We start from the raw sequence: 72,089 nt of genomic DNA, 5'->3' as shown, positions 1-72,089 counted from the left end.
ACCTACACAGGTGCTGCGGCTTGGCTTCGCGGTGAACGCCGCCTCGCTGGACATGGTGTGGAGAGAGGAGCCGCAAGAGTTTCTGAAGCAATGGCAATGAAAGGTACACGCAACAAACGAGTCCAGGAGACAAGTACGACTGCGACCGCGACGTGACCGCATCTGGAGGTGAGAAAGACACGAGCGGTGCTGCTGCGCAAAAAAAATGGGGTAGGGACAGTCTGTGAGAATCCTGGGAAAGTAAAACAGACGATTTCTGCCCTGTTTACGGCGGCAGATGAAAAAAAAACGAAAGGAGAAGATCCTCAGTACACAACCGGTACTTCAATCGGAAAGCTGCTCGATAGAGCCCTCCACACTGGTATCAAGGGAGGCGATGCTGAACAATAAGTCGACAGAGCTAGAACCAATGCGTGTGCCACAAAATGTTATACCAGTACTTGCTATCTCATCTGGTTTACACGATAGTACTGGGTCTACCGCGGTAGAAGGCGAGCGTAGCTCCGGACTATCGCAATGTAACACTATAGATCCCCCTGATGGCTCAACCATGCTAGAAAAGTTTCTGGCAGCGAAGTCGGCTACAATTATAGCTAACGAGGCAGAGTCAGGTGACTATTACTCGATGTCAGAAAACTCAGCCTCATCGTGTGAAGTTCTGGCCATACAGTATACTAAGCAAATGCGTATGGAGGAGGTTGAGAGTGAGGGGGACGATGATGAAGTTGGTGAATATACAGAAGATAGCCCGATCACAGTGAGGGGTGGAGGGGATGTGTTCATGACAGAGGGGGCCGTCGGGGGGCATCAAGATGGTTTGATGGATAATATCACTTTAGCTACGATATATCAGACAATTTTGAGCCACATGTACAAATCCGAGCAAGAAAGTCATAAAATTCAGAACTCTTGCCGAAAGCTTCAAAGTTCTATCCTGAGACTAGCAAAGTCACAGTCTGAGTTCGGGGAGAGGTTTACTGAGGTGGAAACCAGAGTATCCAATATCGAAGATGAATTGGTAAAACAGAAAGCGGTCACGGAAACTTTAAGTGCTAATAAAGAGGACCTACTATGGAAAATGGCCGATTTTGAGAACCGCGCTCGGCGCAATAACTTAAGACTTATGCAAATCCCTGAAGGTAAAGAAGGGCAGGATCCACGTAAGTTTATTGTGGAATTCTTTCAGAAGGCATTCCCGGATTTGAATAAATGGGAGTGGGAGCCCGAGATTGAGCGGGCCCATAGACACCCCTTCAATATTCAGCTTCGATCTGGGCAAAATGTAAGTAAACCTAGACCTTTTCTTGTGGCCTTCAACAACTTTCGTGCCAGAGAAGATATATTTATGCACACTCGACCAAATAGCAAAAGTATGGGGGAAGGGTTTACCTTCTTTGCAACACCAGATTACAGTAAATATAAAATGGATACTCGCTGGCAGCTACGACAGTTGCTGAATCAATTTCAAACAAAGAGTGCTCAAGCCTATATTATGAACCCGGCGAAACTTAAAGTGATTTACAAGGAGAATGTTCGGTTCTTTACCAATGTCGCAGCAGCAAAGGAACACTTGCAGTCTATAAATGATTCCTAGACTTTCAGATTTATCATATTGGAGTACTATTGAGTATGAAAACTAGCTACGTGAATGATAATATGGTCAATTTAGTATCAATAACTTTGCTTTTTTTTTTTTCTTCTTAGCTCAATATGATTTAGCTGCTGTCTGAGTTTTGAGGGTTGATAGCAAATCGAAGCTAACATATAAAGTGATAGTGTGCTTAGACATGTGGGAAAATGACAGAGGGAGCGGGAAGCTCGCTACCATCAACAGGACCGCGAGTCCAATGGCCTCGGAAAAGGGGGGGTGTGGGGGGCAGGGGGGGATCCTGGAGGGGGGGCAGCTGGGGGGGTAGGTGGTGGAGGTTACACGGGGTAAAGGGGGAAAAAAACACGCTGGTATCAGGTGACAATAATGAAAAGAAAATACATTTTTGGTTTGGAGCTATTAATTTAAGGTTTGTAATTAAGTTAGGATACATTCTTACAATCAGAACTAATACTGGTCGGAGGTGTTGGAAATTATTACCTTATGTCTTGAAACATTAAAATTTGCTCTTTCAATGTATCTGGCCTTAATAATATCAATAAAAGGAAGAGAATCGCCTCCGAAATTCGCTTTTTTCAACCAGATATACTTTGTCTACAAGAGACACACTTACCATGGGATAAACAGACGCTTATAACAGATCCAGGATATACTTTAATTACCGCTTCTCAACAAACCAACATGACTAGAGGGGTTATGATTCTTTCTAAACCACGCTTCTGCACTTTAGGTCGTAGTTTGACGGACAAGTGGGGCAGATGGGCAATATCGGAATTAAAGTTTGGGGCCGGACAATTCACAATATGCTCGATTTATGGGTCTAATATGGACGAGGGGGAAGTCTTTGAATGGTTAAATATTGAACTTGCGAATTGGAGTACCCCTTTAATCTTGTGTGGGGATTTTAATATTAATCTAAATACGAGGGAGTTAGCTGTTGGTTTGGAGAATTACATGGGCCGCAAACCACGAGTTTTTAAAGCCTTATATAATCTGGTTACAGATCACGGTCTGATAGATATCTGGAGTAAAAATCACCCGACACTTCCAGGATATACTTATTACTCATCTCCACACAAGAAATTTGTCCGTTTGGACTATTTTTTAATATCTGCATCTATTCAATATGGGACTAAGATACTGTTATTTCCTAGGGTATCATCAGACCACTCCCCAATCTTAATTGAATGTCCAATAGTAAAAGAGACAAAACAATCCAGGAGATTTACATACGATAGAAAGCTCTGCTTAGATGAACAGTATAGAGCTTATATGCATAAATGGATACCAGAATTTATTAATAATAACGCGAACTCGGCTAGCACCGAGATGATATGGGATACATTCAAGGCCTGCTTTAGAGGGGAGGCTGTGAGTTATGGGATCTATCATCAAAATAAACTACGATCTCAAATGCAAGATCTTTATAACTGTTTAAGGATTGCGGAAGAAGATCTGATTAGGGAAATTGGAAAGAGTGATAACGTATTGAATGTTTCTGAGGCTGAGGGAAAAGTTGCACGGTGCCGGGCCAATATAACTGGGGTATGGAGTGAAGAGATAGTGCGGAAATATCTAGTAAATAGAAGACACACTCATGAATATGGGGAGTCAATTGGTCGATCTCTAGCATTGAGATTAAAAATGAAAGAGACCTCCCGTTTAATCTCCAAGCTACAAGATCAGAATGGAGTGGTTCATGAAGATCCGGGGAAAATACTTGATATTTTTCAGCAGTTTTATGTGGAACTATATACTCACCAGCCGAATCCAGAAGCTGTCTCTGTATGGGAAGATGGTATTGTTAATAAATTAACAGACAGTGAGAAAGAATTTTTAGATAGTCCCTTCTCCATGGAAGAATTGGAGGTGGCAGTAAAAAATATACCGAATGGAAAGGCGGCAGGCCTAGATCTTATCCCTGGTGAAGTACACAGGTGCCTTTTTGAATCACTGAAAAACATCATGTTGGAGACCTTTAGAATGGCACAAACTGGGAAAGCCACACATACTTGGAATGAGGCCTCAAGTGTAGTGTTTATTAAAAAAGGGAAGCCTCCTGAATTACCTGGTTCCAACCACCCAATATCATTGCTTAATTGTGATAGCAAGATATATTCCAAAAGGATAGCAAACCGTTTATCTAAAGGTATTACACCGCTTGTCTCAATAAATCAACATGGGTTTATTCCAAATAGGGGCACGGTTACACATATCAATAAGGTTATCACTTTATTCGACATAGCAGAAGCGGAAAAAAGAGATCTGGAGCTTATATTGCTTGACGCCGCGAAGGCGTTCGATCGCGTTGAGTGGCAATATTTATTGGATGTGATGACAAGGATGGGATTTGGAAAGGACTTTTTGACAACAATTCAGGTTCTATATAAGTCACCAAATGCAAGAATAGCGGCCATGGGTATGAGTTCTGAAAAGATCATAATAACTAGTGGGACACGACAAGGGTGTCCGTGCTCCCCATTGCTTTTTGCTTTATTTATAAATCCGTTTATTACTAATTTGTTAAATTCACCTCATATCAAACCATTCATGGTCAAAAATATTTCACATTCAGTATTTGCCTATGCTGATGATATTGCCATTACTACAGTTGATCCTGGGGGGGGGGCAATAGCAGAGATTGAGCAATTAGCCAGCGATTTTGGTGCAATCTCTGACTATAAGCTAAATGCAGCAAAGACTCAAGTGGTGTGCACAGATACTATACAGTTCAATGACCCAAGGGTAACTGCTGAAGTAATATATCTAATTTTTATCAAGAACATGGGTCCTGAGCTTAACAATTATTTCTGTAGATGGCAAACATAGACTTAAATAAGAACTACGGCTTAGTTTTCCAATGTCCAGCCGGACAAGGATTTGTTTATTTTCAAGGTTTTCTGGAAATTTGCGAATACGTGAGACGCAACATGAATCAATAAACTGGGCACAAGCCTGTACCAAGTCAAAGGAAAAAACAATAAGGGGAAAGAGTAAGGAAAACTTAAACAGGCAAAAGAGGTGGAGCAAATGGTGGCTCACAGTACAATGCAATCTTGTGTAAGCACACACTAACAGTTACTGCAATTAATATATACAGTTGAGACATGCAGTTCTGTTACAACAGTCGACGTGACGTTACGATCCCTAGCTCCATTTATTAACTGGGATCATCTTCAGGACTCGTATTTATGCTATTGCCTGAAATGTTAGAAGCCAAGATGCAGCGGTCGAGTGACCTTCAGGGGTACATCTAGGTATGGAGCATTGTCCGTGTGGTTGGTCACCTTGTCGTTTGCTAGAGGAGCCTAGAGAGGCTTCTGCGAGTTGGAAGACGGGACGAGAGTTTAGCAAGTTTGAAGAGCTTCGTCCTAGTGCGGACAGCCTTTGACATGTGTCTGGGGCTCTGAGGCTCAATTACTTGGTTGAGCCTTACGGGTTTAGAATGCAAGAAGGACGGGACCCATCAGAACACACGACCCCATTGAGGATCAGAAGGCAGCGGACTGCTTATCCAGGCAGCCGCCTCCCTAAACCCGTAAGGCTCAACCAAGTAATTGAGCCTCAGAGCCCCAGACACATGTCAAAGGCTGTCCGCACTAGGGCGAAGCTCTTCAAACTTGCTAAACTCTCGTCCCGTCTTCCAACTCGCAGAAGCCTCTCTAGGCTCCTCTAGCAAACGACAAGGTGACCGACCACACGGACAAGGCTCCATACCTAGATGTACCCCTGAAGGTCACTCGACCGCTGCATCTTGGCTTATAACATTTCAGGCAATAGCATAAATACTAGTCCTGAAGATGATCCCAATTAATAAATGGAGCTAGGGATCGAAACGTCACTTCAACTGTTGTAACAGAACTGCATGTCTCAACTGTATATATTAATTGCAGTAACTGTTAATGTGTGCTTACACAAGATTGCATTGTACTGAAAGCCGCCATTTGCTCCACCTCTTTTGCCTGTTTAAGTTTTCCTTACTCTTTCCCCTTATTGTTTTTTCCTTTGACTTGGTACAAGCTTGTGCCCAGTTTATTGATTCATGTCGTGTCTCACGTATTCGCACATTTCCAGAAAACCTTGAAAATAAACAAATCCTTGTCCGGCTGGACATTGGAAAACTAAGCCGTAGTTCTTATTTACGTCTATGTTTGCCATCTACAGAAATAATTGTTAAGCTCAGGACCCATGTTCGTGATAAAAATTACTAATTACCCGAGGTCCTCAGCTACCTAAAATGGGTTCCCTTGTTTGAAAATACTGAAGTAATATATCTAGGCATACAAATCAGAACCCAAATGCAAGAGATAATTGACATTAATTGGCAAGAGACAACCCAACAAGTAAAGCAATCACTTGAGAGGTGGGGGCGCTGGCAGTTATCCATAATTGGCAGAGGGAATATCATTAAAATGAATGTTTTAGCCAAGATACTATATCTATTTCGCAGTGTCCCACTGGAGTTTCCATTGAAATATATACAACAACTTCAGTATCTATGCTCGAAATTTTTTTGGGTTCCGGGGAAAATCAGGCGAGCAATGAAATGGCTGACACTACCGGAGGAACGGGGTGGGCGAGGGATACCGGACTTTGTATTTTATTATTATGCATGTTTTTTGCAAAGAATGATATTCATTGTGACAGGGGAGCCAATTGAGGAAGAAGCGGAAGCTCCATCAATATTTTTTTTGTTATTAGGGGAGCACGCAAAGGGTTGTCTATTAAAGGAGTTAGAGGGGAATTACTACAAACATACACGCTTTAAGGTACTAGATTCGGCCTTTAAAGTATGGAGAAGGGTACTGAAACTTATAAAGTTTGGCAGAATTACATATTATACCCCCTTTAGTGCGGATAAATTACTCTCTTCTGTATTTTGGGATAGAGTGGCAAAGGAGTGGTCAAAGAAAGGTTTAGGTAAAATAGGGGACTTATATGAAATTGATGCGATATTTACTACTTATTGAAATTTAGCTGCTAAATATAAGTTGCCCCAATCTTCTTTTTTTAAATATCTTCAAATTCGCGATTTTTGTTTAAAGAAGCAAATCAAACCCGCCCCCAATAAATTAGTGGAAGGTATTCACTCTAGGAAAAGGATTGGTATGTTATATCAGATTTTGATGGAGTATAGAAATTATGATTTACAGAAATATAACACGTATTGGCAGAATCAGTTAGGGGAATCAGAACTTGACATTCAAAATACTATAATGATGGCCAAAGAGGTATGCTTGTCAGCTAATCTAAAGGCTCAAGTATACAAGACAGTGTTCAGGCTATATTATACTCCAAAACGGATGGCAACCTGGGGCACACAATATGATGGTAAATGCTTCCGCTGTGGTGGGGTAGATGCAGATATTTTGCATACATTCTTTAATTGCCCTAAGTTAGTATTTTTTTTGACTAGCTTAGAAAGTTTTATTACAAATGTTTTACATAATCCGTTTAGAATTTCTCCTGCGTTTATGTTATTAGGAGGGGGGAAAAATCTTGGAAATGATAATGTGATATTTAAGAATAAATACTTCTTATTTATGGCTATGACCGTAGCACGTTTATGTATCGCAACTGAACGGCTTCAACCGGAGGCACCTACATTTGAATTTTGGAGAGCCAAGCTATATAATATATATGAAATGGAATGGAGTCTGTATGCATTGAAGGGGGTCGGAAAAAACACGTCTTGGCATGTTAATCTGGGGCGCCATCAAAGACCATATGGAGGAGTGATGAGGGAATTATCATCTGTTATTCAAATGTTAAGTAATTCCTGAATCAAGACTTTCTCTTTGTATGTAATTGTATTAATTGACTGAATGAATTTAATAGGTACTGTCACTTGGTACAACTGTGGAAATAAAAAAAATAAAAAAAAGAAAAAGTTTCTACTTAGGGAAATGTCCAGTGTAGATAAGGACACTCTTCTGTTGTGTTAGTCCTCATATTCCTCAATTCCTTGAATGTAGCAGACAGATAGTCAAATCAGACGGGTCTCTGAAAAGAAGCACCTTTAGTGGCCTTTCATCTTCAGCGGATGAGATATTGTTTCCTTTTGACAGCTGGCACATTTCTTGTTCACTAGGGACGAAATGTTCGTAGATAATCGTTTGCGATTACCAAATAGCGATTTTTTGCAATTTGTTATTTGGTAATCTTAAACACCCATGTACAAATGTGTATATTACACATTTTGCGATTCCAAGTGGTTTGCAAATAGACCTCCCTTATGAATATTAATGAAGTACATTTCGGGTTGTGACCTATTAGGAATAGCAAAAATCACAGGGATGGTGGGCTGCATGGGTCGCGCAGATCACCATGTCTGTGATTGTTTCTCAATAAAGCAATACATTTTAAATGCATGCCATTTTCGTTAAAGGAAAATGGGATGCATTTCAAAAATAGAAATGAAAAGATTTCTTTTCATTTTGTAAGAGTAGGCAGTGGTCCATGGGACCACTACGTGCTCTCAATTTTTTTTTACAAACATTCACAAAGTGGAAGGGGTTCCTTGGGGGCCCTCTTCATCGGCGAATGGGTTACTACCAACTTGAAGTTGTTGGTAAATTGCAAATGCTTTGCAATTGTATTTCTGTCGCAAAACATTCATACATGGCACTGCAATTTGTTATTAGGAAGGGATGCCCTAAATACGCCCTGAATCAGGCCATTTGCAAACGTAAAAAACGTACATCTAGTCCTAGATTATCTTTCATCAGCTCACCTAATCTCTCCCTCAGCAAGGTGAAAAAACCTACAAAGTTCAGGAAAACTGCTGTAATGTCTCTCCAGTTTACAGAGTAGACATTTTCCAAAATTCACCAAGTTGTGGGACAACCTATAGCATGTGTTGTGCCGATACTGCTTATACTTTTCTCTGAAGATAAAGTGTGCACACTCTGCTATTTCCCAGTGTGCCCTGCTTTCTTCTTTAATTGTAGTTTCTTGACTCATCTGTGAGTAAACCATCATACTCATTGTCATACTGTTGGTGTGGCAATGAGCTTTCTTGGTTATATTTGATGACGTGCACACAGTTGTTATCCATGGCCAAGCAGAGTGTCTTGGGTGTGGTAATACCTATTGTATTTTTGCCACTTTGGATGGGAGTGGGAGCACTGATGTTGATTCAGAATTTGAAACATGCAGGGTCATAGCCTGTGAGCAGGCCCATTGTGGCTACGTTGAAAGGCCCAATGTTTAGTGAGTAGTATGTTCATCAGGTGTTATTGCGGGTGCGTTTTTCACCCTTATTCACTGAACCTCTGTTGTGGAGGTGATCATCTGCAATTTCGTGAACTTTTCCAACTACATTCACAGAACCTGACAATTTTGTATTTCCAAATAGGCAACAAAATTATTTTTTTTTCATCTCATCTGACACAGTTTCCTAGCTTGGTGGACACTTCTGTGAGGCACACACATGTAAAAGATCTATGACCATTTGATTTAAATAATGAAATGCACGCCTATCTCACAGTCCTCACAGAGCAGTTTATAATCATGGCTCATGGACCAAAACATTGTGTGCGCTTGGCGCTTCATTTTATTTATTCTAATTACACACTTTTCTGCAAGAGGTGCTTGTGCCTGCTCTTGCAGCTGCAGCAAAGGTGAATTAGCTTTGGGGTCTAGAAGTAATTATTGCTCAGTAATTGTTTTTTTTACTTATTTTACTCAGCCATGTCCTGATCCTATTAACAGAGTCTTAGAGCAAAATGAAACAATTTGGATCTGCACAATTAATTGCAGTGTAAAGGTAGTAACACTAATGTGTTATTTTTTTTATTCTTTTCTCCACCTTCACAGTCCCATCAGTCAGTAGGTTCACCACTTCACCATGCTTCCGCGAGTTGCTATGTCTGCTCATGTCAGTGGGCATGTGGCAGAGGACAGCAGGACTGCAGCTGAGCTCAGCGTCTGGGGAGCAGTTTTCCCTCCTCCGGGACCACTTTAAAAGCCACAAAGTGACAGGGTGCATCTGCACACACACATGCTTGCACGCACGCGTACACCCAGAAATTATATAGAAATGTGTAATAACGATGTTATTACTAGCCTAATTTTAGCAAACCATTGTACATATTCCAGGATATATCCCCTTTTAGACGTATACCTAACCTACCTCATATCAGTTTGATACGTTTACTATATAGGTCTATACGTACCTACCTCATTCACTATATGGTAATGTTATGCGAGTTGTATCTCAAATCTACCTCATGTATATGTATCTGTGAAGCGCTCTGATACCCAAGGGTCACGTTCGCGCTATATAAAACTCTCTAAATAAATAAATAAATAAGTTTACTAGTGAACATTAGCATACTGGAGATCCTGACCAATGATAGACTTCACATTTCTATAAATGATGCTGTAACTTGGAATAAGTTCAATGTTTTGTATTGCAACTGAAGTTGAGGAGATAGATACAGAACTCATACTTCAGGGAAGATGGAAATTAAAGTGGAGGCAATCAAAAATCTTGGAAGTACAAGTAGGCAAAAAGGATTGCTCACACTTTCTCATGTAGTTTACAGTAGGGTATTTCTGTGGTGTGTTAATGGCATTACTCCAGAAAGCCCATTGATTTCTTACTGCATGAAATAGAAGTGTCTTGTTTCACACAGTGGTGTAGCAAGGGGGAGTGGCAGCACAAACTTTGGGGGCAGCAGCCTCCCAATACCCCACCCCTCCCAGCAAGGCCCACACATGTTCTCCAGGAGAATGCATTTCTGAAGATCAGTGCAACAACCCCTGTAACTCATGTTGTGTATAACTACATTACATGATGCAGCAACATCAAGAGGCAAGTCTCTAACTGTTGGAGTTTGGTGAATAGAAGCTGCGTAACATCTCTAGGCCTTGAACATCTGGACTGCGTGATGCCTGAATTACAAAAAGAAAGGTTTGAATTCATGTTGAAAAAGATTGCTTGAGTTTCTGAGAAAAAGTGAGACAAGAGTGCTTCACGTAATTGCAATGAAGGAATAATTACATTGTTTTGCCGTAGGCAATTGTATTGGTCAGTTCCATAACATCCTTGAACAATTTTTTAGCATTAGTCCTGGTGAAAGAATATTACAGACACTGCAATGACTGGTTGTTTGCTTTAATGATTGCATACACCTAGTCTTGCTTGCCTGATCATAATCTTTCTGCCAATTCTTTTCCAAAGTAGGTACAAGGGCGTATTCTGAGATGCTTTATTTTCATAAGTAGCAACATTTGCTCAAATGCCCACGAACACCACGAGTTATTATTTTTTGGGGGCATTTCCAGGTTTGTTCCCATGAGCCATAACTTCTTGACAAAGATTTCTAAGTGTGGCTTTAGAGTATTTTCTTTTTTTTCAATAAATTTCACAGGAACTGTTCCTACAAATGTTTGCAAAACCTGAATGACTAACCTCAAGGTGATGAGATAGTGGTCAGATCATCCTAAAACCTTCCTATTAAATTGTGTTACAAAGTTTGGATTGGCGAACAAAAAATCAGAGCAGTGGGTTGTACTTATGAATATCGAGATTAGGAATATCGTGATACTTTAATATTGTGGACAAAATCCTAAGGCCCAAAATATTGAAAAGTAAGTACATCTCATGGGACTATAGATTTACTATTAACTACACATCTGTGTACCTTCAGGGTATATATGATATTGCTTTAAATAAGTGTAGTTAAGTATAGAAAATATATACATAATTAACTTTCAATATATTGAGGTCCTCAAAATTAAGGTTCCATGATATTCCTACTTGATATTTAGGATCTACACCGATGCAGTGCCAAGATTCATGAGGAGGAAAACCAATCAGTTGGGTTCTACAGTAAAGAAGGAATCCAGCAGTCCTTTTACTGGTGGGGAAATTGGAGCCATCCACTCTAATGTTCAAATTGCAGAATATAAGATGTGCCTTAAGAGCAGGCGGAGATTGAAAACTGAACAAATGAATTGGTAAAGTTAATTGCTGGACCTGGAGGATGATGGATCAGAACATATGTAACTGTGGAAGTTGGAGCACAGCAAACATTAAATGCAGATACTTCTACTTTGAGAGTGCTTGTGGAACCAAAGAAACTTTAACGTGTTGGTGATCAATAACAGCCAACTCCTCCACCCCCCACCCCCACCTTTCTTAATTTGTCTGTTGATGTAGTTTTTTTTGTTAAATAATTTTTATTAATAATAAAGAACACAGAAATACAAATATAATATTTCGTTCATATAAAAATATGAGTATACAATTATACAATATTCACATCTATAAAACGAGTGAACTAAAGGGATGTAAAAAGAGGAATTCATGAATATGTAGTAACACTCTTATAAAACAGCTAAGAAATAGCACAAACCCTTTTTAGAACTGAACTTTGAACTAAGAAATATTAAGTACCTGTGAAAGTATAGAAAAGGATAATAAAGAAAATTTTAGAAGATTTTATTATAAAAAGAAAGAAAGAAAGGAGTATGAAAAAGAAAGGAATAGAAAGAGAAAAAGATAAGGAAAAGAAAGGAAAAAGAAATAGAGGAGAAGAAGTAAGTGTAGAATATAAAAGATGACATTATGAATAAGGTGAGTTTAATAACAGATAAGCAGTGAATGGTAACCATAATAGATATGATTTAATCTGTAGCAGAATTGAAGCAATTCTATGCTCATCACATATTAAATTCCACCAGCATAAAGAAGATAACTTAGAAGTGTATTTCCAGCAAGTTAATATAACCTTAAAAGCAACAGCAATACATAAATCAAATAAAATTGATTTGGAAGTAATTTGATCAAAATCAGGAGACAGAGTACCTAAAAATACATTAAGTATGTTAAGTTGGATGTTATAAGAAAAAATCAATAAACATTTTGACCATACAGCTTTCCAAAAGGCATGAACCTTGCAACAATAATTAAGTAAGTGTGTTAAAGAACCTTCAGCAGTAAGACATGACCAACAAGAAGATAGGATTGATTTGTTGAATTTATGCAGAAGGAGGGGAGTAATCACATATATATTATAGATAAAAAAGAGGGATTGGATGATATTTGCAGCTTTGGATGTCTTGAAGAGTTTTTGCCATGACTTGTCCCTATGAGAGATAGACAAAGTTTGGGATACATCCTGTTCCCAGTCAAGTTCAATATTAGATTTATTTTGTGTGCAATTAGGCGAAAATAAAGATTTATATCTGAACATTGCACTTGGAATAATATTTGGAGAAATTTGATATAAAGGTGAATCTGTGGTGAAAGAAATTGGAGTTGGCTGAGAGATGAAATTCTGTAAATAACTATGGAGTACAGGAACCAAAATATTATATTGTTGAATACATGAATCAGGTAGATTACATTTCTATTGTAATGGGTAGAAAGGCTAAATGGCATTATTAACAATCATTTGATTTACATAATAAATGCCCTTTTCTTTGAATTATTTGTGATAAAATGTTTTGTGATGAAATTTGATGTATTTGTTATACCACAATGTGGAAGCTAGAAAAGACTGATATTTGTCAAAATGCTTAAAGAAAAGTGAATGTAAGAGATACTGTGACTATTTTAAAATTGGATATTTAGAAATAAAAGTACAATTGGTCATGAATACAACATCCTGTAGTGAAAACTCATTTAACAATGAACATTCAACAGTGACCCAAGAAGGTTTAGGTACAGTTTGATAATCTTTGGACATAACATAAAACTGACGAATCAGAAAAGCATTGTGATATAGTCTAAAATCAGGGAAACAACACCCCCTTCAGATTTGGGACAAATTAATTTTGATCAGGCAATACATGCATGTTTATTATTCCACAAAAACTTAGTACATATAGAGTTAATCTGTGTAAAATAATAATGGGGAATTTTAAATGGTAACATTGATAATGTGAACAATACCTCTGGAACAATCATCATTTTAATTGTATCGAGTCTGCCCCAACAAGATAAAAATAAAGGAGACCACAATGACAACAAATTGGTAATTTTAAGTTTTAGAGCAGCAAAGTTGTGGGATAATGCATCACAAAGATTAGAGGAGAACCAAGTTCCTAAATACTTAATTTTTTGAGGGCACCATGTAAAATTGGTAGAATTAAACATATGTTGATAACAGGAAGAATTTAAAGGTAAAATCTTAGTCTTGTAAAAGTTAAGTTTATAGCCAGCAACATTAGAGAATAATGAGATTTCATGTAAAAAGAGGGGGTAGAGAAGAAACAGGGTTGGACATATAGATAAGAATATCATCTGCATACGCAGAAAGTTTAACTTGGTGTGATTTTAGTGTAAAACCAGTAATAAGGGGGTTATTTCTAATTCGTTCAAGGAATGGTTCCAAACATAACAAGAAAAGTAGTGGGGATAGAGGGCATCCCTGACGTGTACCTATTTGTAAACCAAAATATGGGGAAAAAGACCATTAACAAAAACACAAGCTTTTGGATCTGTATATAATAATTTGACAGAAGAAATAAACTTTGGACCAAATCTAAACCATTGTAAAGTGTGAACCATGAAATCCCAATTAATACGGTCAAAAGCTTTCTCCGCATCTAAAGATAATGCAGCTAAGGGAGAGGGATATTTTGCACTAAGAGTGAGAATATTGGAAAACATTCTGGCATTATCAGAAGCTAAACGACCTTTGGCAAAACCAGCCTGATCTGGGTTAACGAGAAGAGGAATAACTTTCTCCAAACGGGTAGCCAAAATCTTTGCATAAATCTTACAATCGTAATTTGATTAGTGATATGGGATGGAAGTTTTTACATAAGGAGGGATCTTTGTCTGGTTTAGGGATGACAATTATGAGAGCTTCTAAAAAAGAGCCAGAGGCCTTAGATTTGGAGAGGAATGAATTAAAAAGTTCTAATAATCTTGGAGCAAAAATTGAAGAAAGGCTAAAAATATTTCAATTGAGAACCCGTCGGGGCAGGAGCCTTAGATTTTTTCATGGATTTGAGAGCGTCAGATATTTATTGAAGAGAAATTTCCTCCTCCAGTGGTGAGAAGATATCTGGTAAAGCTTTAGGTTTAGAAATAGCTTGGAAGAAAGATACAAAATCTTCCTCAAAGGGATTAGTAGTATCTGTGTATAATATATTATAAAATTATTGAAATGTGTCAACAATATTGGCGTCGAATAATAGGAGTTTATTGTTCGATTCTGAGTGGATAGGGCGAATATTTTTACATTTTGATTTAATTTTTAAATAATTTGCTAACATTTTCCCTGCTTTGTTACGGCCTCCATGAAATTTTGATTTAACCTTGAGGAGAATGTTACAAGCCTCTACAGTGGCAATTTTGTTGAGTGGATTTAGCTTTAATTAACTCTTGTAGTGAAGTGGAGGATTTAGATGAAAAGTATTTATGCTCCAAAGATTTGATTAGAGTTAGGGTTTCTTTATATTCAGCACTCAATAGTTTCTTTTTCTTGGAGGAATAAGCAATAGTGAATGCTCTAAATGATGCTTTAAATGCATCCCAATTATTGTGTATAGAAGTATCTAGTTGAGAAACGGCAGACAATCGGCAACAGGGCAAGACGCGAGCACCGCGACCCATAATGGCGGCCGCACGCGTCCAACATCTAAGTGCTGTGAGACACCAATTATGCCCTTGACTTGATTTCTTCACACATTCAATGGTAAAAACACTTGAGAAGGAGCTGCTCCATTCCTAACATATTTAGGCGAAAACGAAATACTTGTGAGTTACACCATTCCCAGAGGTGTCTGTACATGCAGGCATGATGTCAGGAATAGGAAAGGCTACACCGTAGCTGAAGACGTCCGAAAATCGGCAAAAATGAAAGATGCGAGCACCGCGACTCAAAATGGCGGCCGCTCGCATCTCCGTGAAGTGAAAACTGCCGCAACGGTGAACGGGCACAAAAATGACGATAGCGATGTTGAATAGCGGCAATGAGACTCACCGCATCATCACCAATGCAGGACCCTCACCAATGCAGGACCCTCACCCTCTGTTGCAAAAACTGGGTAATGAGGCTCAAACAGCGTGTCGGAGTCCCGCGACGGAGCAGAGCTCACATCAGGTCCGCCATGTCGCCTCGGCACGCAAGCCTGTCTGCTGATATAGTTAATCCTAAATCCATCAAGTACTGCCACAGCCATGTCAGGTGCACTGTGTTCCCCATAGGCAAGTTTCAGTTATAAAAAAACACAAATCAAGTTGCCAGTCCACAATAAGGTCAGGAATTTCCATATGATTCCTGATTAAGGAGCTTACATTAAGTAAGGAAGTATGAACTGACACTGGCAAATAATGGGATGGTGGAGAAAAAGTGGCGGAAGGAAGTAATGGTTTAATTTTATTTTTATTGGAAAGGTTTTAAACCCCTGAGGTACCACTCTGGTCTTACCTCTAAAAGTTGAGAGGACTAGTAGCAGGGTCACTGGAGGTCTGAGGAAATTTAACCATGGGAACTAGCTTAGTTGCTCCCCGCACGTAGATGACACAGATGACAGAGACTGCATGTCTTTGGCAGACCTTCATGGGGTGTTTTGCAAGTAGAGAGACTTTAGGGTAACATGTCGGACGAGCATTTATTGAAGATTGAAAGGAAATAGTTAGGACATCATTTTTGTTCACTTGCTCACATACATCACAAGGGGCCGTATTATGAAAGTGCCCAGAAGGCCCAGTGGGCATTTGCGCCTACTTTGTGCACCCCGGGGCACTTTTGTATTACAGAAGGAGCCATAAATGCTTGTGCTGCCCCTTCTGTAATGCAGGGACCGCTGGCGCACATACAGTGCCAGCGCTGTATTTAGAGGGCATTTCCTCATTTGCATCGAGGTGTGCCCCATGCAAATGAGGGAATCCCTTTGCCTCTGAGCATGCACTGTATTACAGACACAGCCGCAGAGGTAAAGAAGCTCTCAGGACGCACACTGTCAGTGTTCCCCCTGATGGCAGCCCTCTGTGGGGGAGAAGGGGGTCCCAGGGATGCCCTAGACATCCCTGTGCAGACCTGTGCAGTCACTGACTGCACGCGACTGCAAGGGGATCTCTAATCTCCTTTAAAAGTGCAAGCGGGTTGCCGCCATCAGTGTGACACACAGAGTGGCTTTAAAGCAGCTGCTCCATTTTTCACATGAATGCGCTGCCCCCTGGGGGCAGCGCATTCACCATAATGTGATGCATTTTCCTGAATTTCGCTGGGCCCACCATTTGAAAAGTGTGCCCAGCGCAATCCAGGAACATGCACTACATCTGTAATATGACCCCAGAATGGGAGTTTGGTGTTTGACCTCAATTTCATTGTCATGCTAATCTTCCTTGGCTAATGTCCCATAGTTTATATGGCTAGGTTGTGTCTCAGGCAATAAAGCATCACAGATTTGAACATTTTCCCTAGCGAATAATTTAGAGCACAAAAACTGCTGCATCAGCAATGGATTCTAGGCAGTATGCCAACCACATTTTCTGGGCATGTGCATGGATGGAAGGTGTTTCCAGTAATGCCAGTGTTTATTATATACCGACAAAATAGGGCAACCAAATTATCCCCAAGGAATTGGGTAAGATCAAGTGCATATACAAAGAATTCCTTGAGGAGTAGCCGGATGCTGTTTTGCTGAAGATTTATTTGAGTTGAAAGGAGATAGTTTCTGGAACAAGTTGTGATGGTTTGGTGGAATCCTTTTTGGAAATCTCACTATAAGTGAGTGAGACACCAGCAAGTATCTACAGGAGTTTCCCTATGTGCAACGCTGAGTCCTGGGGATGGTCTTGCAGACCCATGTGGCCATAAAAGACCGAAATGTCGACAAACTACCCTTCTTGCCTCTGTTTTTTTGGATTCAAATTTATCTCAAATTGTTTGGAATATTAAGACCTGTGAAAGATATGGGCTGTTATTTGTACTGACCATATTACTTGTTGGTAAAAGGGTGTCTACACTACCACCAACCCCCTTAAAAATTGGTGCATCTTATGGGAATGTTCTGGTAGTTACTGTGTTGCTATTTACTTTGTGTATATTGCTTACAACGCGTGTATATATATTCTATCATGAAATGTCAAAATGAATTTCTTCTATTGTAAAAAATACAGAGAAATTGGAATATATCCTTTATTACGGTTGTAATTCTTTTAGTGTCTAGATCACATTCATGACCAATATAAGTGTGACATTTTTATGTGAATAATTCCTCAAGGAATGTTTATTATATGGCGTGTTTTTTAATACAAGTAAAAAATACACAGCTACTCAAATGCATCTTTTTTTATCTTTTGACAGCCTGCGACTTGCTGTTATTATAGATAATTGTAAAATAGTGATTATGGAAGTCAAGTGTTGTGTATGCTTCAAGGTCTATTTGCACCTTGAATCCCTGTTCTACCAGGCAGTTGTACTGTTTGTTGTAGTAATATGCATCTTCGTTTTTGAGATAGATCAGTCCAGGCATTTTGTGGGAATGCCCGTGACTTAATGTGTCCACTAGTCATGTACTGGTGAGTGGAAAATTGCATGGATGGATAGATGTGCAGATGCATGGATGGCTGAAACAACTTCCTTACTGAATGCTTAGTCAGTGCTATCCGGTTCAAGTAAATGTTTAAATATTTGCAAATACTGAGTAAAGCTGCCATCCAGGACTGCTGTATTAGTAGGACAATGGACATGAGTGATTTGACAAGTTAAGTGTTTCAGTGTTTCATTGTTTTTCTGTGGGCAGTGACAGTGTGGACAACTGGGTAACCAATACTCTGGTGCAGCTTGTGATCATGGATCAAAAGGATCCATTGTCATTGATGAAGGGCAACAAAATGTGTTCTTTGGTGGAAGACTCTCTCGCTGTTTTCTAGCCATAGTCTCTGTCTGTGCAGGAGAATGCACACCTTAATGGGCAGACGTCTTTTGGGTCAGTGCTTGAATGAAATTCAATGTACCATGGTTGGCAGTTGAGTTGGAGTTGTTGGAGTTATGAGCCCTTGAGATTTGAGTGACACTTAGATATGTTTATCAAATGGCTCCTTGTCATCAGGGAAAGCTTGTTCTAGCGCACAGCTTTAGTTTTACAAGTCATTGTTTACAGGTGTTTTGTTCCAGTTGGTTCAGCTGAAATTAAACAATGAAAATATGTATGCCTCGCACACCTCTTTTTGACAAGTTTATCTGAATGCATTCTTTTCGGGTGCAATCCTGGTATACGCTTCATCCTTAAAGCGTCGGTAGTATACATTAAAGGAAAACACTGATATACACAGTACTGAAATTAACACATGTCCCAGAATGCAATTGGTGGTTAAAATTAAGGCCAAGAACCAGAAAATGGATCCCTGTTGACTTGTAGTCAACTGGTAACCTTACGCTTGGAGGGATTGGTGGCTGAGTGGGGGACTGGCAATTTACACCTCTCTATGTATGGATTGTGAGGTCTCAAGCAAGAGATCCAGGACCTTCTCTACACATACCAAGATATAAGGTGCTATTGCTATGTCACGTGGAAAATGGCAAGGAGGTAAATTGAAGATTCTGTATCGAATAAGTGTGTAAGAGGCACAGTGGATATTAGATGGGGTAGCCGGTTACAAATGAACTGCTCATGACTGTAGATTCTTCTGTTCACTTTATGCCACTGACGTGTTCAGTCTGCAACATCAGAATGTTGCAGCAATCCTGGGAGGGACTGCGCTGCAGCATGATACTTCATATAACCTTTTATATTCCTTATACTCTCCGTAGCTGTCCATACTTTCTGCCAATATTGATGTACCTCTCTGTGCCACCTGCAGTGTGAGTCCTCTTTGGCTTCCTTACCACTATGTTTGCAGTTGTGTCCTGTCATATCAACTTATCTTTCTGTTTCTCTCTTGGGTCAGACCCCATCTTGCGTGCCTAACTCTAAAGATCTCCTTCTTTAACCCACCCTCCACATTCAGCTTGTGGCCTATTGTCTATTTCTGTGCCAAAGATAAAGCATTTTGCATTTCAGTGCAAGAACATAGTTCAGACATTTTGTTGGCAAGATATGTGTCAGGTGGTTCATTGCCTGTGGTCAGGTCTGGTAAAATGTTATGGGACATTTTGTTGAGGGAAGAAGATAGAGAAAGTTGGGTTGAGTTGGGAATGTTGGGTGGTTAGGAGGTGAAGAGAGATGAGCATTGTTTTAAGTTGAGGGAACACGTTTATAGGGTGATAGTGATGTTTTACACTTTCACTTCAGGAGCGTGCACTGTTCTCTAGAGTGCTTAATTTGTGATAGTGTGTATTTTTTCCTTGATGTTTTTATGTGGTTAACTGATCAAACTGGTTGCTTTCCAAAGCACTCCTAATTTCCAGGTTGTACTCTGCGTTTATGTGAAGTGAGTAGTCTGCTGCACAGATAGGAAAGAGTTGACCTTTCTGAGGCGCTTCCATGGTTTCAGCATGGTGAATGGCTTGTGACAGGGTGAATAAATGGAGATGGCAATTAATACTCAACTCCGCTAGTAATGTGACAAGTTGTGTTCTCAATGCAACTGGAGGTTGCTAAATCTACTAATTTCTCCGGATTGGAGTAATCTCATTCTCTGTGCATGCACTGAGTCTCAAGGTGCATTTTGTGCTCTGGTGGAATTTTGGCAATATCATATTCTGCTTTTCATTTGGATTCTAATGACTTCCAGGATTTTCTATATGGTCAGTAAAAGGTATTGTTCTTGTGTGTGTCTGTTTTTCTGTAAAAAAAAGTCCTCACCCAGCAATAACTTTATCTGAGCAGCACACAGTCCAGCACCCAGGTAGGTTCCCACAAAGAGCACAGTTCAAGATGTTTCTCATGCAGATTCTCACCTGGAATTATAGACGAAAGAGGGATGAGCCGGCCCATGCTCAAGCGGTCTCGAACGGGCTACAACGGGCCCGCCCTTGACCCGGGCTTCGCCCGGCGCGCCCCGGGCGCGTTCCGCGTAGCGGAGTGTATGCGTAGATATATAGCACACGTGAAGAGGGGGCGGGAAGAGCACACAGCATTGCACCCACGGGCTGCTGGTCCTCGCAGTCCCGCTGGGTGTTTATTCAGCCCCTTGTCCTTCTGCCGAGCGGCTCCCGCAGAGCGGGGGCCGTGAGGCGCTGCTTAAATGGCCGTTGGTGAAAGGGGGCGGGAAGAGCACACAGCGTTGCACTCACGGGCTGCTGGTCCTCGCAGTCCTGCTGGGTGTTGATTCAGCCCCTTGTCCTTCTGCCGAGCGGCTCCCGTGGAGCAGGGGCCGTGAGGCGCTGCTTAAATTGCGTTGGTGAGAGGGGGCGGGAAGAGCACACAGCGTTGCACCCACGGGCTGCTGGTCCTCGCAGTCTCCCTGGGTGTTGATTCAGCCCCTTGTCCTTCTGCCGAGTGGCTCCCGCGGAGCGGAGGCCGTGAGGCGCTGCTTAAATGGCCGTTTGTGAGAGGGGGCGGGAAGAGCACACAGCGTTGCACCCACGGGCTGCTGGTCCTCGCAGTCCCGCTGGGTGTTGATTCAGCCCCTTGTCCTTCCAGCAATACCACTAACAGTGACCCCTAATAAAAACCAAAGGTAAGGTGGCATATGGCTGCCACACACTACTACAGAGTGTGAAGGACACTGGGAAATGTGGTTGTTAGTTAAGAGGGGTGTGAGCACTTCTCAAGCAACAGCCACAATCCTTGTCAGGGTGATCCACAAAAGTCCCTAAATTACTCTTTGTTCGACCCTCAGGCTGCTTGGCACAAAATCAGTCAGGCTTAACTTAGAGGCAATGTGGAATGTATTTATGCTGTAGTGCGAAAAGCAGGCCAAGCGCCGCTGTAGATCAAAGGTCCTATTGGGTCTCCTGGACAGTAGTTGCTGGAGATTTGCATTGGTAGTTACCTTCAGCTGTTGATGCTGTAATGCAAAGTACAGATCTCGCGTTGCTGGTCATTGCTTTTGGTTGCCATAGCATGAAGAGTCACATACACTAGAGCTTCATATTGGGGCTGAAAGGTCATGAAGAGCCTAAAACTGCAGGATTTCTCCTTTTCTTCAAAGGGGAGCTCAACTGATGGCACATTTAGGATCAATGACCTGGGAGGCACCTCTTGGGGATCAGAAACTCGATCCGGCAGAGGCCAACAGGACACATACAGATCCAGTTGCAAGTCTAGGCAGGTTCAGTTGCAGCAGGTCAGCTGGGCAGTTGCAGAGTGGCCTTTGGAGCTTGTTGTGTCGCTGTACTCAAAATGGGAGGTCAGTCAGCTGACCCTTGGAGTCACTTCAGCCTGGGATGAAGGGTTGAAGGCCAGTCTTACTTTTCAGTCAGCAGTGCAGACCTCAGGCAGCAGTGTAGTCCACTGGCAGCAGGGCAGCCATCCTTCTGTAGGATCCACAGGTCCAGCAGTGTTCTGAAGAGTGAATCAGAGGGACCCATTTTTATAGTTGATAGCCCTCTGAGGTGGTAGAATCTTCTTCAATTTTTCCCCCACAGAAGTGTCTGGAATTTCCAGCCTCTCTGTCCTGGTCCCTGTCTGCTGGGAACGGGGACACAACAGGCTAGTGTGAAGTCCTTTGTGTGGAAGCTGCACCAGTGCCTTTAAGTGCAAGTATGGTAGGTGACAGCTCTGCTCCACCCCCCATCGAACCACGATGGCCCATCCTGCCAATACCCATACCCTATATTGCGATGCTGTCTGGGAGTAATACACAAAGGCCAACTGCCAACTACACAGAGTCATGTGACCCAGGAACAGGCTGCAGGTACTAAATCATTAGGAGAAGAATATGCCAACTTTCTAAAAGTTGAATTTTCAGAACTGTGACACAAACCAACTTTATCATTAAAGAGAGTTTGAAATTACTATTCGTCAGACACCAAACATGATATTGCTACCTGCTTCCAAACAAACGTTTTAGCGTATTAAATATAACAAGGTAACCCAATGTTATTCAATGACAGAGCTAGGGCTGCAATAGTAAAAAATTGATTTAGGAGTTTTCACAACCAGGAAATGTAAAACTTAAAAGTACATGTATAACTTTTTAAATACAGGGCACCCTACCCTATGGGCTGTTTGGGGCCTACACTAGGGGTGGTGTATATGTATTAAAAAGGAAGGTTTAGGCATGGCAAAAGGTTCGTTTTGCCAGTTCAAAATGGCAACTTAAAACTGCTCACAGGCTGAAATGGCAGACCTGAGACATGTTTAATAAGCATTGGCAGTGGCATTTTCCTGCACACTCCATATTATCATGCCGGTGTTTCCATGAGTCCGAAGCACTTGAAGGCACAGATGGCCCTGGCGCGTCCTCAGTTCCCCGCCATAACGAGCAGCAGCTACGCAATCACAATCTCCATGCAACCGGCCCTCTACTGAGAATGCGCTCTGCATTGTCGGACTTTGGCACAAAGGTAATGATTACCGCAACTTTCCACTTTTGGATGAGAGTGCTACTTTTTTAAACTTGTCCAATCTGTACATACCCTTCATTGCAGATTGCCGCAAATTGGATGTGGATCATTTCTCTATACTTTCCACCTTGAATCACGGTTGCATTGCGGTCGCACCCCATGCACCCAGTCCTTGAATTGGATCACGCTCCGTATTGCCCTGTTCAACAGTTCTAAGGTAATGGCAACATTACCATGTGTCTAGATTGCTGGAATTAATTGTGACTGTCTCACAGTGTAATTAACTTCGTAAGTCCTTGATTTTAGATTTTAAGTCTCCTGGTTCGGCAATCGTGCTGTGGATTACAGTTCTCCTTTACTGGGCACTGTCCCATTGCTTAGTTTTGCTGGTTTTTCCCACGGTGAGCAGGCGACTATTTTGTGATAGCATCTTTTTGAGTATCTATGTTCTTCTAGTTTCCAGGTTGGTTTGTCCATTGCAACCACCCCTTGAGCATGCACACTGGTCTATTCCTTCACGGATCTCGAGCCCCCTTCACAGATATAGTTTTGGGTCTTTACCTGACTTAACGGCCCTACACGCTTAATTAACGTATGCACCTCCCTCACTTGGGTCAATTTGTGAGTAACAACTGGATTGCTGGGTTTACACCAATAATTACTCATGTAATTACTCATTAGATTGGCAACTAATTTTCTTTATCGTTTAATTTCTCTTTTTTCTTTCTCTTACTTATTCCTCTTTTTACTACTGAGTAATATTCTCGGGCATCATTATGTAATGTCCTGATTATGAGCCTTACATCACTATAGGATCGAAACGTCATTGACCCTTGCGCACTGACCCAGTACTGTGTATATATGATTTAAAATTTGGGGCAGAATTGCCGCTATTTGTTAATTTGTGATGAAGAGTATTTGTTTTGTCTGATTTGCATCAAAGATAATTGCCTGAGTCTCTATATGATTTTTCTTGTCAGTTCGCACCCACCATTTGACGTATTTGTTAATAAATATGATTCTATTTGCTTTCATAGACATTGTGGAGCCACTACCCTGGAGCCACTGCCCATGAGCCCTGAGGCAGATGCTATGCAGTGGCATTCAGAGGCTGAAGTGGCATCACAAGCCGTCAGTGCTTGCCCTGGGTTGACATCTGCCTGGGAGGACACTACTGCTGTCATCGGATCTCCTCATGCACTGTGTTTGCCTCAAAATGGTGAGAATAATCTTCCATTTATCAACAAAATATTTTTATATAGCACGAACTAGACGCGAAGTTATCAGAATGCTTTACAGAAGCACCAATTGCGTTACAGACGGACACATACATTTTTTTGTTAGGCACGGGAAGACTTAGGGCCAGATGTAGGTAAAATCAGTTTAGCGAGTCCTTCCTTTCGATTTTTAGGGAATCACTATTAAGGACTCGCAGAATGCCATGTAGGTAGGAATTGCAGATTTTTTTTTGATTCCTTAATATTCCTTAATTGAGAATTGCAAATTGCGATTCACAATCAAGGAATACCTTCCCATTCATTCCTATGGGCCTAGAGGCCCATAGGAATGAATGGGAATTGCGCTCGCAATTTGCGAGTACCCAATAGGTACTCGCAAATTGCGTGCACAATTGCAAGGGTGCAAGGGTTCCAAAGGGACACCCTGTTGCACCCCTGAAATGTGCACGTGTGCACTTGTGGGGCGCAGACATGCCCTAAGGGCACGAATCTGTGCCACATGGCACTTTTAAAAAGCAAATAAGTGCTTTTTGAATGGAAATCGCAAATTACCACCAACTTGAAGTTGGTGGTAATATGCGATTCCTTAAGACAATATCCCAATGTGCGATGCCTACTAGCATAGCATTTAGTGAATCGCAAATTGCGATTCTCTAAATGCTTGCGCATAATAAGGAATCAAAATTTTAGCGATTCCTTATTTTGTGCGTAGATATTTGTGTACCTACATTGCACATAGCTGAATTGAGATCGTAAATGCTGAAATCCGCAGCGTTTGCGATCGCAATTTGGATTGCTACATCTGGCCCTAAGTGATTTGCCCAGAATCACAGGATGCTGAGTGTTCCTGCCGAAGCTCGTACCTGGTTCCCCAGCTTCGAGTTTGAACGCTCTAGCCATTAGGCCACATCCCCATTTCAAGGAATACATGCTTCAATATCCATGCATTGCGACAGAAGCCAACATGTAAACCTAATGCACCAATGAAATTTCAAGCCAAAGTAAAGAGGCAAAATGCCATATGTCATGACTGACACTTCTCATATTGAATGGATGTAGTGTCAGCTGTTCCAAAACCTTAGTGGCACTTTCACTCACATTCTGGATACATGTTTTGTTCGTTGATGGCACTGGGTCAAGCAGAGGACTAAAGTATGTGAAGAATTCTGTATCATGTTTGTTGAAGGAACAATTGTACACTGATAAAATGTGAAATTTAACTGAATTCAATATATATAACTTTTAACGTTTTTTCATACACTATGATAAGAAACTTGCAATTTGAAAGAGTCTGACATTTGTTTATGTGGATAAATCCGTTATTTAAATGTGTGCCCTAGAGAAAACCTACTCCTTGCTGGTACATAGGTGTAGAAAAAGCTAAGAGTGTAGGTTCATATAGGGATGATATACATTCTGAAGGCATGAAGCATGTATAAAGCTACCTTTATAATCTGTTCTCCACTGGAAAACCGAGCAATGACCAATTAAGTAGAAAATAATACAAACTAACACAACACTTTGAAAAGCAACTGCCCAAAACGACTTCTGGCACTTCAAATTCATATATACAATTTCTTAAGTTATTTGAATACCGCTGCATATGCAGCTTAATAAATCTAAGATGTTTGGGCAGGTGAGATGTATTTGTCAGTGTTTGTATAAGATGCTAAAGGCAAATTAAATTGCTTGTGCACACTGTACCGTCTCTGTTTGCCTAATGTTACAAAATATGAATACTTGGGAGTCTGCATAGGCAACACATTGAGCACAATTGAGCAGGGTATGTAATTGAGGTAGGGATGAGGATGTAAAGATGGAAGATTGATAAAAGTTTGAAAAACACAAAACTGCATCTACACAATTCAAATACCTTAAATTGAATAAAGGACATATGAAGCAATGGTGAACAACACACCAGAGATTCAAAGTATCAGTAATTAAGGCACACAGACACGCCCCACATCTCCAGGAATACATCTAACTCATACATGTCCTGTAGGCCTTTAGATCTGTTTGGTGTCTCAAACTCACTGTCCAACTGACAGAGCTCATTGTCTGTCATGGCTCATGACAATAGGGTCACTTCACTGTTGTGATGACATTCTGCTGTCCACCATCAGCACCAAGCCCCTCTTGACTTATGCAGAGATGCTATCAACAGCCTGTTTCAAGATTCCTATTAGTTGGCTCTTATGGGGCTTGGAGTGGGGCCACATGGCTCTCCCAAATTCAGTAGTCCTAGCTCCCCTTTCACCTAGACTTCAGCTACTGAACCGGTTTGGGCCCAGTTGTTACAGCACTCCCATCCTCCTCCTAAGCTTAGGGATGTGGCATACTGATCACCTTGTTTCCACAGCTTTCCTCATCTTCATCAAGGAAGTTTCTTTGAAGAAGGTTCTGATTGCAAGGCGGCAGTAAAAGGGTAAGGTATTTGTCACAACAAATACCGGAGAGTGTGGTTTTTTATTTACTTGTTGCAGTTGAGGAAGCAGGGTTTTCAATACCTTAATATTAAGGTGTAATCATAAAATAACCCCACCATTAGTCATATGGACCTTTGACGAGGAAAAGTTAAAAGGAGAAACCATATATAATAAAAAAAATCATTCAAGACTTTAGCAGAGTCAATAAAATGAGTTTGTGTGAGTTAAATAGTTTTTGTTTATCACTTTTCCTAACATTTAATTAGTTATTCAATAAGTATTAATCTTTTAAGCATCAACATCAGAAATGAATGTAATCAAGTAATCAATGTTTTTAATATAAGGAACAGTACAATGATGGTAAGAATACATGTTAATGTTGTAATATTATAGCAAACATGTTCAATTAAAGAGTTTTCCTAATCTAAATTAAATTAGATTGGAATAGAATGATGTGTCAGTTCAGAAACCCAGGAAAGAGTTCTGGTGAGATAATAAATGCATAAGCATAACGTCTTTGCACATCATTTAAAGGAAGGAATTAAGCTGGGAATTATTCTTAACTAGAAATCAGCAGACATCTAACAAACAAGAAATAGGCTCAAAAGCAATCTCCTATGAAGAAATATAAGTTCTCAAGAAACCCAGAAAATGGTCTCCCGCAAATGTGAGTGAAAGAAGCCTTTTAATCTTTAGGAGCACTGATTAATATAAAATCACAATATTATAGATGGAAACAAAATATTACATTCTTCATTCACAACATCCAATAGGATTTCAGTAAACCCGTGGTAGTAGGTAAACTACCCAGTTTCTCACATCTTCACAATGGGCCACAGAAACAAGTCCTTGAAAAGATACTTTGTCCACATTTTGTGGGTCAGACCGTTCTTCCCACGAATCATCTTTCCTGTTGTCTCCTCTCCTCCTGGTGAGAACCATCAGTTGTCTAATACAAAAGGAAAGTCTATTCACTTACTGAAGACTTCTGGAAAGTTACAGCATCTGCAGCAAAATAGAAAAATAGCACATGCAAAACAACAGCTCAACATTAAAAACAGGCCTTTCAATGATAATGTAATATTTTCAATTAATGTGACCTCAACATTTAAGCTAACTTAAAACAGCACATAATTATTTCTTATGTATGCTTATAATGTCTAAGTATGATTACCTACCACAAATTGCATTCATATGTGTGTTATTTAATATAGGCTATTACACTTTTCAGGTAAATGTTTTTTTATTTGCAAAAGGAAAATTCTTGACGGCGCAAAAATTTCTGCCCATTCAGAGATTTCCTGTGTCAAATTAGGTATTGGATGCGAAATTTGTGTTTTCCACACCAAATTGGGACTATGTGGAAAGTTACTTCATGTTTCTATCCAGGTGAATTTCATTAGGTTTGCAAATGACGAGCAATAAAGCTCCGGGACCTGATGGAGTCCCGGCAAACCTTTTTAAAGCAGATGTAAAGACCTGGACAAAGATATTGTATAATGTCTTTGTCAATGCTTGTCATTTGGGCCTGCCTCCTACATGGGCAAGATCTGTCATTATACCAATATATAAGAAAGGGAATAGAGGTGACCCGAGCTGTTATCGCCCGATATCTCTAATTGACTCCTCTGTAAAAGTACTTGGCAGGGTGGTCCTAAGCCAACTGACCCGATGGCTTGAGGAAACGAGAATGCTTTCTGTAGCCCAGTACGGCTTCAGAAAAGGGATGGGCACAATAGATCAATGCCTAAACCTGCAATTATTGATAGGTAAATATACGGTGGCAAAGAAGGGAGCACTATTTTTTGGCCTTCATGGACCTGTCCTCGGCCTTTGACCGAGTAAACAGGTCAAAGTTGTGGTCCATTCTCATAACTCTTGGCGTAGACAAAAACATCGTCTATTTTTTAGCGGACCTGCACAGGGACTTATCTGCAACGGTGAGCTATGATAAGCAGGGCAATTGCACGGAAGGTATACCCATTTCAAATGGAGTCAGGCAGGGGTGCATTTTGGCGCCCCTGCTCTTTACATTTTATATTAACAACTTAGATACCACCCTAACTGCCTCCTGTAAAGATATTCCCTGTGCAGGGAAACGCTTGATTCCCGCACTTTTATATGCGGATGATGCCACCCTCTTAGCGAGAATGGCAGTGGGACCCCAGTCATTGTTAGACTCTTTCTCGGCCTTTATAAAGTCATTAGACCTAAGTGTAAACTTTTCAAAATCACATATAATGGCCATTGGACAGAAATCCCTAAAGGTCAAAACCCTTTATTGTGAGGGACATATACTAACCAGGGTCTTGTCGTTCCCATATTTGGGAGTATTATTCGACGACCAAGGATCCTGGGGAACCCAAATTACAGCGAAAAAAACTGTTTTGACAAGAGCAACATCGGCTGTGTTGGGTTTCGCCAGAAAGCTAGGAGCCAGGCCAATGAAGGCCCTAATTCAAATATACAGAGCCAAGTGTATATCACTAGCCATGTATGGGGCCGACTTGTGGGGCATAAAAAACACGAAGGCCATACAGATTTTTGAAGATTTTTAAAGAACCTTTTAACTGTTCCTAAAACAACAGCCAATTACATTGTCCACCAGGAATGCGGAATTGGCTTTGTTGAAGATGCAATTGCCGTGGCACCCCTACAGAAATGGTTAGCTACCTGGTTAAAGCCTGACTTAGTGCTTAACCATAATATCTTGAAAGACTGCATGTCACTCGATCGTGGGTTGTGTATACCCTGGCTCAAATACGTTCAGAAGCTATCAGTTAAGCTGGGTAGACCAGAATTATATCACTCCCCAGAAACATTAGATAAGGGAGATATAAAATGTGCAAGGAAACATACCTGCGCATAGCCACCACGGATAGAGAAGAGAGAGAGCTGGTAAGGGTGACAGTAAGGGCCCACCAGCTATGTAAAAGAACACTATCCATGGAACCATATCTAGGCTATGTCACAAATAACAATTACCGTTTCTTATTGACTAGATTCAGACTCAATCAACTTAATTTCCTTCTTGGTGAACAGAAAGGTTGGAAGAAGGTAGATGATCTTGGCCCCTGCACCTGCGATAACTTTTCGGGACAGGATATGATACACTTCTTATTTTTCTGTGAACACCTTACTGTCATTAGGAAACGTTTTATTTTTCCAATTTTAATTAACAAAGGCTTTATGCATGTGAGACCAGCCCTTCTCTACTTGCAAATGTTGACAGATGTTTGGGAAACTTTTAACATTGCTAATTTTTTATCTGCAGCTGTAAGAACCCTGAGGAAAATAACCTCATATTTTATCAAGTATATTTTTATCATTGTGTTAAAATGAAATTGTTTGTACTAATCTCATTCATTGATTTTATAGGTATTTATGAGCTTTGATTGTGTTTTATATATTAGGGACGTACATTTGTTGATAAAATCTGTTTTTTCGTAGAATGCTTTTATGGGTTGCACATAAACCGATTAAAGATATTTGACTGACTGACTGACTCATTAGGTGCGAAATGTTGAAACTTATCATAAAACAGATGCAAGAGTGCAGTGCTTACCACAAATCATGGATTTTTGATCAATATATAAACAGGAGTGTGTGCAGGGATTGGACTAGCAACCCTTGCTCCCTTCTGACCGCCTCAACACAAGGAACCAGGGTCTAAAGGAGGTGCGGCAAAGCCACCAGTAAGGGCAAGAGAGGGAATGCAGGTTTTGAAATGTGGGAAAAGGGACAATCATTTCCACCTAAAGAGCGGCCTTGCAGTTCCTACCAGCATATCCTGTGCATGCATGTTACATAAAACCTTAGAGGTAGAGTGTGTGACCATCTTTATAATAGCAATATTTTATAAATATGAGAGTCCTACAGTGAAATTATTATTTCTTCTTTATCACCAAATCCTCTTAATGAAAAACATTATGTGTGTCATAATAATCTCTGATCTCAGCAGCTGTTGAAAGATGCACCATATGCTTGTGGGATTCGGCTTTGGAAATGTCAAAGAAAACTACAGTTGCTAATACTGTTTCTTCTGTAATCCTGCAATTTAAAACGCGCTTAAAGAAGCCTGGAAAAACATTCACACTCTAAATTACCGACATAATTGAAGAATATGGTTCGGTGCTTTGTTTGGCTCAATGCTAAAATTAGAACTTAGCTCGTCTGTGCTGGTGTACCTGCACGTTCATGCTATCACGAATTTCAGACAAAGAGGTTGAGAATTGAGATTCAACAACAACTGACAGTTCTTGTTTCTCACTAAAGAAATATGTCTTCCCTACCCAGTTTGGATACCCTGAATGTCAGCTCAAATGTAGTTTTTTTTTACATAAAGTTACCTATCTGCCAATAAAATTGATGTTTTCCAACTATGCTCTTTTGAAGATCATGTGACTTTCCATACCTGAGACTGATTCTCCCTGTATAGAGTTACCCATAGCAGAGAAGTCTACACAGTCGGAATAGGATGCTCTTTGTAAATGCTTTTTATTTATCCACAGGGAAGATACTGATCTCTGTGCAGAAACCTGGGGGGCGGGGGAAGGAGTATAGTGGTGCAATCCTCTCCCACCTTGAAAAGGGGTTTACACCAGCCCTTAGATGGAGTACAAATCATGCTGTTACCATCCCACTATTTATAGGGTGGGAAGGGGAATTAAAGGAGTTTACGAATGCCCACAATTGTACATTTGTAGGTGTTCCAAAACTTCCAAGGCAAACCACACCTCTGAAAGCCAATTTTCCTACCCCTCGCATTGGATTTATGAGTGTGGAACCCTTGTGTTGAAGATTTCTAAACATGTAGATGGTCTTATGTCTTAAAGGAAACCCTTTGTGAATTCCTGAAAGCCATAATAAAGAGAATTTTGATCAGAAAGGTGCATTAATGGCTATGTTTACCTTTGTGAATAACCTCCTTAGTGTTTTCCAGGCACTATTTTGAACTGTGAAAAAGTTGCAATTTAAGCATGCCCTTTTCATCCTTAAATGCATGCAGTGTGAACATGTGCAGTGTAGTCACTCACGAGAAAACTTCACACACTGAGGGCCCTATTACGAGTCTGGTGGGCCGAGGACCGCAAGACTAGTGGTGGCACGGGAGTGGCATATCCAGCCACTGCCACACCGGCAGCGCAGCTGCCCAATTACAACTTGGGCAATCGGACCTCCGGCTCCACCAGGGAACCGCTGTTCCCTGGCGTATAAGTGGCAGCCAGAGGTCACAATATGCTTGGCAGGACTGCACGGTCCCACCAAGCATATTACGAGTTTCCTCTCCGCCAGGCTTTTCATGGTGGTTCCACCACCATGAAAAACCCTTGTAGAGAGAAAACAATGGGGGCCCTTCAGGGGCCCCCTGTGCCTCAAACATATGTGGATGCACACAGTGGGGCATAACATGTGCCCACCTGTGTGAATGCACATATGTTCCTGCATGGCATAGACTTTCAAGTCCAAGACCTGCACTAACCTTGTAGTGCAGTCCCCTTGCAGTGCCTTTTTTTAATGGCACCACCGCTTTTAAAAGAGGCACTGCCATGGGACCGCCACGCGGCCCGCCTGCCAGACTACTAAAGTTGTAAGCTGGTGGGCAGCGCAAGCTTCGATGGGGCGGTGGCATGGCAGTTTGGACTGCTGTGCCACTGCTCCACCAAAAACTCATAATCAGGGCCTTACTCTTTGATTTAGGCTTTGGCAGCCTGGCTGACAGACTACTAATGTCACAGAGGAAACCCCCCTCACCTGAGTTTAGGATTACATCAGAGAAGAAGGGGTTTTGTCACAAAAATGTTTCCTATCTGCATGAATGGATCCTCTTCAGGAAGAAATATCTGTGGAAGCAGTTCCACTCAATCTCTGCTACATAGTGGGTGTGTCGTGATGGCAGGTGTCTGCTGGAACCACACCCCTAAACTGGAGGGGAAGATTTCCCATACCCACTTAAAAATGTCCATGACATGGTAGGAGCTTTAGTCATGTACTGCATGGACATTTTGAGGCTAGACGTTTTCCCATGTTGGACATTAGTGGTTCACTTGATGAATAAGAGCAACATCAGTAGAAATAGTGTCAGGTGCCATTGCATTCGCAGCATGTCCAACAGATCTATCTTCCTAATGGCAGAGCTGACAGTGGTTTTATCATCCAGGACACCACATTATTCTTCCTCTTAAGGTGAGGAGTGAAGAAGGGAAGGATGTCAGTTTTTGGGAAGAGATTTTGTGGCAACCCTTCCTTAACTTTGAACAATCCATAGCTGTTTAATGGGACTGGGCATGGCAAATTAACCTTGTAATGATACAACGTGCAATTAAATGAACATTTTAAAATTCAGGACTTGCCAAACCAAATGTATGCACACTTTATACATTGCATGTAGTATGCATATGTACGGTTAGGAAACATGGCATAAGCAGCATTATATGTAAATATAAAGCACTGATGATTTGTATGAAGTACAACATATATCATTTACAGATGTAGAAGGGTGGCCTTATATAGGCACTCATGTGCTATGACTATGTGGAAGTAGACATTATTCCACTGCTTTAAAAGGTGCCTCATTTTTCTTTATTGTTTATTTCATAATTATCTAATGTGCAGCTGTATCAACATGGTGTTAGGGTGCGGCACATAGATCAACTTGACAAACAGGGTGTGGGAGGGTGGTCTCCTTTACAGAAACCATGGAACAGCTAGATAAATGAGAGTAATTAATGGAGTGAACAATAAGTAAGCCTCATTACTATGCAGCAGCCTCAGTTAGACCAATTGCAGACAAAGATGTCCGATGTAAGGCTGTCCTGTTCTGTACTTCGTCAAGGTGATGGTCACTTTGTATTCCAGACTACATCTGTGGTTATCATATTTTGCAGTTGAGTATCCAGCAGGGCCACTTTTCAAGGTTCTATTAATCATGCTATAGTCTTCCATGCCTGACTACCTAATCCCTTGACCAAAGATACTGTCAATGACTTTGAGTCACCAAATTGGCAGGGCAGCATATTTCACATCACACACCCTTAGACTCCAATGACATAACCCCCTTTGCCTCTCAATTTACCATATTTGTTGTTAATGCGTAGCTTTGAGCAGCCCAAGTCTCTGAGTGCGATTTTAGTTACCGTTCCAACTAGGTTTAACAGGAGCACTCCAAATGAGGCCCTTAGTATTCAGCTCTATGATATAGCTCACACTGTTGTTACTGTATGGTCTGTTCATGACACCTTGTTTGAATTGTGCTACTGATCTTGCTCCATACCACTCCTGCAAGAAAGAGCTGTAGTGAATGCTGAACAAGTGCTCTGAACAAACTATTCCTTCTGCTAATCTCATGCCTCTTACTTGGTAAGTGTTATATCATGACTATTTGTTTTAATGTTCTAATTCTCATTGTTGAACTTGGCCCTTTCTGCAGGGTCATTCCCAAACCTTTTGCCTTCATCCTCCTGTTTTCTGAACCCGTTTTTGTTGGCTCTTAGGACACTGCGAACTTTACCACTGCTAACTAGTGCTAAAGTGCTTGTGCTCTATTGTTAAAACATAGTACAATTGGCTAATTAACAATTGCCATATTTACTTTACTTCTAATTCCCAAGTAAAGCGGTTCCACCTGTGCGCAGGGCCTGTAAATTAAATGCTTCTAGTGGTCCTGCAGCGCTGTTTGTGCCACCCAATTAATTAGCACTTTCAACATGTCTCAGGTGTGCCATTGCAGCCTGTGTGTGCACTTTTTAAACTGCCATTTTGATCTGGCAAAATAAACCATTTGCCAGGTCCAAATCCTCCTTTTTAATACTTATATGTCTCTCCTAGGTTAGGACCTGGACATCGCAGAGGGCAGAATGCAGTTTATTTAAAAAGTTGGACATGTAATTTTTAGCTTCAGATGTCCTGGTACTAAATTTGGTACAGCAAGGCCTACCTCTCCCTTAAGATAACATTGAAGTTACCTTGTAACAGGTAATAAGTGATAATTTCCAAATGGGAGCAGGTAGCCAGTTCATGTTTGGTTTCTTTGGAGTTTTAATGAAAAACCCTCTCTCACAGTGAAGTTGGATTTTCAATTACAATTTTGATAATGCCACTTTTAGAAAGATGCAAAAGGAACAAATGATGGATGGAATCCTGAACAATACAAAATTCACCCCCAGTCACAATGATCTGCGTTTGATCCATCATTCTTTTGCTCACCACACCACCCCAGTTTGGACCCAGCAATATGCAAATCAGTCTTGACCCTGTTCCTCATGGGAACAGTCCAGCCCGAACTGCCAAGCCAGGTTTTTCCTAGATCAGAAACAAGCATCCTGGGACCAGTTTTGGGGCATCAACCCTCATCAGCCAGGCTAGCTTGAATCCAGTGGCGCAGGTGCACTGAGCACGGGACCAACATCTGGGCATACTCTTCCCACTCAGGGCAACAAAAGCAAAGCAAACTTTTAGAAAGATGGCATTTCCTGCCTTAGCCATTTAGGGCCTGCAGCCTGTCTCTGGGTCACATGACAGTTGGGATGTGTGTTTTCCTCCTAGATAGTCACACACAATATGGAGCTTAGGTGTGCATGATCGCACTATCACTGGCAGGATGGGAGGGCGGAGCTGGGCACTGCCCTACTTACACTTGAATAGGCTGTGTTCTAACTCCACCAAAGTGCTGCATACCTCCTACAATTAATCTGGAGCCAGGACAGGGAAGGCAGGATATCTGGGGACTTCAGACGGAAACCTCTAAAAGCTTCTCCCATTTCAAAGGAAGGCCCAGGTATAAATATTGGTCCTCAAATAACTCTTCGGTCTTGCTTTTGTTTAAATGTAGTTTATTTTTCTAAATTGGTGTGTTTTGTTTTCGCTTTCATACTGTTTGAAGTGTTGCATAAATACTTTATTTGCCTTTACATTAAGTCTGACTGCTCTGTCCCAAGCTACCAGAGTGTTGAGCAAAGGTTAATTTGGGGTTTGCTTGTGGCTCACTCTGACAAGGATTGTGGTTGCTGATTGAGTAAGGGTTTCAGCCCCCTCAACTAGTAACACCGTTTCTCACACTCATTATCTGTGCTCATGAGTATTTAATTATCACACCCCAGGAGGGCAACTATGTTGAGATTGGTAGCTCAGTAGGTGTGCAGATTTCTCACACCCTGTCTGCCAGAAGTCACTAGAATTGTGCACCTTATAGTATTTTGAGTTAACTTTGTGGATCATAAAATTGCAATATGTTGCTGAGCTCTGATTAGAGTTCAGGTTAAATGAATTAACGAGTGAAACTATTTAAACAACACGGATAGTCCAGAAAAACAGAAACGGAAATGGATGGTGGTGTTAAGTCCTCGCATTAGGACTCAGAAGTTAAAAAACTGTACTGACGACGACTTTATAATAAAAATGTATATACTTGCATAATCCCTAGCTATAACATGTTCTGTAATTTCTTGTAGAGCCTATCTCCAACCGGGCTCTCCCTAACATTTTCTCTCTGTGAATGTATTTTATCCATTCAGTCCCCATTTCTTCTTTTCACGGGAAGGGAAGTCCTGTGCTTGGAGGTGGGCTGACTGAATCAAAGATTCCTTCTGCTCCTTTTCATGTGGGATCATGACAATTCCATCCCTGTTTGCGAAAATGTGTTTCTCTTCTTGGCTCCAACCCAAATCTATGTATCTGTTTGATGAGATGCAGTGATAATTGGATGTCCTTGTAAGTTATCATAGTTGTGTAGGTCATCCGTGCACAGCTTCTGGAAGAGTGGCTAGCAAGTAGTCTACTTCATCTTTCAGTATGATTGCACCCACCTGGGATGACATCTTGGAAGAATCAAATGACCTGTATACTTGACCAAGGACCCTTTCCTGGTAGTAACTCATTCCTCTCATCTTGCTTATCAAGATACCTCAAATCACCCAGAATCCTCAACGCTGAACTGAGTAATTACCGAGACTAGCAGGCATCGAAGCAATGAGCCCAGCCTGGACCAAATGCAAACCCCCTCTCTTAGTGAGAGAGAAGGCCTGGAGTGCAAAACTCTGCTTCCCTCTCCCTCCCACACTCCAAGTAATGTGTTTATTTTGGATGAGTCGTGTCTCCCAGCTATTGATGTCCTATCTCAACAGCAGGAAGCACTGCCTCTCACTTTGGGGTTGATAAGTGACTCTAAGAGTAATTCGGAATGCTATGGCGCTATCCTATCCTCAGCCTTTGTGGGAGACCTTGATGGTCTTGATGGTCTTTCAAGCTCCTTCCATTTAGCTAGGGTAAACCAAATACAGGAGCCAGCCATGGCAGAGACTACTTAGTACCATAGTTACGACTTCTAGGACATTACAATTAGACAAGCTGGATATCCAGATTGCTTTGTAGGAAACACTTGCTCAGTGTATTACATCAATTGACACAAGATTTGAACACCTTTTGGTGACGGTAAAAGACCTCCTGAAAGAATCAACCGAATCCTCTGCATACATACATCCTGGTGGTCCGATTGATCCAATTTTATAAAAAATAACATCTTTATCATGCGTTTTGCCAAGTTTGGAAAGTGAGGTTAAAAACACTAATGTGACAACCCAGGCTGAATCGCTCAGACAACACCAGTTTGCAACCTGTCTCTTACTACCCTGGAAAAACAAGAAAAAGTCCATCTGCCCCATGAACAGCCGATAACAGAGAGCCCTAATTGGGAAGATAACCCCCAAAATGTTTCAAATACTAATACAGAACCCTGTTTGCAAAGCAAACTTGAGGTAATGGTCCTGTCCTCAGCACCGGCAGAGATAATAACTCCAGATCTGAATGAGGGCAGAATAAAGAGAATGAGGAAACAACTTAAAAGAAAGGAAAATGCAGCAAAAGCCTTATGATTAAAACAGACAACTTCCAAATGTTATCCCAGCTTCGCTGCTCCACACACAATCTCTAATTCCACTCTTGCACAGGAACCAGAAACTGAAAAACAGGAGAAGAGAACCAATATAGGAGCACTTAATTCAAACATCAAATTGGCTGCTAGAAGCCATAATACATCAAATCAATATTTAACATTCGCCAGCAAAACTGTGATGCCCTCATTGCCACAAAAGAAAGACAAGGCCGCCTGAATACACTGTCATCAAGAAGAATGACCACAGTCACTAAGGAATTTTCCATCTGCAGCAAACCTAATGATTCCTTGGTCACAAACCCAAGAACCCACGCATTCTAACGTGCCACAAGATGATTGGCGGTGGATCCCATTCTCCTTGAACCACAATGACTTGGCATGAATTAATGGCCAAGGAAAAATTCAAAGTAAGAACAACTAAAGCGTTATATCAATGATCTCCAGGATTATAGCAGGGATTAAAATAATCTTGTTTGACCCAGATCTGAAAGATTTTCTATCATCTAATAACATAATATGCTTGCAAGAATCTTTGTCGGGTAAGGATTTTCCTCTAAAGTGTTTTAAAGGGCTTAATTTGCCTGCTGAACAGGGAAAAAAGGAGGTCACCTGAAGGGAGGGCTTTCAATTTACATAGCAATCAATAAGGCCCTGACCAAATAAGAATTGAACCTAAACACTTTGTGCGTGATGGCATCAAAATTAACAACAGGAAGTTCGTATCAGCCAGAGGCCTGCTTCTACTACTGAACATCTATATAAACCAAAGAGTTCCTGAAAAGCATCTCTCAATAAAGTTAATAGAGGGCTTGTTGGAACAACTATTATCAGCCCATGTTCCATCCCATGGATAGTAACTAGAGATTTTAACTTAAACTTGCTAACCATAATGTAAGGGCTGGATTCCTGAACAAAGTAGATGCCAAATGGGGAATTCCACAAAAAATCTTTCCCTTCATAGGTCCACCAAAACCTGATCATTCATTCCTTAGCTTCCTAGAGGGCATTGGCCTCCGGGCCCTCAAAGGCCGCATAGCCCCCGACACCTAATGGCCTGCACTCCTAAGGCAAGGAAGACAGCTCAACACTCAATTACACTTTTGCATTTGTGTCCTTGTTTTGCAAGATCAGCTCCTTTCAAAATAATCCCCAGATGTGAAAGCAACCAACATCCGCAAAACATTTTACTTCAAAACCAGAACAGTTTTATGACCCCACACTATTGATCGGCTCACAAGCCGACACACATTTAAGAGGTTCTGTGCTCTGGAACCCCGCATCGCATGGTTGATATAAGGAGTGGCAAGCGGCCAAAGACATCATGCTATGGGCTGATGGAAACCCCCTCCAAATTTGGGAATGAACTCAAATAGAGCTCAAACAATTTCTCAGGGTTCGTACAACCTCTCAACACATCTGAAGAAAGCCTCAAATTAAAAATTGATACACAAAAACAGGAAGGAACTGGGAGAAAAATATGCACAAGCAAGCTTAGACCATCAAATCCTCAAGAGATGTAATAGTTAGAAAGGCAAAAAATACTAAGGAAAGCCTATAAAACAAACATTGGCATAGCCAATAGGTCTCACTTTTGGGACCTTATAAGTATTTAGTTATGCAGCACAATATCCTTGGTGCAACAACATCAACTGTTGCATGGCTAAACACTTATAAGGTCCCAAAGGCGAGACCTATTGGCTATGCCAATGCTTGTTTTGTTAAGCCATAATATTCCTCGCAACAGACACCTAGTAGCCTCACACTAAACATTTTAATCACACAATAACAATGGACAAAGAGAGTAGCTTAAAACCCCTATAAGTATATTACCAATATATTTTTAGTCAATCAAAGTGCCTTGGTTAATTCCAGATCTAAAAAACAAGTTTTCGACTTATACAGCCTCGAGCAACCGGAAGAACGTTTCGAGTCCATCATTTCCTCTGACAAAATTTGCACATCTGAGGCAGCATCAGAAGCAGCTGTTACAGCGCGTTGACGTATCTGGAGGGGCTGTTCAAAGATGCAAAGACAGACTAACCGGGCACAGCCCCACAGCTAAAGTTGCAATTACTGTCAGTGGAAAGAAAAAAAAGTTATTGTTTAAAGAGTTATATCTCCAGCGTTACATATATTAATATTGGAACCTGCCGCCGAAGTGACTAATTCATATAATGGTCCTATTAACTCAAACGTCAGTACATTTATGGCTCAGCCCACACGAGAGAACGAAAAAGTGATGGCCAAGTCTTTGCAGAGAAGCACCAAGACAAAGGAAGGAACCAAATAGTGCGATATTAAGGAAACAGAAGGGTGCTTTTTGAAAAGCATCAAGCGTGAGCCTTCTTGGGTCCATGCTGACAGACAATTTCTGGCTTTTCCTTCCATTTTTAATTAAAGGCTGGCATAAATGTGCGCTTCCCGGCGACATTTTAGTTTAAAATCATTTGCATAATCTCCTCTGCTCAACTAACGAGACGCTCTGCTTAATTCTATGATTTGTCCTGCTGCTCAGCATGGAGATTACTTTGCAACGGCGTGTCACGCTTGAAAAGATGCGGTTTCACTGAACTCCAAGATGGAACCCACCCCCCTCTCAAAGAGGTGCATTTATGAGAATGGCAGATGCTCAACTCGAGCAGCAGTGGAGCAGTGGACTCTTCTCACGTAGCAATGCACCACGTGTAGAAAGCTGGGAATAGAGATGGGAGAGCCAACTTATGCACAAGGAGAGCCGTGCCAGAGCCGAGCCAAGGGCTGTCCCTGGCTCGAAGAGCCTGTGCATGAGCCGAGCCACTCGAACAGAGCTAGAGTCAGTTATCTCATTCAAGCCTTCAGTGACTGGCACATAATGGCGCAAGGAACCCATCACTCTAGAAGCTTGAGTGAGGCTGGTAAACTGTGTCCCACTAGATAGAACATTCATTTGTTACATGTAGGCCTCCTCTGTCTGAAGACAAAATTCTCATGATGATCACATGTAGGGAAAACCATAACAGAGAAAGAAACTAAAAAAAGACGAATAACGAAATTTTGGGAAAGCACATAGCAGGAGATGAACAGAAAAAAGTAAACATGAAAGACAAAGGTACGTGGAAAAGTACAGAAAAAAGATAGGCTCGTAAGAGGTAAAAAGAAGCGCACGCGCCTCCTGCGGCAGCAGGGGGCTGGGGAGAGAGGAGGGGCCTGGATTCCCTTGCGGGAGCGAGCAGCGAGGCACGATAATTGCTAACATATGCCACATCTGCTCACTCCTGCAAGACAATCGCCAAACTTGCACGCGTTGCCATTGAAAGCAATGCAACGAGTGCACGTTTTTGGTCCCAAAACCGTCTCGATAGCTAAAGGACTTTTTTCTATTCAGCGCATGCGCGCTGCGTAGGCGAGACATAAAAATCACTCCGGTCAGTGAAACAATGTAATTACAATGAGATATCCAGAGAATTGCACAAGGATGGCTCCAGTAAAAGCTGTTAAGTCTTTTGGAGGGTGATCAAGTGATTCCAAAATTCAATCCCAGGAATTGATGAGAATGTTCTGGAGCATCAGTCCTGGATATCATACAACCAGTCCCTGTATTCCAGGGACACACCTGACTCTGATTAACCTCTCTTAACTCATCCAGACACCCATGAAGTACCAGGGAAAGCTATAGAGAATTGCAGCAGTAAAAACTGGAGTGACTGCACCCCCAGCCCAAATGGCCTGCCAGCGAATATTTTGTAACAAGATATAACATATTGGATAGCAGCTTTTTAAAAATTGTATTATTATTGCCTTGAATCAAACTCAGTTCCTTCTTCCTGGAATGGATCTGTGCTGCGCCCAATTTACAAAAAGGATTTTTATGCAAACCCAGAGAGCTATCTATTGATTGCCTCGCTGCATGCAGAGGCTAAATGCTCCGCAAGGCTCCTTTTAGAAGATTTAGAATCACGGATAGTGTCCGAAAAACTAGTTTTTTTAACAAGACTGGCTTTAAGCATGACTCAAGCCCTCTAGATAATATGGCAGCACTTCAAGTTTTCGTGGGAAGAGCAATCAGCAAAAGCCAGTTGCTTTACGCCTGCTGTATCGACTTCTCAAAGGCATTTGACCATGTCGATAGGGCCTTACTTTGTAAAAAACTCCAAAACCTTCAAACCTTGGCCTATGGAGCCAAAGCTTTTCCAAATAAATTGACATCATTTTTAAATGTCGGACAATGAAAAGGAGATGGCTCACAGACACAATTAAGGCTTACATTTGGTCTAACAAGATCTGCCCCATAAATCAGGGCTCCTGTAATAATTTTTTGCACACCAAGCATATGTATGAAACTATTTTGCGTTTGCAAATGCAACGAATGGCAAAAAAACAGCGTTTACACGAAATAGAGTAATGCGATGTATGACACATTTTTGCATCGCAAATTAAAAATCACAATTTTTGCGATTTTTTAATTTGCGAGGCCCGAAGTCTGCGAATTTCTCTGTGAATTCGCAGTCTGCGATATGCAGGCTGCGAAAATCACAAATTGAGAAATAGCAATTTAAGAATTCGCAAAGGAATGTATGAAAAATGTGCAAATTGCAATTTTTGAAAATTCACTATTTTGCACTTCAATATTACCACCAAGTCAATGCAGGTAATAACCAGGTGCAAGCTATATAAACAGGCCCACACTGCAACAGGGACTTCCACAATGGCAGCGCTATATGTGATAGCCAGGAAGCTGCGAATTCCGGCAGCAGCACAGAGGAGCATGCGACATGAACGGATCTTAAGAGTGCACATCACTCTGTTTCAGCAGACTGAGGAGGAGATCCATGAGAAGTACAGGCTGGACACAAAGACCTTTTTAGACCGGATAGAGGAGCTGAAACCCTATCTGGAACACCCAACACGCAGGACCCAAACCATTCCCACCCATATGCAGGTCCTGTGCTCACTGCACCTACTGGCCTCAGGGAGTTTTCAAGGGGTGATAGCAGTGGCAGGTGGGGTCTCACAGAGTGGCCTGTTGCGCTTCTTCCATGCATTCTTAGATGCGATGGTACAGAGGCTACAACATCACATACAATTCCCTAGCACACAACCGGCATTACAGCAACCAAAACTGAACTTCTACCAGATTGCACGATTCTCCCACGTAATTGGCTGCATAGATGGGACCCATGTGGCCCTCACACCCCCATCAACCAATGAATATGTATTCAGAAACCGTAAATCATACAATTCCCTGAACATACAGGTCGTCTGCAATGCCAAACATTTCATCAATGACATTGTAGCAAAATACCCAGGCAGTACTCATGACTCTTTCATCTTTAGACATGGCGGGATATACAGACGTCTCAATGCTGGCGACTTTGGTGAGGGCTACCTGCTAGGTAAATCCATGGCACACATCCCTACATACAGTACATCTTTGGGGGGTGGGACATTGACTCACCTCTTGTTTCCATCCCTGCAGGTGACAGTGCATATGCAGTGTGGGACTCCATACTGACCCCATACCTAAATCCAGCCAATACAAGGGAGAGGAGATACAACCGTTCACACAAATCTACGCGCTGTGTAATAGTGCGGAACTTTGAGACCCTGAAAAGCCATTTCCACTGCCTGCATAAAACCGGAGAAGCACTCCAATACAGCCCTGAGACCTGCTGCAAGATTGTGGCTACCTGTGCAATGCTCCACAACATAGCTATGAAAAAAGGCATCTCATTAGAACTGAGTGATACTGATACGTCGGACGATGATGGCTCAGGTCCCCCTGGCAGACCAGCAGTTGGAGTTGGGGCAGCAGCCGGACGCCAGGGATGGGCTGAGATCATACTGAACTACTTCTAGGTGAGTAATGATGACACGAGGCAACATATATGTTGTAGCAGATCTGTGTTTATTCAAACCTTTAACTGCAGGATGAAAGTTTGTCACACAGTCTGACCAACACAATGAGTGTCGCTGCACGTAGCACATGTTAGGTCCACAGTGCAGGTAGTCAGGAAAGTATGGAGTCTTGTAGGAATGGGATGCCTCACCCATTTGCGTGACTAATTGTTTCAAATTCACCTCCTTCTGGGAAGGACTGCTGCTGCCCGGGGCTTATTGCCCTCCCATGGGTCCACAGGTGCTGCACCCTGTCTCCCACTGCGCCTTCTTGGATCTGGCACTGGTGAGGTGATACTGCTCCAGCTGGATGTCTCCTCACTCTCCCCTGAGCCCATGAGTGCTGGCCCACCTGTGTTTGCCGTCTGCAGTTGTTCAACGGCAGTGGTGACCTGTGCCATGCCTTTCGCATCGTTGTGGCAGCAGTGGGACATCTCCACTTGCATGCTGACTTTGCGACATGTCAGCTAGCTAGTGGTAATGCACAGGCGGTTCACTGCTTTGGTGTAGCTGTGCAGACGAATGTTTGAACGTTGGCTAGCCCTGTGCCTGGTTGCCTGGCCCCTGTTTAATGTTGCACACAGTTCACAAATGGCACCTGCCATGCCCATGATGCCCTCTCCAATGTAGCGCAGGCTTTTGTTCATTGTGCACAGCTGACGGTTAATGGACCTCATTGATTTCTGTTGCAGGCACTGCATCAGTCCTGCAAGCACTGTGGCATCTTCGTCTGTGGCAGAGCTTGTCCTGGCCCCTGACCTGTGTCTCACTGCTCCTTGCTCCCTATGTTGAGGTGTGTGCTGTTCACGCACCTGGGTCACATGCTGCCCTGGCTCTGCCTGTACATCATCCTCCCCTGTGGCCTGTGTTTCATCCTCGAGTGGTGGCAATGGTGGCACGATGGTGTGCTTCCTCTGTGGGACAGGTGTGGCCTCTGTGTTTTCGTCTGAGTTCCCTTGACCGGCCTGGTCATCCAAATGTTCAGACTCCTCGCACTCTGCGCTGTCTTCCTGTGTCCTAGCTTGTGCTGCGGATGAAAAGGGGAATTTATGATTTTGTGACATTGTCTGCATTTCTCACTCAATAAAGTTTTTTCAATTTGTATTGGCTAACTGTTATCTCTCACTTTTCCCCTTTACATGAATTCACGTACTGCGTTAACATTGCTATGTCTCATTGCCCCACTGTTATGCATCTGACTACGTCTCCCATGATGCATTGCTATGTGTGCTGGAAAAAGTGGACCGGAGTGACAAGTGTAGTTTGTGTTTGGTGCATTCCTGACTGTGTGAATTGGATGGTGATGTGTGCGGCAGCATTTGGCATGCATCTTACCTTGGCTGGTGGTTGCAGGGTCGGAGCTGTCTATGTCAGCCACACCACTGATGCTCTTGGGCAGGAGGGTTGACTCCACCAACTCCTCATGGGGTGTTGAGTCGGTGGCAGTAGATGTTCCACCCCCGATCTTGTTGGCCTCTGCCAGCCTGGCTACCACATTCTCCTTCGACCTTTGGCGCATGTCATACCAGTGCTTCCTTACCTCCTCGACGGTGTGCTGGGTCACATCAACAGCATTGACCTTCTCCTGTATGTCCAGCCAGATCTTCCTCTTTCTGGACTCAGGTACCCAGAGTGCCTTCTTGCCAAATAGGAGTTCATGACTGCACGCCATCTCCTCAATAAGCACCTCCTGCTCCCTTTTGCTAAATTTGTGTTTTCTTTTTGTTCCTGCACCCTCCTTGACCTTCTGCTTGTCCTGTGACTCCATTGTAGCAGTTTGCTAATGCTGTGCTCACTCCTCCGCCTCTCCTCATAGCCTCTGACTCTGCTTCAGGCAATCACGTGCAGCAAATCACTCCCACTTCCTGGGTGTGATGTCATCAAGCTGCACCTGAATTGCAGATTCCCTACATTTGCGATTTCTTATTTGCGATTTTCGCAATTAAGGAATCGCAAAAACGGTATTCTCAGAATTTTCTGCGATTTTTAAGGAATCGCAGAAAGTTTGCAACTTTTTATTTACAGCGCGATTTGCAATTCTCAAAATGGGATTCGCAAAAAATAGCTTTTTGAGAATCGCAAATCGGATTTTTGATACATATGCCCCCAAGATCCTAATTTAGGAAAAAACATGCAAATACATCCCAGAATGCCCGGGCAACGGTACTAAAAGACACACTTTCAACAGTCAAAGTTGCTTCATTATGGGATCAACCACTAATAAAAAACTGTACAAACATTTGCTCAATGAGCAAGTAAGACGCATCTCGTTCATTACCGATAAGGAGTCATTTCGACGCAGAAGCATTAATGACCATTAACCCCTAAAAGCACCTGGTGCCACAAGCATATTTGACAGAGAACTTCGAATGCTATTATAAGACCCGGCTGCTGTAACTTGGCATTGCCAATGTATTGATACTCTATCATTGACAAAGTGGTTGCTGCAACCTTCAGCAAAGCTGTGCCCTCTCTGTAACAATCAAAAATATTCGCTAGTGCACATTTTATGCACATGCATCTCTCGTCTCAATTTCTGGTGTCAGAGCATGCCAACATGCGCTAACTTTCTGTGTGCAAGGCACTGCTTAATTTGAGCTGGTAGTTTTCATCATAAGTTAGGAGTTTTCATACCAATTCCAAAGACACCAAACATGAACTGGATACCTGTTCCCATTTTGAAATTACAGCTTATTAAATATAATAATGCAACTCCAATGTTATGCCGTGGGAGAGGTATGCTTTGTAGTAGTGAAAAGGGAATCTAATACTTTTTCACTACCAGGACATGTCAAACTTAAAAGTACATGCCCAACTTTTTATATACACTACACCCTCCCCTTTGGGCTGTCAAGAGCCTGCCCTAGCTGTGACTTACATGTAATAAAATGGAAGGTTTGGGCCTGGCAAATAGTTTGCCTTGCCAGGTCAAAATGATAGTTTTAAAACTGTACAAACAGTCTGCAATGGCAGACCCGACGCATGTTTGAAGGGCTACCAACGTGGGTGGCACAATCAGTGCTGCTGCCCACTAATAGCATTTAATTTACAGGGCCTGGGCACTTGTAGTGCCACTTTACTCGTAACATACAAGTAAATCAATTATGCAAATTGGGTATTAGCCAATGTTACCATGTGTTAAGGAGTGATCAAATGCACTTTAGTTCTTGTTAGCAGTGGTAAAGTGTGCAGAGTTTTAAGGCTATAAAAAACGAGATTGCAAAAATGGAGGAGGAAGGCAAAAGGTTTGGGCCCTAAGGCTGAATAACAGGGAATATGGCTGTGCTTTAGAAGGTTATGGAATTGATTAACCCTCTCATCACATGACTGCTCAATTATTTCCCTTTTGACATAGTGATTATCAACTACAAAAGTAAGCAAAATATTAATAGTGAGCTTGTCAATGTCACACTGTGTTTTAGGGAAAGTATTTGTAATATTGATTTTGGTTTTTATGTGGAAGGCTTAGCAATCAATATGTGCTTTTGTAGAGCACCCTGACAGTAGTAAAATGATCCTAGATGAAAACAGATATAGGGGCCTTTTTACAAGCTGTATTACTACTCACACGCTACAAGATGCTAGTCACAATCCTAGGTGGAGACATCCGCTTTGCAGGATAAGGTGTGGTTCTGGTAAGAATACAGCTTCTCCACTCTCCCTCTCTGGCGATCAAAATGAGGATATGCAGATCTTGATTAGGGATTACAAAACAGAGCATGTTGCACTTTTTGTTTTTATGTGACCTGTTTCTGCCTTTTAGGATTGCCTATCTCAAACCTTTGTTTAAGAAGTATGAAACTAATACCATTAATGCTGCTATGACCCTACTTTTTGCACTCAAAGATCCTGATATTTGTTTTTATACTGCCACATTCATTCTAAGTTCAATTAAGGCTAGAAAGAGTATGCTGTTCTAACGCAAATTTGACCCCCCATTATGTTTAGGGAAGTTTTATTGATCATGTACCCAGCAGTTTAGATTTTGTACCTTCCAAAGCCCATGTGATTAGATCCCTCGTTACTATAACCATTTTATGCTGATATGAGTCTATTGTTTACATCTGGAGTTCTGTTATAATCTATGCACTTTAAACTGCACTTTGCGAACCTCCGGTGTTACTCTTAACACTAACTTTGTGAAGCTACTATGTGTTTATTGTTTACATTAAGAGAACCGCTGCATTGTACGACGTATAATGGAAACTAGTATTCGTAGGTCCTTTTAACATGTATGCTTGTCAGGGGGTCCCGTGCTCAGCCCCGGCGGGGCTAACTGATTGTCCGTCTCCTCAACAGGCGGATTACTACGGGCCCTTTAAGGACAGCCTGTGTGCTCGAGAGGACGGCTTCGCATCTGGACCACCTGACTTTGCGGGCCTATCAGGAACGTCCTCTCACCATATGAGAGGAGACCAGGAAGAAGCTGGTTGTCCGTCGTGGGAGGAAGAACTAAAACGCCAGGAGGACCACGCGACCAGGAGAACGGGGAGTACCGGGAAGGCGGAATCCTTGGACGTGGACGACACCAGGAGCAGAGAAGGTGCCGGACCGATACCCGAGGAGGAGTGGACGGAGGTAGCTGTAAAGCCAGGAGGCCAACGACACCGTGTATCGCCCAGCCACGCGAAGGAGGACGCGTGGCTCTCCCAGGTGCGTGCTCGTTTGGGTTCTTTGTTAAACTTCAAGAAAGGGGGGTCGGGATAGGAAACCGAGGAATCACCGGGACACTTTGTTTAGCCAAGTCAAACACAGAGCACTGAATGCGGTGGTGGTTGTTCCTTTCTCCCTCACCCCCTCCCTGTTTCCGAGCATTTTAGTAAGTCAGAGCACGACTCTAAAAGCCGCATATTCTTCTTTTCCTTTTCATGTGCTGGAGACTCCCGGACCTTGACCCGAGACGTGTCCCAGGAAGTACCCCAGGAAGTACCACAGGAAGTGTTCCGAGGACAACGACCTTGCGACTGCTCTTGTATATCACATCACGGACTTTGTGTTGGTGTTTTACAAACTATAACCCCAATAAATTAGAAATAATCGCCCTCTAGCCTTGGCTCCTTCCATTCTTGTAACCGAAAGGTGACAATGCTGATATTTATTAATTTTAAAATGTCATGTGTTATAAATTGTGCTTTTATGGTTGTATGTCCCAACGGAATAAAGCTGTTTTGAATTGAATTGAATTCATTAGAGTCAGAGGGGAAACGGGGAAGAGGAGAGGGGGGGAGAAAGACACAGGTGGTATTTGTCTGCTACTGACCTCAAATAAAGAGGTAGCAGTTGCTATTGTGTTGAAGGAGGCTTGGAAATGACAAATATGTGGGTGTTGGGCGTATCTTTTCTTTAAATCAGTTCAACCCTTGACTTACAAAGGTGGTCTCCAACTCTGCGCCTTTTTCTTTTTCAGTTCAACTGGATCTTTACCACCATTTTAGAATATCAAATGTTAACACCACTCGTTATGTTCAGTCAATAAGGAGAGTTTAGATGAATTTTAAAACCTTTATTTATCATTTTAATTCAGTAATTTGTTTTGTAATCTCTTTATTCAGATTAGAAAATTATATCAATCTGTTTACAAAAATATCAAGAAAAATAATGGTAAGCAACAATCAGAAAATATTACAGAGTGTTCCATAAAGTACAGTTACCTAAGTCTCTACTCTACTCTAATTGATCCTAACCTACCAGAACCCATAAAAAGTCGAACGAGCGAGAATTTTAAGGAGAATTTAGATTTAAGAATTTATATTTTATTTGAACTCTTCATTAAGATCATTTCTTGAAACTCGTTTGAGTCTCCTCCCTCAATTAGAAGTTAGTCACAGCATTCGCTGTATTCTTAAAGGTATTTAGAAAACACCAACAGCAAGCTGACAGAGTAAACGGCAAAAGCCAAGAAAAGGATAGTCATAGAACAATTAGTCTGAACCAGTCTGAACAGCATAAACCTCTCAGCGAGGTAGTGGAAACGCTCTGAAGTCTCCTAACTAGGAACACGTATATTAAGCACAAAATCATATGTATCCATCTTCGGTGTTAGGTCATTATAGTCCAATGGTAAAAGGATCGTTCAATGGTCTGCTACATCCTTCTTCATTCCCATGGTAACATATGAAGATGGCAAAACATTATCTGCAAGAAGTCTACTAAGCTGCAAATTTTCATGTACATTAGTTTCAAATTGAGTTCCCAAGAGAACTCTGCAGCTTACTCTCTAAGTTATTCAGAACTCCACCTTATGACAATAAACTAGTTTAACCCTTTCGCTGCGGCGGCAATTCCGCCGCAGCGCTAAGGGGCGGTGGGGGCAGCGCGGCGCTCCGACGCTTGTGACGGAACCACTCCGTCACGCCCCTCGGGTGGGCTGTGCTTGTGATGGAGCGGTTCCATCACGGCTCCGCTCGCTCAATAGAACTCGCCGCACAGGCGCGAAATCAGCACCGTGCAGGCGCGGCGAGCGGGCCATGACGGAACCGCTCCGTCACCAGCACAGCCCACCCGAGTGGTGTGACGGAGCGGTTCTGTCACAAGCGTGGTAGGGGTTAAAGCAGAAACATTCTAGTCGTAACTTCTATGAAATTATAACATGAGCTTTGCATTTTTCTGCATACACTGTTTTAATATACTGTTGGTATTCATTATTGTGAATACATGTCAGCTAAAATCTAACCAAATACAAGGAGAACATGTAGCTGAGAAAGGAAAGAAAACATTTATTAAAGTAAGCCAATTCCACAGACATAAAATTTCTAATGAAGTTAATGTGAATTATTTATTCAACATTGCACAGTTCAACAGCTTGCTAAAATTGTTATTTATTTAAGAAAAGTTCAAATAAAGGCAAATGCAGAAAATAGAGAAATAAATGTGGCCTAGTTTAGCTTGACAATGTAAATAGGATAGAAATTGATGTTTACTACAAAAATAATCAGGTTATTCATGCTACAAGTTTATTTGCATGTTTAATGAAAGGCATTTTTTCAATGTTATTCCTTTTCTTTGGGCATTCCTCCTGTTAATACTTTTACAAGCTAACTACATATTTTAAGCTAATGGTACTTGCTTCGTCATGAGTGACATGGAACTTAAACATCAGTATACAAACAGTTTGGTGAAGAACATGGAATGTCTCTTACCAGACTCCATGGCTAAAGGTGTTGTACTGAGTCAAACACTGACCTGAATACAGGTGCCTAACCCCTGGACACCATTGAATCAGAAATACTGAGGAGGTAGGGTACAAGACAATCAAGGTAGCCATCCTACCTAAGAGCACTAGACAAGGGAACGGGACTGGGACAAAAAAACAAATGTGTATAGAACAGAAGCAGTGGTGAGCACTTGAAATGAAAGCAATATAATTATCTGAAAAGTTACCAGGCAGCGGCTACATGCTAACTTTGAGCTTAAATGTTCCTTTTCCTAAGATGTCCCGCAAATGGTGGATCTAGCCCGAAAGTGCATACACTCTGAGGTCAAAGGTCTAACTCTTACACCCAGTTTCCACCAAATCATTCCCCATAGCTTCCCATGTGCAGATATTTCTTTGAACTTTTATCCCTAATGGTTTTGCATCTTCACTATCACGCATTCAATTCAATTCAATACAAGCTTTATTCGATTTTTGTGAGAAAAGCATACAATTAATGAAAACACGTCTATATTACATAGTTACAAAAACATGCATAGAATGGCAGTAATTACAGATTGCTCAATAGTACAAAATTTAGTTCCAGTAGTAGCTACAGTTTCATTTGATTCGCCCTAAATAATTTCACATGGAAATATTTGTTTCCGTATTTCACTATGCTTTTTAAAAAAGAAGCAATTGACGTTATGAAACATTCGTTTTCTAAAAGTTTCAACAATAAAAACTCTCGTCTACATTGTCTCGAATCCCAATAATCTTAAAATTGGTAAAATCTACCTCCTTCTTTGCATTACATAAAATTTGCAGAATGAAAGCACATGAATTGTCGATTGCTGGGACTGTTTGTCACATGGGCAACTACATAATATTGTCGACCACTTGTTTGTTTCTGGGAAGCTTATTAAACGATGGAAAATCCCAAATCTAAAGCGGGTCAGTACAAATCTATCATAACCACTTAATACGAGTTTTAGATATGGCTGTATACCATAAGTGGTCAATATCAGTTGGCATAAATGTACTGAGGGTTTAGTTGCCTCAACAGCAAATCTATTTACCTCCAGATGCATCATGCAGTGTCTTTTAAAATCCTATCTGGAGACAGAAATTATAGAACCCGGACTGTTATAGAACTCAGGGTGGCCGAGATCATTCTTACATTTTTTTAATGTATTTTAGCCAAGGGATCTCGAGTGCCTGGTCCAGCTTGAGACTGTCTTTTAAAATTTCGCAGTTAAACATGGTTTTTGGGGAAGTCCAAATCCTGTGCCATAAAAGGACAGGTTGGGCTTGTATTAGATCCGAAATATACAGCATCCCTAGTTCAGAGTGGCATGTGTAGTTGGAAGTACTGCCTGGAACACCAAGAGGAATTTAACAAAAAGCATTCTCAGCCTGTTGTATGGATCTAGTCTATCTTCCAATTCCCCAGCTGTGGTTCTGTGTTTCCTGGCCTCTTTTCTTCCTAATCCTGACACAAAACCTCTCCTTTTTTTTCTCCGCAGAGATGTTTGCGATGGTTTTAGAGACCTTGTTACACATAGGTATACCTTTCACTAGTAAATTTAAGAAGGGGGAATAGCTAAAAAATGGGGAATACTTCTATGACATGCCATCCCATGGTAGCGTGACCAGGTATCCAGGTTTGCCAGAACTGTCCTTGTTCTTCGCCACCCAACTAGTCACATTTCTGTAACGTGACCAGGTGTCCCAGATTTGCCAGGAGAATCCATGTTTTTTACCAACCATCCTGTCAAATTTCAGTAAATTTAGCACTTTTCCTGCTTTTCAGATAGGGCTCACTGAACACAGCGAGAGGTGCAATTTCACAAGTTCAAGTGCAGAATAAATTAGCAGCTTCCAGCAGAAATCTATATAGTTAACACAGATGAAAGAGGGTATGAAGGTTGCATTTAATTCATCCTAGTGCCACATTTTTGGAGCTTTCTATGTTGGTGAGTGCTCTCAGTTAAGTCATTCTGTGCCCCTTGGTCGATACACAATTGCAGTTCTACCTCTCTCTTTGTGGCATGTCCCAGTTTTCGATTTTCAAAATCTGGTCTCCTGCCCCAGGGTCATTTGAAAATGGCAAACAGTTTCTGTGCACCAGCTCCTTCAGTTGTGCTCCCCACCCATCCATGCTTGCTTTAAAAATTCATGACCTTGGGCCAGAATGTTTATGTAGGGCAGGAGTGGGAAGAACCAAAAACAGCCCCGGCAAAAATGCTCAAACCAGCTCTACTCCTTTTCTTTCTCTTTCATTCTCTTTCTCTCTCTTCTCTCCACCTGACTCTCACATTATCCCACTCTCTCATTCTCTCACGTATTACCATATGCAGTGCCTAATGTCATTAACCTGGGTAGCTGGAAACAGGGAAGATGATCCATGACCTTTAACCCGTTCAGTGCTCCCGCCGGCAGCACTACCTCGCGGGTGCTGCCGTCAGCCAACGGCCCACGGAGCCGCGCCCACTCTGTAGAACGCCCGGACCGCGGTGGAAAAACCGCCGCGATCAAGGCGTTAAAAACCTGCTCCTAATGGCTTCAGCTCCTCTACTGAAAACACTGATGGAATAAATGGCCAGTAAAGGCCCTGTGCCTAACTCCTCTGTACTGGTATCTATCGTTCCTTCCCCCTGTCTATATGTACAGGGGCTTACTTACCAGCCCCTTGCGCCGCCGGTAAGTCACATTTTCCCCACATTAAAAGTGATGCACCTGCAGTGCAAGGGGCTTGTAAATAAGCCACACAGTACTTAATATCTAAAAAAAAAAAAAAAGTGCCCAGGCTCTCGGCGGAAGGCCACTGCAGCTTCCACCACCCATTGCTCCTGCTATACTGCAAATGATAGTAACAACACAACTTCTAACCATCACACCTCTACAAGTCGTAAAATTCTGAATATTTGAGGCCCCCCAAAGATGTAAAAATGGCGTTGGTGGCAGGCAATAGCCATTTTTTATGTATATTGAATTAATAATTACCTGTTGTTGTGGTCATCTTCAGACAGCGCCATCTTGTGGTAGACTGTCAGGAGCGCTGATGTTGACAATTCAATTAGGTCCTTGTGCGGAGCACCGGATGCCACCAACTCAAATTAGGCACTGCTATATAACGAGCTGTTTTCTCAGCCTTTATTCTCCCTCAAACTACATTAGCACAGAAAAAAAATCAAAACCCAAACATAAACAAACCATGTGCCTCCTTTTTACACTAATTTACAAACTGGCTCTTCCCTTAGGGTGAGACATTTTAGAAAGCTGATGCTAAAGGAAAAATAATTGTGGTACGGAGACATTTTGCTTTACGCTTGTATTTGTGCAAAGTGCAAACATAAAATATTGGATTATCTTTAGCAGCAAAGGTTATTCTAAAAGCCAGATAAAATAGGCTAATTTAGTAGCGTGGGCTTTCAATTTGCAAGCAGTACGTCATAGGGGTTTAATAAAGGACATCCGTGTGACATAAACGACCAGACACCGTTGGCACTGCTGCGTGTCTAGAAAGTCCTCTTTGTAACCATGGAGACGAGCTTCTCCACAGGCCCGTTCCAAGTTTCATGCCGCTGTAAACATTGGTAATAGTTCGCTGTGCATCCGTCCTCGAGCTATTATGGAGCAGTCTGTGGCGAGATCTATATCTAACAAAAGAACACACACCACTTTGTTCGAATTATAAAAAACCTATTTATAGCATGTATTTTACTAATCCTATTTCCTTTGATAAGAAAGGCTCTTAATCAGTGGTGTAAAGTAAAATAATTCCACCCCTTGCAGAAAAAGAAGAGGGGTCCCTGAGTGCCTATATGTCAAAGATATTCAATTTCTTTAGGCTGAATGGGGGCGCTCTGAAGGTTTGAGGGGGGGCACAAGAAGTGGGGATTCATGTACTTCTGCAGGGTCCTGCGTTATGCCCCCTGCTCTAAATGTACATGTACTGTTCGAACTGGCATGGTTGGGTGTGACAATATTGGGGTGCTGTCGCTACAGTTGCAACCCAAACAGATACGGACAACATTTAACAAACACTGTCGTTCTTATCTTTCATCACCAACATTAATGACTTAACCCTAACTAATACTCAGATTACACTGAAATTAAAATAAACGTATAGTAAAATATGTAATCATAGGCCATTTGTGAAAACATTCACTTTGCAAAGGAAGTTGGTAAAAAAAATGTACAGCCCCACCCATCTACAAATAAAATTAGGTATTTTAGTGATGGCACCTACAGCAGCAAATCATCATATTTGAGTTATATTTATGGAATTCCATACATAATATTGGATAACCTTAAATGTACACACGTCACAGTCCATGTTACATAATATTGCAATTAAATTAATTTAGTTATGTTGTAGAAGATGTTTGATAATGTAGTCCCTTTTTCCTATTTATATTTTAAGATGATTTAAATAATGTTGATTACAAATTGACTGTTTTTACACTTCTTTTAGGGCCTGATGTAGATCGTCTGATACCGGTCAGTAACGGCCGAAATTATCGAATTTCGGCCGTTACCGACCGGTATTGGGCTTTTTACATGTAGGTGGCATTTTTTTAGGATTCGGTATTTTAGCGAATCGGTAATTTAAGGATGCGGTAAAATACCGAATTCTTTACATAACGATTCGGTAAATTACCGAATCCAGGATGTAGGGAGCACTCAAGTTGGTGCATTCCTCAGTTAAGGATTCGTAATTTACCACCAACTACAAGTTGGTGGTAAATAATGAAAACCTTTGAAAAAGCATTTTTTTTGCTTTTCCAACAGTGCGATGTGGCAGACATACATGCCCTTAGGGCGTGTATGTGTGCCACATGTGCACCCATACACAATTGAGGGGTGCAACAGGGTGTCAAAGTGACACCCTGCCACCCTTCAATGTTTTCCCCCTTTTACCGAATTGGTATCTACTGATTCGGTAATTGCCATTCATTCCTATGAGCTCCCAGGCCCATAGGAATGAATGGCAATTACCGAATCGGTAAATACCGATTTGGTAATTACCAAAACTTACCGATTCGGTAATTTTTAACAAAAAATTACCTACATCCCATTTACCTATTCTTAAATACCGAATCGGTATAATTCGGTATTTAAGAATAGGTAAATTTAGATTACCAACATCTGGCCCTTAGTTTGTTACTGCAAACACAACAATGATGGACAGAATGTGGATCAATGTCACACATTCACCCCAGTCCAAAGATCTGGGCCCAAATCCATCGTTTTTCCACTCCACACCACCCTGGGTTAGACAATGGCGATATGCAAATCAGCGCTGACCCTGTGCCCCATGGGAACAGTCCAGTCCGAACTACAAAAGCCATGTCCTTCCCAGAACGGAAACAAGCATCCGGGGACCGGACCGGTTTCGAGGTAACACCTCTCATCAGCCCGGCTAGCTTGATTCCAGTGGTGTGGAGTGCCTGGGACTCACGTCTGAGCATCCCCAGTACACTTAGAGCGGTAACTGCAAACACAACAATGATGGACAGAATGTGGATCAATGTCACACATTCACCCCAGTCCAAAGATCTGGGCCCAAATCCATTGTTTTTCCACTCCACACCACCCTGGGTTAGACAATGGCGATATGCAAATCAGCGCTGACCCTGTGCCCCATGGGAACAGTCCAGTCCGAACTACAAAAGCCATGTCCTTCCCAGAACGGAAACAAGCATCCGAGGACCGGACCGGTTTCGAGGTAACACCTCTCATCAGCCCGGCTAGCTTGATTCCAGTGGTGTGGAGTGCCTGGGACTCACGTCTGAGCATCCCCAGTACACTTAGAGCGGTAACTGCAAACACAACAATGATGGACAGAATGTGGATCAATGTCACACATTCACCCCAGTCCAAAGATCTGGGCCCAAATCCATTGTTTTTCCACTCCACACCACCCTGGGTTAGACAATGGCGATATGCAAATCAGCGCTGACCCTGTGCCCCATGGGAACAGTCCAGTCCGAACTACAAAAGCCATGTCCTTCCCAGAACGGAAACAAGCATCCGAGGACCGGACCGGTTTCGAGGTAACACCTCTCATCAGCCCGGCTAGCTTGATTCCAGTGGTGTGAATGTGTGACATTGATCCACATTCTGTCCATCATTGTTGTGTTTGCAGTTACCGCCTTAGTTTGTTACGGCATATGTTGTTTAGGGAATATTATAGTTCCACTCTTGTTGTTTCCTCTCTGTATCAGTATATGTACTAGATCATATTTTCTTGTTTAACATTCCATTTTTATATTGATAGAATTTGAGTCTTCTTTTCAGTAACGTTTTGCATCTATACAGTCATAGAAATTATTTATTTCGAAGACTAATAAGTGATAGATTTTTTCTAGATTTTGGGGGAGTCAATGTTTGTGTATAAGGATAGCATCTTTAATTGAAACCATCTGATACTAGCAGTATGTTGTCCAGATGTAGTGGTTTATTAAAGCACTACCAAGAATATTATTTAATTATAGACGTTTTGTTCACAATAGGAATGTTTGCAAATTTGCAAGTTGAGTTTGTGTTTTTTCTTTCCACTACTTCTATTTGTTAGCAGTATAGATATTATATATAGTTTACATATACTTATTCATTCAATTCTTTTTAGAATCTCGTCCACATTTGGGGCCTTTTTTTTTAAAAGTGCTGCATCGTTGGGGTGAAACAGCGATGCAACACTTTTCAGTGCGCCACCCTGCGTCACCATGAATGCGCCATATTTACTGTGCGGCGAACCATGCTGCAAAGATTTACAGATACGCCAGGAATCCTGACATATATGTTGGGGCATTTCTGGAATGTGTCTGGAAACAGACGCAACTCAAGCAATGTGTCAAGCCTCATGTGAAAAAGCCTGCATCACCCCTTATGCATTCTTCAAGCAGGCATAAGGATTGCACGCAGCGACGCCGTAGAAGTGATGTAGACTTTTCTGCATCTGAACGCCTACCCTGCATACGTTATACCTGTTGCAGGTATAATGAGGCAGAGGGATTTACAAAGTGACTCATCTGCCTAGCTGCTTCACTTTGTAAATATGACGCAGTGTGGCACATTTTTAACACTGCCACAGCATCACAAACAGTGACGCAACTGCGGCTTAATGGCCTCATAAATGAGGCCTCTAAAATCCATTGGGCCCCAATTAGAAAATTAAATCACTGACTGAAATTTCTGGACAGGTACATTTACGCATAAATCTAGGCTTAATCTCCTAACGGCAAAGCTGCAATTCTGCAACGCTGAGCCAGGTGGCAGTATGGGGTAGCATACAACTCAAAATATGACCGTAAAGTTGTTTGTAATAACTTAAGGTAATTTGTATCTGCTGAATGTAGTTCTACCTGGCATTGACAGATAGCTCAGCCTACACTGTTTGGTGCAACATATTCAAAAGACTAATGACACAGGCTATACCTGGCAAAAAAGAATACTGACAGATTCTCCTCTTGAGGCATAGAGATCTCCACGGTGCCAGAAGGGATCTCAAAATAATGTGAGTGGAAGTCCAGCCAGGGCAGCTGAGGAAATGACCTCTAACACCCTGACGGGGGTAGGCAACCCACCATAGTCTAAATGAGGCCCTGTGTTCGGATTAATTCACCCGTTCGGTGCTGATGACAGCTCCCGGCCGTAATGAGTTATGGTGGGCGTGTGCTGATGACGGCCGGGAGCCGTCATGACCACGCCCGCGATCGGAATGTGCCGCACAGGTGCAGAATTCCAGCCGCAGACAGGGGGTTAAAGAAACATGTAGGTCTAGTTCACCTAGACTAGGGTATACATTTTCATTGTTTATATGGGACTGGCTCGAATCCTAATTGTGGTTGCAATGGCACTGTTTGCGGTACTGATACTAAAGAAGTACAACATTCAAAATGGAACATAGAAGGTGTTCTAAGAGGGGGTAAGTCGATGCTGGAAGTTATGAGTCATCCTACATCCCAGAGCAAAAGTGCACTTAATTGAGGAAAAATTTGAGCTCCTCTGATCCAGCGTTTATCCTCCTGAGGACATTGAAGAATGAAACTTCACACTTTCCTTACCCACTCACGAATAACAACTTGAAGCAAAATGGCTTGAAGCACTGAGAATAATCAAAAACCTGCTGAGATTCTCTTTTGCTCAGGAAGCCTTTCTAGTACATTACAATTGTGCTGCCTACACATACTTATGAATGCACTTTGGAATAGAATGTTATTAAATGAACAAGAATTGCTTGCCATTGTTTGCCATTATTTAGGGAGAATAATGCATAAAATATGGTGGTAGTTAATAAATTATGTGCTAATCGTTCGCAAGACTCGGGTGACGTATAGCGGGGCTTTCTTATAATAAATATGTTACAAGGTAATTATATGGCAAACATGTGATGAACTAACTCTTTAGAGTGTGATGTGCATGGTTTAGGACCTAGAAAACGAATACTTTGAATGGTGATGATAGACAATCAAGTGTACAAGAGAGCCATTTTATTATTTTAGTAGCTGGTTAACATCAGTTGGGTTACTGCTGCAGAAGTCGCTTCGACCGCCTTATATACCTATATCATATTCATTCCCTTACACCTTGTTTGATTTAAATTTGGAATTTAAAAGCACTTTTAAATGAAGTAACATTTCACTAAAATGTCAATTTGGTGAAACAAGATCTTTCTTACATGATGGCACAGTTTTCAAACATTTGTCAATATGTAAAGTATCATGGGAAGCGGTACAAAGGTGACTTGAAAAAGCATACCATGACATTCCATTTGATATCGTCATCATCATATTGGACAGTTAATTGGGTTTCCAGATAAATACATGGGGCCTGATTATGATGGCGGTGGGACCGCCACCGTCAGCCCGTCTTTGAAGGTCCCACTGCCATCGGACCATGGAGGTCAGATGGTTGACAGTCGGAGAGACCAACCGACACGCATCCGAAGGGCTCAAGGAGCCCGTTGGTGTGTCGGGTGGACTTGAATCCCTACAACAGTGGCGGTACCTGCTCAGGCATCGCTGTAGGGATTACAATGTCCCTTTCCGCTGGCCGTTTCATGACGGTTAACCCGCCATGAAAATGCAGACAGAAAGGAACTTTTGTGGCCCCTAGCGGCCCCCTTACCCTCTTTGCTCTCAGCCTTGGGTTCTGTGCCCCCCTACATATCCCTGCACCATGTGGCAGGCACATGGAGCCTGCCACATAGTGCAGGGATATGCAAAATGTGTATTTTATGCCCTGCAACGGGTGTTTGCAGCTCGCAGCACATGCCGCAATACAAAAAATATATATTGCGACCACCTTGAATGCGGTCGTATCATAAACCCTATGGCAGGACCGCCATGATCTATTCGGGAGGTCCCATTTCCAACAGGATGGCGGTCAGACGAAAGTCTGACCGCCATCATAATCAGGCCCATAATTAGTAGAATAAAAGTCATACTAACAGGAAGAGTTGCTGTTTTGTTCAGAAATTTCAGTTAAGCTGCTTAGATGATCACTGCATCAAGACAATAAAATGTGAAAGATACACCAAATGAGAACTGGCTGTAATGAGCAGACCCACTTCTCTCTGTGTATTTATTAATAATGATGCCATGCTCTATGACATAGAGGTAGAAATGTCTGTCATCAGACCTAAAAATGGCAGGAGTTCATTTCAAACTGAAAAAATCTGAACTGGTTGAAAGTCCCTTGCCACTTTAGGGAAAGTCTGCTGAAACATCTTCCTGCCCGCCCTACAAACACACCTGAGAAAGCAAGGCGAGCTGCTTAACTCACAGTCGAATTACTAGAATATTTCATCAGTGTTCCTTTCAGAAATGCCTTCAAAAGACGTTTCGTTTTTTTGTTTGCTATGAAACTAATAAAAAAGATTTATTTTTTTTAGAAGATGTGGCGTTTTAGCCAAAGCATTTGACAATTTGCCATTTTTAACCACATGTTTTAAAACATGGATCTTTTAAACATAGATCAATAAGTAAGGTACATTTAGAAATATTATTCAGCTTCGCCTTTCCAAATCTACAAACCTTAGTGGAACAAAAACTCTTTCAAACACTGCCATCATTTTGATACCTTTGATGGAACCGTAAGAATAATACGTGATTGTGTAACTATAGTTTTTCTCAAACTTTGCTAAAAAGAATTCTAGGTAGGCCCACCTTTTCAAGAGAACAGTACACCCACATTAATTAGTTGGATGAGAACACTTTGTTACTCACTCCTGCAGGCTAATACTGTCATTTTTGAAGTGTTGGAATGACGGTAAAGTGCACACTTAATCCTTCAAATGCGCACAGTGAGTCATACTTAAAACTGTCAGCTAAAGTGATGGAACAAAGGTTTTTAAATAGCCAGTGTCTTTGAATATCTCACCAGAATGCAGGAAATAGTTTATCGTGTAATTAACGCAAGTAGCACAGACAGTAGGTGTGGGTACATTTTAACCACAAACTAATCTAAATTACATGGAAACTACAAATGTTGTACCAGTGCTAAAAGGAATACATTTGACATTTCTTTAACAGAATCTTTCAATGCACAATAACACCAGCATCATTTATGCAAAAGTAATTTCTAAAACTGGCTTTTTGTGGAAAATCAAGACGGTTTAAGGGTTAAAATCGCAGTTGTAATTCTTGTTTCAACTCATTCTCTTCCAACTTATCGTCTAGTTTGATGTTGAATAACTTGCGATTTGATGACAATTGAGACATTTAGGGCACTGTGTAGCACTACCGGTACCGCTTCTGCATACCGCATGTGCATGTAAGTTGTAGACCTGTCAGCCTTCGGGTGGTCTTCCCCCAAACATCTTGCCTTCTTCCTCCATTTTTGGCAGATCTCGTCTTTTCTGGCCTTAGGGCTCTGCACACTTTACTACTGCTAGCCAGTGATCAAGTGCGAATCACTGACAGAATATCGAGGAGTAAAATATCGACCTACAAAAATATCAGTGACAAAATATCGACGACCAGAATATTGAATTCCTATCTACAAACAGGTAAGTACAAAAATATCGAATCCAAAATATCTTTGTAAAAAATATAGTTTGTTAAAATATCGAATTTTTGGAGTGTCTTAAAAATAATGTAAAATTAATTAAATAATAAATATAATTAAGTAAAACATGCTCAAAAATACTTAAATAACCTTAAAATTAATATTCAATATTTTTAGCGTAGGATAGCGGGAGGGTAAAAATTACTATTCCCACTCCAGTGAGTGCAACAGTAGGGAAAGCGTTGGATAGTGTAGTGGTAAAAATGACTATTCCCACTCCAGAGAGTGCAACAGTAGGGAAAGCGTTGGATAGCGTAGGGGTAAAAATTACTATTCCCACTCCAGGGAGTGCAACAGTAGGGAAAGTGTTGGATAGCGTAGGGGTACAAATTACTATTCCCATTCCAGTGAGTGCAACAGTAGGGAAAGTAATGATTTAATATTGAAAAAAAAATTTGTATCAATTTCAATAAAAAAATGAATTAAAGCTAATTACCAATTACAAAATATTTAAAAATGAATTAATTATGAATAACAATACATATTATTAATTAATTAACAGTAAATTAATGATCAATACACAAAAACAATTTAAATAATTAACATTACAATTAAATTACTTCCCACCCTATTCCCCTATAAACCCACAATCCACTCCAAATAACACATTAATACAATTAATATTATTATCAATTAATCAATTAATAAAAATTGATTACCAATTAATAAACATTAATTACAATTAATAAGTAATTAACATTACATTAATTATCAAAACCAATAAATAAAAACAATTAATCACTTAATTACAATTAAATTACTTCCCACCCTATTCCCCAATAAACCCACAACCCGCTACAGAATGAAAGCGCAAAATTAAATTAAAAATAATTAATAATACCTCAAAATTAATATTTAATTTACTATAATTAAATTACTTCCCACCCTACTCCCCTATAAACCCACAACCCGCTATGGATTTGAATTACGCAGAAATTAAATAACATAAAATTCTTTACTTTAAAAAATTCAAACATACATTACAAAAATATTACATACTTTTAACACATATACTAACACTTAAAACACACACACTTAAAAATCGATATTTTTAATAACTATATTATGACTGTTGATATAAAATTTATATTTCTTACCTGAATTTTGATATTCTTTACCACTATATTTTTGTAATTCGATATTTTGTCCATTCGATATTAAAAACTCGATATTTTGGCAATTCGATATTCTAAATTCGATATTGTGACTGTTCACCCTAAAGTGCATGTGCTTACTTCTGAAAGCATTGGCTCATACCTAATTGGCATATTTAATTTACTTGTAAGTCCCTAGTGAACTGGCACTATGTGTGCCCAGGGCCTGAAAAATAATTGCTACAATTGGGTTTGGCGCACTCGTTGTGCCACCTACTTAAGTAACCCTTTTAAATAGGTCTTAGGCCTGCCGTTGCTACCTGTGTGTGCAGTAATAAAACTGCCATTTCGACCTGGCAAGACAAACCTTTTGCCAGGCCCAAACCCGCCTTTTTAATAAATATAAGTCACCCCGGGTTAGGCCTGGACAACCCAGAGGGCAGGGTACAGTGTATTTATAAAGCAGGACATGTGCTTTTAGGTTTTACATGTTCTGGTAATGAAAAAGTCTTACAGTTGTTTTTCACTCCTTCAAGGCTTACCTCTCCCATAGGATAACATTGGAGATGTCTTATTACATTCAATAAGCTTTATTTTCCAATAGGTAACTCCTTCATGTTTGGTGTCTTTGTAACTGGGATGGAAAAGCATAATATGGTGAAATGAGATTGTTCACTACAATTTTTGAAAATGGCACTTTTTGAAAGTTGGTATTTTCCTGTCTAAGCCATTTAGTGCCTGTAGCCTGTCCCTGGATCACATGACTGGGTGTAGCTAAAAGTTGAGCTTTGTGTATTCCGCCTAGACAGCCATATACAATAAGGAGCTTAGGTGTACCTTGATGGGCCATCACTGGCAGGATGGGAGTAAAGAGCTGGCCACTGCTCCATTTACACTTGAATAGGCGGTTTCCTGCCTCCACACAACGGGCTGCATACCCACTGTCGTTAGTCCGGAGCCAAGACAGGGGAGGCAAGGTGCCTGGGGACTTCAAACGGAAACCTCTGAAAGCTTCTTCTCTACTTCGAAGGCACAACTGGGTAAAAATACTGGATCTGAGACACCAACTTGTCAGTACACTTCTGGACCTGTGGACAGCTGGGCTGCTGAAAGATCTGACACTCTGTTGGCCTGCTGCTCTGAAGGGGCTGCTGTCCTACCTTGCTGACCTCGGACCTCCTGTCCTCTTACCCTGGTGAGAAGGACTGGACCGGCATCTCTTGAACCCAGGCCCCACAGTGGCTCCTAGGGCTAACTGGCTGGCCTCCTCATCTGAAACCTCAGGGACACAGCAGGTGTCTAGCAACCTTGCACCTGCACCTGGATTCCAATTTTGCATTTTTTTGTTTATGAGAAAGCAGGTTTAGTTGATCTTTTGCTGCAGATTGAAACTGTTGCCATTCAGGCCAGTGCCTAGGCAGCAGCTGCTCAGGAGATGTTCTTATACCCTTTTCCAAAACTCCAATAAGGTCCTGAGCTTCACCACTCTAGACAGTCCATTGCCTGACCCAGCAAAGTCTCAGCAGGTGCTCCCCATACTGAACCTAGCAATAGTCTTCCGTTATATAACATGTCTGTCTGCTCCCCAAAACTTGTACCTGAATGGGTATGGGTTAGGTTCAGCAACAATTTTCTGTCTCAGAAAATCAATAGATGCAGGGCACTGGGTAAGTTAAGCTTTGCATTGAGTGAAGATGGGCAAAGTCTGAAATTGTTTTACTTCGCAGAGGAAGTATAAAACTTAGTGGCTGATTTAGAGTTTGGTGGAGAGTATAACTCAATTTAGAGTTGGGCATACCTTAAGTATGTCATTTTTCAAAAACAAAAGTCTTGTTTTGGGGCTAATTTTGACTTAGGGGAACAAAGGGTACTCTGCTGGGATGACAGAGGACATTGCCCCTTCCATCCCAATCGACCTCTACCAACCAAATCGGTAGGTGTCCGCCAACCAAATCTGGAGAGAATTCTTAACATTGTCAAGGCGGTTCCTGTCAATGTTGTAACAATTTGACGGACAGCTCCATTAAACAGGATGGCCATCCGTCAAACTTCGAAAAAGTTTCAAATTTTTCCAAATGCACCCACAAAGTGGGAGTTTGTTTTTGAAAAAATAGAAATCTAATGAGCCCCACACCATAGGAGCTTTTACCCGTGGTGGGGGGAGGGTGTTATTTTTTTCATACTGTCCTTCCCTGCTAGCTATTACCTGGTGGGTGCAAACAGCAAAAAACGTTATCCCATAGCCCACGCTACATTGGGCAGGCAATCGTATAGCTAACCTCTGATGGTCTGTACTCCATCAGCGGTATGCTGGTGACAGAGCCTACTTTGACATACACCCCTAAATCAGTCAGGCGGACCTTCATGTTGGCAGAGAGGGTACTCTCAACCAAACTCCAAATCAGACGCTTCATTTATGAAAATTAAAACTTAGTAAACGTTTGACGGAGGCTGTACTTTCTGATGGAGGCTGTCCTGTCTGATGGAGTAGTCTGTCAAACGTTTGCAACATTGACAGGAATCCTTGTGACATTGGCAGGAATCACTGTGATGGTTGGCAGACAATTCTAGATCTGGCGGGTGGAGGACACTCAGGATGGTGAGGAAAATGTCCTCTACCATCCCAAAGGAGTAACCTCATCCACTAAAGTCAAAATCAGCCTTTTTGTGTGCATCACATTTGACCTAATGAGAAGCATCATATCAAAGGTGATGTAAAATCTTTCAAATACCTTTCTAGTCTTTTTTCCTTTTATCCTGGTTATGGGCCCATAAAACGTCTTCAAATAGTCAATTTGTAGCCAATTTACTTTTCATTTCTCATACATCTGATACCTTAAAACATTCTTCATGAAGAAAAAAAGGCCAGATGCCTAAGAGCAACAACTCCTATAGACACCTTATACAAATCAGTGACTTCTGCTCTCTCCACATCTTAATGAATAAATGTTTTCTTTTTTATTTGTTAGGCATTTCTTCAAGGTTTGAACAGTAAAGGTGTATGCTAGGATACTGGCATATGCTTCTCAAGAAGGTATCTGTATCATCAGGAAGCACAGTGCTGCAGAGGTTGAAGACAGAAGGTGATTCAGCAGGTTTCACAGCAGGCAAGAGAACGCTTGCAGAAAGTTAATGGTATACGGGAGAGATTAAAATAAAGTGCCATTCAGGAAAAAAATCCATGGGGTTGCCAGAGGAGATGAAGTAGGGATTGATTTGGAGGGAAGGTCAATGACAGAGGGATAGAGGCAGAATATTTATTGGGGAATGAGATAGGATGCTTCGGTAGGAATGGGTTGCAGAAGGAAATGAGTAGGCTTTAGGCCTGGGCAAAGTTTGCGTAATCGCGCAACGTGGAACTCCGCAAAGTCACAAAAAAATTCTACTCCGCTACGAGGAGCAAGTGGAGCTGCTCGCTGAGACTGTTTGCTACATTTTGTTTGTGGTATGTAATGTGATGTGTGTTCTCACCCATGAAATTGTGCGCGAACGACAGCATGCAGTTTGCATGGGTGTGGCCATCTTGTTTTTGCTCTGTCCATTTTTAATCTCTTTATTCCTCCCCCAATCAAACTTATCTACCCCTCATTTTTATTTATTATATTACTGTGTGTCTTTGTGTTTGTGTAGTTAATGTTTTTGTAATTTTTTTGCGTTTTTCTGTGACATTTGTACTTTTTTATTTTTCGCTTTACTTTCTCGGAGCTGGTGAAAGTGGGAAGAAACCTACATTTTATATCTGTCCCACATTACCGCCAGGGAACATAACTGATGTATTTCATGAAGTTGTCATTAAAGAGCTGAAATAAATGACAGCTAAACATCTGTCAAAAGGTGAAAGAGCAGCTTCAAAAACATTACAGGAAGACAATTCAATTTGAAAAAAATCTAAGGTGGGAACCTGGTATCCTCAAAAGCGACAATTATGAAACACATATTGCTAAATAAAAATAAGGAGAACCCAACGGAGCAGTTAACTTTGGAACTCCAGGAGAATTTAAATAAATGTTTGGATTGAATCTGATAAACAATGATGAAATGTGATTCCTTTCAGTATAACACACCATTCTGCCCAAAATATATTTCCTCCCCAAAGTTCATAAGAATGAAATGAGATTGCAAGGGAGTTGGATTATCTTTGCAAAGGGATCCTTGCTTGAAACCATGTCCAGCCACATTGATAATCTTCTTGCAACCTTGTTTAGAAATCTCAGCTTATAATTATGGACACTAGAGAATTGGTACAGCTCTTACAACATATACTGTAGAAAGATATGTATAAACTCATTACTATAGACATATTGCATCTTACACAAGCTTTGAAGATCTGACAGGGAATGTATGCAGGCAAATAGTTTCTATCCACAAGTAATATACAATACCATGATCACAACATGATGCTAGCATGTGCCTCACCAGCAACATCTTTATCTTTGTTAAACAACTATTTAAACAACTATGCAGAACTGCAATGGGTTTTTCATTTTCAGCCAGCTGTGCTTATTCACAGTGGGGTGGATAGGAGCCACAAGCGACAAGTTTGTGAATAAAGCAATCAAGTGGTTGAGATTAATTGACAACTTGTTCCTCATCTTCAATGGGTCAACACAGGAATTGGTGGAATCATTTCAGATTCTGATTATATCTGAATAATATCAATGTAATATTCACACACAACAGCAACTTGGAGAGAGTGATATTTTGGATACAGAAGTATATATCAGTGAGGAGAAATTTCAAAGAACGAAACACAGAAAACAGACTCCCACTAACTCGGTCTTACATGTGCACGTTTTCATCTACTGCATTCAAAAGGAGTATACAGTATGGAGCATTCCTTAATATGAAAAGGAACTGCTCTGGCATAAAGGATTCTAAAGACACAGTAAGGACACATTGAGCAGATTTGTGAATTGGTACTATCTAAAAAAAATATTAGAAAACAGCCTCTGGAAAGTAGAAAACTGAAGCAGAGAAAAACATTTGCTCACAAACAAAAAGAAATGTGTGGTAAGATCACCTAACAGGATGATCACAAATGTCTCAACAAAAGATTATCAAGTAAAAAAGATACTATCCAAAAATTGGAAGATCCTGACAATGGATCCAGTGATTCAGAGATAATAGGTGACCATACAATGTTTACATATAGAAAAGCGAATAGTCTCAAGGATATTTTAGCACACGGCCAGTTAGTAAAATTGAATACACAATAAGGTTGGCAGAACTGAAAGGGTTTTTGGAAATGCACTAGTTATAAGGCATTCACATTTGCAATGGTTACAACTAATTACTCCACTGGTACAGGACAGAGATTAGACACCACATAATATGTAAAATGAGGTTTGTGATCTATGTGCTAGTCTTCCCATGTGTTCTAAAGTACATAGGTAGAAGAACCGTCTGCCCTCACAAGAAACGGCTCTTGTAGCACATTTGTGCAATAACAAACAGGGATAGGATCTATGCAATTGCAATGCACATGGAAATCTTACATAACAGCAACTAAAACAATTTGATGTTTTTTGCCATTGTCCATGTGCAAAAATCTGAGAAACAAGGCAATCAACATAACCCAAACTAGAATCCAGATACATCGTTGAGATGAAAAGTATGACTCCAGGAGGAATTAATCAGGATGAAGAAAAAATTGTACACTAGGCATGAGAGCTATGTGCATAGGCCTTGTTGGCACAAGTACCTTACAGAACAATGTATTATAATGTCAAATATGGACACCCGAATGAAAGACAGGCTCAGTGACAGGAACAGTAATAAAAGACGGACTAATAAGTAAAATTGATAGAATTAAGAAATCAAAATGAAATTCAAATCATTTGTTTTCTGTCAACTATCCGTACATATAACGAATGACATCCCAGCAGGTGCAAAAGCATGAGGGTGACTATTCAATTTTCCCACTAGAGGGCAGGACATGGGCCAAGATGGCATAGCAACAACCAATGATATGCATGTGATGTGATGAAAACATTGCTGTGTTGTAAATTCCGCTTGACCAACATTGTCCTGTTGTAAATAATAGCAGACTATGGAAATCGCCCGGAACTGTACATCTACAATATTTTTGTCTGCAAATGAATTTAATGAACAGCTCTTTTGATTGGGATGGGAGCACATTTACATTAATATTAAAATATGAATAGGTCAATTGTTGATAAAATAGCAGACAAAGGTTTTTACAATGCACAGAGCACTTTTTCACAGTAGTTTGCACTTTGGGGAAGTTGTGAAATACAATTTGCATGAATCAGAGGAGTCTTGAAAGGTTATGATGTTTTCCCTGTATATACCTAATAAAAACCGTGAAAGGACATTAGTAAAATATCCGATGAACAAGGCCACAGTTGGCAGAAACAAATTAGGCTGCTTTAGGGTATCAAATTGGTGTCACTTTGTAACTTGAATACATGTTTTATTGCACATGAGTGCCAGAACTGTTCCTTGTCTTGGGAGCAATACAACAAGAATATGTGTTCATCAGCAGAGGTTGGGTGCAGGTCCCACAGCCAACCCAATGCCGTGTATGGCCGAAGGCTGGGCACGGTACAGGGTAGCCCTACTTTGGCATCATTATAAAATATAGAAATTCACAGAAAAACACAAAGGTTGAAGTGACATTATCGTTAGGAGAAAATGTAAGTTTAAATATTACATTTGAAACTCTAAAAATCACTGAATTTTACCAGTTATAGTTAACTCAAGATTTGTAACTCACTTCCTCACCATCTACTACTTATGATGTCATATATTATTATATCACTCATGATGTGTTCAATCACATCGTTGATAACATCACTGATGCAATCTAAAATGGCATCATTGATGGCAGCACTGTGCATGGCAACTGTACACATCATAGTTCTTTGGCTTAACCATAACTGTTGAATTTCAATATTTTCAACTTTTTAACTGACATTTTCACCTAACTATAACATCACTTTAACCTTTGTTTTTTCAAGTGAATATAATTATATTAACAATAACAATAATAATAATCATCATCATCATAAGCATAATCATTTGTATTATTGTTATTATTACTGTGATTGTTGTTATGATTATTATTGTTGTTATGATTATCATTATTATTTTTATTGTTGTTATTTTATTATAATTATTACCATAATTAAAGCAGTTACATCATGGGTACTGTGTAATATGGTCCAATATTGCAGTCAAAGAGTGCTGGTGACATTATAAACCACAAAGCTGAATTCGCATAACCCTAGTAGCCCTGATAATTGTAAAATTCTGCCTTGCTAATGTTTTTGAAAAACACTACAATCAAAAGAGCATCGTCTGTAGATCAACAGTTTGATAATTACTACTGATACCGCTCCACCTAGCCTTTTTCTGTTATGATGATTAACAGAGGAGTTCTCTGTAGATGAAGCAGTTCAAATAGTGCATGGGGATGTGAACATTGGAAGGTGAAAAAATATTGTGAGGTCCTTGTAGAGATGTTCCATGATGTTGCCAGAATTTCTGTACAGGGGAAAGAACAAAACTATAAAATCAAAACTTTCTTTTCTAACTCAGATTCTAGTCAGCGATTTATTTACATCAGTGGGTTCTGATGTATTATGCATGGTGAAGACCGACAAGAACTAATGAACATCTGGAGGAGAGGCAATCAATTAGACATGCATGCAAATTCCCTTCTCAATTTATATCACATTAGATTAAGCACAAATCTCTGATGGCATTTTTTACGGCATAATGCCCTGGGTGTATCATTCCTCTGCGTTATGTATGTGAGATGTGTTTGGTATAAGGACAGATGAAGTAAAAAATTTAAAATAAATGTGATATAATGTAATGTAACGTAGATTTGTAGAGAGCAAAACTTGTCACCTATGAGTTAGTATCATTCACTGCAATATCATGAGCCTGAGCATAGCTTTAAAAATAATCCATGTGTTACTCTGTGCGTGAAGATGCTCATGAGTCCTGGAGTCTCATGTCCTCTTGAGCAAAGCTGTAATCTCAAATAAAATGCTTCAAAAGAGGCACTGTGTAAGGATATGGTACAGAATATGTGCTACATAGATAATGGAAGGCCACCATGATGTTGAGCCCACTTTGATGAGTGGAAGAGGTGTGGCAAGCAGCCAGGGTAACTGACTCCAGAACTTTGGGGCTCACGGTTCGATCCCGGCTCCGGCGGCAGATTAGCCCAGCACCATGTGACAGTGGGCAATAGCTTGTTTAATCTTCCCGATGGCCCCCAGCGCCTAGAGACCCTTACGGGTGATTGTACGCGCTTTACAAATGTGGACTATTATTATTATTGATGGCTGAGGTGGAGAGTTTAGGCGGATTCACTCAAGCATTTATTATCGCGGGGAGTGCAGTGTGGCGCAGCGGCCAGGGTGTCTGACTCCAGACCACAGGGTTCACGGTTCAATCTCCAGCTCTGGTGGCAGGTTATCCCAGCACCATGTGACTCTAGGCAATAGCTTGTTTAATCTTCCCGATGGCCCCCAGCGCTGGGTCACCTCTCCGGAGGTAGCTATGCGCTTTACAAATTATTATTAGTCGGATTTGTAATGCGCATAGCTGCCGCAGCGACGGGGAGTCGCAGCTCAACCATAGACTCCAAGACAAGGACCAAAAGAAGGACAGGTTACACAGGGAAAAGCCAGGTCTTTATGGCTTTCCGGAAAACTAGATGGTTTTGGATGACTCTGATGGACACAGGGAGTGAATTCCAAAGTTGCGTGGCCAAACTACGAAAGGAGCGGCCGCCCGCTCTGGCTCTCGAAACGTGCGGGCATTTACATTTGCATTTATTCCAGCAGCACTCTTTTGCATACTCTCACATACCTTTCTAAATCAACCACAAACATACCACTCTCTATTAATTAAAAGGCAAAGAGGGCATCGTCCTTTCTATTTGTACTACTTGTATATGACTAGACCCTGAATATCCCCATTTTATTTCAGTTTTAGACATTTTGGGACATATTCACAAATGTATCTATGAGTTTGTAAAAGAGTTCTACAAGAGCAGCACTTCACTTATTTACTCCAAAACGCCTTTGTGGAAAGGTCCCAAAACCTTCGCTAATCAAAATGGCTGAACTTAGTGATTGTTAGCACATTTGCATGATTATTCTCTATAAACCCTGCAAATGGTGCAATCAAGAAAAAAAGGAAATGCTGCACTAACACCTGTACAGCATTCCTGCTAGAATTCAGCAGTGGCAGCAATTAAATGATACTAGCAGCATGTACACCAGTTGTCCCACCCAGATACAAATACCCAAGGAGAAGTGTACAAGGGAAAAACACAACTCCCTGCTGACGAGTTCGGAACTAAAACGTTATTTGTCTCAAATGAACAAACGCGGCCTGTGC

The sequence above is a fragment of the Lissotriton helveticus genome, chromosome 11 (assembly GCF_964261635.1).
Source record: "Lissotriton helveticus chromosome 11, aLisHel1.1, whole genome shotgun sequence".
In the NCBI taxonomy this organism is placed as follows: Eukaryota; Metazoa; Chordata; class Amphibia; order Caudata; family Salamandridae; genus Lissotriton; species Lissotriton helveticus.
Note: the sequence above shows the minus strand (reverse complement) of the source record.